Source organism: Rhineura floridana, chromosome 1 (genome assembly GCF_030035675.1).
Source record: "Rhineura floridana isolate rRhiFlo1 chromosome 1, rRhiFlo1.hap2, whole genome shotgun sequence".
NCBI lineage: Eukaryota > Metazoa > Chordata > Lepidosauria > Squamata > Rhineuridae > Rhineura > Rhineura floridana.
The window spans coordinates 10,608,323-10,680,411 of record NC_084480.1 but is presented as its reverse complement, the minus strand read 5'-3'; the positions used below and the strand labels follow the sequence as shown (position 1 = coordinate 10,680,411).

Sequence of the window (72,089 nt, the reverse complement as noted above, 5' to 3'; positions counted from 1 at the left end):
TGTCATAACCATAGTCCAAATAAACATTTCGATTAATCCATCTCATCAGAATCTGTTAGGTCCAATAATTTCAATAGCCATTATTCCATTATCCCTATTAGTTCCATCTTCCATCTTCAATAGTCCTGTTAAGTCCAGTAATTTCAGTGTCCAATCTTCCATTATCAGTATTCCATAATAATCTTGCTGTTGTAGCCATAGTCATATAATAAGAGTCTGATGGGAATTTCCTCTATCCCAAATATTTTCTTGCCATCCATTCTGAATAAGTTGCTGAAATACTGTTGTAAAGTCATATCTGTGTTCTTCTTTTTTACAAAATGCACTGGCTCATCTCTTAAGAGTTTTTCCATTGTCACATGGCTGCAGTTAATTCCATAGATTTTCTCTATATCAAGCTCCATCACATCATTCCAGTCCAGAAGATTATCCAAGCCATTGATAACTTTATCTCTAATATCTTCATTAATTTCTTCAGAGATAACGTTAAATTCCAAACAGTAGATTTTATTTCTAAAATCCATAAACTCCAGATCTTTTTCCAATTCCACATTTGTTCCAATCTCCAGGGCTTGTATCTTCCCTTTATTTTTTCTTTTCTCATCTCTGATCTCATTCTCCTCTCTCACAGGATCCCCTATTTCTTTAAACTCCTGCATCATTTTGCTCAGTTCAATTTTCAGCTCCTTACTACCCTGTCGCAGGGTTTGTTTCGTTATCTCAATCTCATCCATTATTTTCTGAAACATAGTTACTTCCAGATTCTCAGCCACTTTCTTGACTGCCATTTTTAAAACCACGAAAACAAAGCAAAACAAAAATAAAGAAAAACCACTTCTTATTTCAGCAACAATTGGATTAATATTCCAGGCTTGATGACATCACAGTATAAACAGAGCAACCTGCCTTATCTCTCTATGTTCAAGAATGCAAAACAAATTTAGTTCCCAGCATCAAAACAGTTAGTGGCGTCGTGAAGAAGCAGATTCGTCAAAATAAAATAGACCAAAAAGAGAATAGTCCCAGACAATATAATATTCCTTGGAATAGAAATCAGGAATAGAAATCCCTCTTCTGTGTATATCTTTAGAATGCACTTCCAGGACAGCTTTTTGCGACAGAAACAGAGATAAGCTGTTAATTTTGTGGATAACAGAGAAGAGTTATAGCTCACCCAGAAGCTGTCCAAAGCCGATCAATCTGACAAATCTCCTTTTGCTGCAACAATTTAAACCAAGTAAAAAAAATAATAGAAAGAAGGGTGCTTGCCTGTTAGTCCGTTCTCTCTTTAAAGAAAAGATAAACGTATCGCTTAAGCAGATAGAGCTTGTTCGAAAGTCCGTCCGGCATTGTTGGCTGGACCTTATCTCACAAATTAATGAAATCCAGTCCTCCCAACAAAAACAGGCTTTTGAGGTTGATCTCTACGTTTCTCCCTGCCCGGGAGAAATTTCATCAGTCAAAAAAAAAATGTTCTGACTGATTTATATCTGAATAAGCTTCTTTTGAGGCGGGAGCCCGTCCCAAAAGCAGGCACAAGCGAAGTCACCCTTCCCGGAAGTCTGGTCTTTGCTTTTTCCCAATATGCTAACATTAGTCCGCCTATCTTCCTAAGTAATTTGCAGAATTTTCCGGAGGCAGTGTTGGTGGAATCTTTCAAGAAGTTGGGAGTGGCGTTTATAGATTGTCCATGTTTCACAGGCGTACAGTAAGGTTGGTAGTACAATGGCTTTGTAAGTAAGCATTTTGGTCTCCCTGCGAATATCCTGATCCTCGAACACTCTATGCTTCATTCGGGAGAATGTGGCACTCGCAGAGCTCAGACAATGCTAAATTTCAGCATCGATGTCAGCTTTTACAGAGAGATGGCTGCCAAGATAAGAAAAGTGATCGACATTCTCCAGCGTCGCACCAATAAGCTGGATTGATAGTGCTACAGAGGGATTGGTTCGCACTTGCTGATGAAGCACTTTGGTTTTTTTGATGTTAAGCGAGAGGCCAAGCTTTTCATATGCTTCTGCAAAGACATTTAGGATAGTTTGAAGATCTTCCTCTGAATGTGTGGAGACTACATTATCATCGGCATATTGAAGTTCTGTCACAGAGGTTGTAATTACCTTACTTTTTGCTTTCAGCCTACTGAGATTAAAAAGCTTTCCATTTGTTCAATATGTGATTTCCACGCCAGTGGGAAGTTTCCCCTCAACAAGGTGTAGAATCATGGCAATGAAAATAGCAAATAAGGTCGGAGCAATGACACATCTCTGTTTGACGCCTGATCCCACTTTGAATGGATCACTTTGAGAGCCATTGTTATCCAAAATTGTTGCCGTCATGTTGTCATGGAGGAGTTACAAAATATTCACAAATTTATCAGGGCATCCAATTTTCAGAAGGATGGTCCAGAGAGCAGTTTGATTTACAGTATCAAACACCTTAGTCAGATCAATAAACACCAGGTTTTATTGCATTTTTCTTGAAGCTGTTGTGCAGTGAAGATCATGTCCACTGTCCCCCAGGAAGGGTGGAAACCATTTTGGGATTCAGGGAGGATGTCTTCTGAGATAGGTAGGAGGCGATTTGTGAGGATACTTGCAAGGATTTTACCTGCCGTAGCTAGAAGAGAGATGCCTCGGTAGTTCCCACAATCTGTGCTATCACCCTTCTTGAAAAGAGTGATAACTATGGCATTCCTAAAGTCTTCCAGGATCTCCTCCCTCATCCAGATTTTTTCAATGAGCTTATAAAGTTGTTGTGTAAGTTCAGGCCCACCTTCTTTAAAGACTTCAGCAGGAATCCCATCAGGTCCACTAGCTTTGTTATTCTTCATTTGATTAATGGTTTTACTGACTTCATCCAAATTAGGGGATACTGCAAGCTCATCTCTAATTTGTTGTTGTGGCATTTGCAAGAAGACTTCATCAGCCACAATAGAGTTATGATTAAGGAGGTCATGGTAATGTTTTTTCCAATGCAGTGCACTCACTGGGTGACCTTGGGCCAGTCACTGCCTCTCAGCCTCAGAAGAAGGCAATGGTAAACCACCTCTGAATACCGCTTACCATGAAAACCCTATTCATAGGGTCGCCATAAGTCAGTCCATCAAGTCCAGCCCCCTGCTCAATGTGGGAATCCAAATCAAAGCATTGCTGACAGATGGCCGTCCAGCTGCCTCTTGAATGCCTCCAGTGTTGGAGAGCCCACTACCTCTCTAGGTAATTGGTTCCATTGTCATATGGCTCTAAAAGTTAGGAAGTTTTTCCTGATGTCCAGTTGAAATCTGGCTTCCTGAAACTTGAGCCCATTATTCCGTATCCTGCACTCTGGGACAATTGGGAAGAGATCCCGGCCCTACTCTGTCTGACAGCCTTTCATGTACTTGAAGAGTGCTATCATATCTCTCCTCAGTCTCCTCTTCTCCAGGCTAAAAATGCCCAGTTCTTTCAGTCTCTCCTCATAGGGCTTTGTTTCCAGTTCCCTGATCATCCTTGTTGCCCTCCTCTGAACCTGTTCCAGTTTGTCTGCATCCTTCTTGAAATGTGGAGACCAGAACTGGACACAGTATTCAAGATGAGGCCTAATCAGTGCTGAATAGAGGGGAACTAATACTTCACACGATTTGGAAACTATACTTCTGTTAATGCAGCCTAATATTTTTGCAGCCACATCACACTGTTGGCTCATATTCAGCTTGTGATCAACGACAATTCCAAGATGCTTCTCACATGTCGTATGGCTGAGCCAAGTATTCCCCATCTTATAACTGTGCATTTGGTTTCTTTTTCCTAAGTGTAGAACTTTGCATTTATCTCTGTTAAATTTCATTCTGTTGTTTTCAGCCCAATGCTCCAGCCTATCAAGGTCCCTTTGAATTTTGTTTCTGTCTTCTACATTATTAGCTGTGCTCCAATTTTGTATCATCTGCAAATTTGATAAGCATGCTCTGTACCTCCTCATCCAAGTCGTTAATAAAAATGCTGAAGAGCACTGGGCCCAGGACTGAGCCCTGTGGTACCCCACTCATTACTTCTACCCTGTTTGGTTTGATAAGCACTCTTTGAGTACGATTCTGGAGCCAACTGTGGATCCACCTGATAGTTGTTCCATCCAGACCACATTTAGCTAGCTTGCTAATCAGCATGTCATGGGGCACTTTGTGAAAAGCTTTGCTGAAGTCGAGATATATTATGCCCCCAGCATTCCCACAGTGTACAAGGGAGGTTACCCGATCAAAAAATGAGAGAAGATTAGTTTGGCAGGATTTGTTCTTCATAAATCCATGTTGGCTCCTAGTAATCACTGCATTGTTTTCAAGGTGCTTATAGATTAGGGTTGCTAGGTTCATGGCCTGAGACTGATCCTGTATCTTTAAGAGAAGAGAAAGTCAGCCAAGTGCAGGTGTTCTTGCAACACTGTAATGGAAAAAACCACAAGGTGGAATTCTCCCTTCCCCCCGCACAACATTTAAAGATACAGAAGACCTCTTGGTTGCCAGGCCCAGCCTCCAATTTTCACTTGCCTGAACCCACAAGGGCCATTCAGAATATTAGGGTATCCCCCCACCACTTTTCTCTCTTTATTGCCTATCTGCTGTCCTTTAGGATTTTACTATGCATGTAATCAAACTTATTTTTTTAAAAAAAATAACAATTTAGACAGTCCTTGCCTAGCTCTAGCTTCTTTGGCAGAACTCTTGCTTTTTTTAGGCAATGCTAACTCCACTTACCTGTGAGTAAGCTCCATTGAACTCACTGAGACTTACTTCTGAGTAGACATCTTTAGAATTGCAATGCAAGCCCTCAGAAGTTCTCCCCCACTTTCTGGTAACTTACTGGTTACTGCCTCCTTCTACCTTCTCTCAAGATAGTAATGTTCACTTGTCTGAGCCCACAAGAGGCTTGAACCCCCAACTCAGTGGGATTTACTTCTTAGACATTTTTCCCTTCCTTCCCGCAAGCACATTGCCAGCACATAGAAGCTCTGCTCCACTTACCTGGGAGTAAGACCCGTTGAACTCAGTGGGATTTACTTTTGAGTAGACATTTTTAAAATGCAAGTGTGAATCCGCAAAAGCTGTCTCCTCTCCCCTGTTTTTCCTCCTTCTTTCCCTCATTGCCAGCACACAGAAGCTCTGCTTCAGGGCCTTACCTCCATTTTAGCTTACTCCTCTTTTTTCCTTTGTGGCTCCAGGACTTTTAGAATGCAGGAGGAGCAGGGAGAGAAGAAAACTCTTGTGTTTGCGGGGCGTTATAATTAAGTCTCATGTTATTTTTGATAAATTAATTAAAAGTCAACGATGCAGGGTTTTTCCCTTTAAAACTCCTGAAGATTAAGCTCTGAGCTTGAGGCCAGCTCAGAGATATGATTAGACATGTTCTACTATCATTTCTGATTTTTAATTAATTTCAACAGATTATAAGACCTTCTGCAAAGAAAAGTCCAAGAGGCTTCTTGAGGTTTTTCTCTCCCATTTTTTCCTTTAATGTGTGGGTTCTCTGTGGGAGGGGTAGGGGTTGTGTATCACCATGAAAATGTTCAGGGTTGCAGAGCAAGCTATTCTGAGTCCAACAGCATAAGGTTCATACATTTTTGTTTTGAATTGGGGCTGTACAAAGCACCAGAATGGTGGTGGTAGTGGGTATTTTCATTTAACATGAGAGAATGTGAAAAATCCATGCTAGCTATAGTATACAGCCACTCTTGTGGCTGTATAACAAAGGAGCTGGAGGACAACATGCCATGTCAATGATGTTAAGGGTTGGAGCCATGGCAGAAGCTGCAGCCAGTGGGGAAACTCTTTTCAGACCAGGGACCACGTGCCCTTCTTGGCAACTTCCCAAGGGTCGCACGACAGTGGTGGACAGGGCCAGAAGCAAATGTTTTACCTTTGTAGAATAGGCTAGTTTCTACATGCTCCTCTCTGTCCTCCATCCAGACGAGGAAGAGGCATGATCAGAGTACAAGGACACATTCCAGCCAGGCAACAAACATTCAGGGTGCAAACAAGGGGTGAAGAGTTCCAAGGGCCAGGAAGACAGGCTTGGAAGGCTACAGTCAACCCCCAGGGGCCTATAAGGCCACTGAAGCAGGGCCAATGAGGGCTGTGGCTTGTCGAGAGGGGTATGGCCTCGAGGGTTATGACGGCCAGAATTTGGATGGGAATTATAGTCCAACAACTCTTGGAGGGTTCCAGATTGAGGACAGCTGGTCCACTCTGAGGGCCAGCAGCTATCTCCTGTCTCAGGGAGGTCTTTCCTTTTTTCTGGTGTGCTGTCAATTTGAGATGCCAGAGTTTGCCCTGAGTTTCCGGACCCAAATATGTGCTGAACCACTAAGCTACAGCCCTTCTATGCTACGGTATACAAGGTATATCAACCAAAGTGAACAAGGGTCAAGCCCAGCCAGGACCCCAAATCATTCTGCAGACTCTTGTATACAGATACACACAATCTCATCAGGAGCAGTGGAGTGTTAAGTACAGCAAAACAAAGCTGTGTGTGAGAGAGAGAATGAGTTGCATTGTACAGAAAAAGCCAACCTTTACTGAGCAGAAACTATGGAAAGGAGGGAGAAAATCCACAGGAGTTCTTGGCAATAGCTTGCTTGTGAGCGCAATTCTCAGACATTGCATTATATAAATGTGTCTAAAGCACTAGAGGGCCAAGAATACATCATCTCTGCCAGCGCATACTGACGGCAGCCACTTCAGAATCCATTGTGGGAAATGCCTTACTCACTGCAGAGCTGATTTGTCTTTTCCTCCTTCCTGCCTCTCAGCCAAGATTTAAATAGATTAAAATTATTCCGAAAGGAGAAGCCAGAGGAGATCACACTTCAATGCAGGTCTAGTTCTGGCATCACTGGTGACCATTTTGCAGCAGGGGCTTCAGAGCAGGACTCTGGGGCAGAAGCAGCACAGGTGGGTTACCACATTTTGAAGGAAGCAAAGGAACCCATATTACTACCTGTCAGGGGAGGGGAGGGGGGCGAAATTCAGTTCAGGTCACATTTAAAGGCAGACCTACCTACTTTTCACTTTCTAAAACAACAGAAGGACCGAAACACAGCCAGCCTTCGAAAGGTACACTTCTCCAAATGTTACAATGCAGCTCTCCAGCCAAGTCATGTGTTCAATCATGCACACGTTAAAAATAAACACATTTTTGCAAGCAACTAACGTAATGCATTTTTGGATGTTATTTTCATGAATATATGCATTTATATGGATTTTTATCATTTTATGGAACACTCCCCCCTTATTACAGATTAGCCCATCCATATATTCATGAAAATAACATACAAAAATGCATTATATTAGGCAAAATTGCTTGCAAAAATTTGTATATTAGGCAAAATTGCATACAAAAATGTGTACATTAAAAGAAATTCACACTAAAATGCTGATGAATTTTCATGAGAACTTTTTTTTAATTGCAAACTGCTGTGAAAATGTGGAGAACTGAACTGTAATAAATGAGAAACAGAGAGAAACCAAAATGGACAGATTAGCCCATCCTTAATAAGGGAGTGTTCCATAAAATGATAAAATCCAGATTACATAATTTCACCACTGCCAATTCACACTCTGTTACTTCTTCTAGCATCTGTGACCCCTGAAACCATCCACAGACTCACTAAGGCTATCTTCTTGTGCAAACATGAAGAATTCAATCAGGTTTTGCAGGCCCTAGGATGACAACTGAGTTTAGAAAGCATATTTACCTCACGCTCGGCTCTTTTCTACTCGTTAGTTCACATTTCTTGATTACATGACTATCCTCTCCCCCTTTTTTTTAGCTGAAAAGCTAAAAAGCTATAAAGGGGAAGGGTTGTTGCTCAATGGTAGAGCATCTGTTTCGCATGCAGAAGGAGATGGTCCTAGGTCTAGTTTTTGGCATCTCCAAGTCGGGCTGGGAAAAAAGGCTCATCTGAAATATCTAACCTGGTGGAAGGCTGTGAAATGCCCCTGAGTTCTCAGATTACTCACATTTTATTGCTTGTCGACCAAACAGGCCTTACGTATACACAAACATAATAATATCAGCAACATAAAACAATATTAAAACATCAACATGAATACCCATGAAATGTATTACCATAATAAAAACTGATTACAAACATTCTTTCACAGTGTCTGGACGATGTATATTAGTATAAATAATCTTCAGAAACAATCAATGGCTTCCTTTTTCCCAGGGCCAGATTAACACATTTGGCAGTCCTGTGTGATGTATAGTGGTCTGTGCCAGCCAGTAAAAATATAGTTACATTTAAAGGGGAATTGTTGCTAATCTCGGCTAATAAGGGCTCAAGATACTGAGTCCTCAAATCAGAGTACATCATGTCCTCTTCGTTGAGGCAGCTAGCCGGACAATATCTACCCAGACTGTAGATCCCTTCACCTCCATTAACTGCAAGGTGTCCAATGTACATTTAGTTAAAAGCTGTCTCAGTTCATGTGAGCAGATAAGGGACATGCATGGGGGGGGGACACACACCTTTCCAGCAAGTTTAGCAAAACCTTTACGTAGCCCCTGAGTTCATATTTGATTAACATGTTAACTATTGTATTGCCATCCTTGTACGAACTGATCATGGCCAAGAGGCATTCTTAGTATTGGTGAAAAAAACACAAGGCCACTCATACAGAGTCAAGTCCCTGAAAAAAACATGTGAAGTGCACGCTACAGAGTGTGTTACACATGAACATTCTGGGGTGTCACTGCTGTGCAACAGCCATGTGAATGGCATGTGATATATGATTGCTCAGCTACCGAAGTTGGGGAAAGTTTGCTTGCAATTTGCTAGCCGTTTGGGGCGTGGCCTGCTTGAAACCAAGATTCCCATCTATCTCATTGAACTCCTGCTTAATGAGTGAGAGAGAGGCTAATGCAGATCTGATGAGGAATGCTGAGTCATATTGCAAATCATGTTCGATGACAGAACTAACACACACACACTCCTGCTGATGCACTCTGAGGTCTCCTGTTGCTCTTGGTGGTGGGGGGGAGGAAATTGGCAAGAAGATCTTGGTATAGGTCAGTAAACAGGCTGAAGCAATTGGCTTATTTTATTTCATCTATTTGTTAGATTTCTATCCCGCCCTTCCTCCCAGTAGAAGCTCAGGGGTTGTTACTCCTACTTCTGGTTGATCTAAATAACATCCTTGTCCTATATTCCATCCAGGGGCACATTGGAAGTGGTCTGATGCTGAAGTATGTCATCAGTCCATCTAGCTCAATATTACCTCCAGTGAGTGGCAGCAGCTGACCAGGGATCCAGACAAGGATCTCTTCCAGCCCTCCCTGGAGAAGCTGAGTGTCTGCCCTGGTACCTTCTGCATGCAAAGCTGCTGAGCTATGACCTTTCCCTCAATTTCTATATTTCATGAAGATTTACAAAGTAGATATAATATATATATATAATGCTATTTCTTAACATTGCAAGTAATATATATATATATATATATATATATATATATATATATATTCCCTATATATATATATATATATATTCCCTATATATATATATATATATATTACTATCTGTATATTATATTACACGTGGACATCACCTAATGGTCAATATAGCAATCAAATTGATTATATACTTGGTAGCAGAAGATGGAAAAGAGCTATACTTTCTGCAAAAACAAGACCAGGAGCAGACTGCAGTACAGATCATGAACTGGTCATATCGAAAATCAGAGTAAAGCTAAAGAAGAACAACAAAGCAATCATAATGCCAAAACACAATTTAAATAACATCCCAGAAGAATATAAAAATCAAATAAGGAACAGATTTGAGGCTTTAAACTTAGTTGACACAGAACCAGAAGAACTATGGAATGAAGTCAGAGACATTATCAGGGAAGCATGAAAAAAGACAATACCTCTAGTTAGAAAGAAAGACCTCAATGGATGACTGAAGAAACTCTTAAAATCAGGGCCAGCTCCAGACATGCTGGGGACCTTGGGCACAAGCCTGCCCCAGGCCCTGGTGCTCCCCTTCCATGATTCGTGGCAGGATTGCTCCTGCGGATCGCACGCCCCACCATTCCTTTGCTTAACCTACCTTTCTCAGCTGTCCTGCGATTGCATACACAGCGCTGCCCTTAACAAAGATGGCAGCTGAGGTTTCCCTAAGGAGCTGAAGCCTCTGCCGCCATCTTGGTTCATGGCAGGGATGCGTGTGCGCAGCACGCATGCATGCCATCAGCCATGGTCAGAACCCTAAATGCAACAATACAGTGACTAGTAATAATAATAATAGTAATAATAATAATAATAATAATAATAATAATAATAATAATAATAATAAACTTTATTTCTACCCCGCCCTTTTTCCAATAGGACTCAGAGCGACTTACAACTAAAAACAACACCATTAAAACATACAGAAATATACAATTAAAATAGAATTAAACTATGAGAAAAATTAAAAACCATAAAACATATGTTAAAAACAGCGGACAATTTAAAATAATAAAATCACATACTGTAGACACCAATCCTATGACATTTAATCTTGGTCGTTTTGTATCCCAAATGCCCATTGAAATAAAACAGTCTTTACTTGTCGCCGGAAAGACGGCAAGGAGGGAGCTAATCGCACCTCACTCGGAAGGGAATTCCATAGCCTAGGGGCAGCCACCAAAAAGGGCCTATCTCGTGTCCGTGTCATATGTACTTGCGAAGGTGTGGGGAGCACAAGAAGGGCCTCACCTGAAGATCTCAAATCCCGGACAGGTTCATGTAGGCAGATACGATCTGTCAAATAGCCTGGACCTGAGCCGTATAGGGCTTTGTAGGTCAAAACAAGCACTTTGAATTGTGACCGGAAACAAATTGGCAGCCAGTGGAGCTGTTGTAACAGGGGAGTTGTATGGTCCCTGTAACCAGCCCCGGTTAGCACTCTGGCTGCAGCTCTTCGTACCAATTTACGTTTCTGAACAGTCTTCAGAGGCAGCCGCACATAGAGCGTGTTACAGTAGTCTAAGTGGGATGTAACCAAGGCATGCATCACCCTAGTCAGATCAGGCAGCTCCAGGAACGGGCGCAGCTGGTGCACCAGTTTTGATTGGGCAAAGGCGCTCCTGGATACAGCAGTAATCTGGGCCTCCAAATTCAAAGCTCAGTCCAAGAGTACACCCAAACTGTGAACCTGAGACTTCAGGGGGAGTGCAACCCCATCCAGCACTGGTTGAATCCCTATTCCCTGATCTGCCCTCCAACTGACCAGCAGTACCTCTGTTTTATCAGGATTTAATCTCAACTTGTTTGCCCTCATCCAGTTCATCACTGATGCCAGACACTGATTTAGGACCTGTACGGCTTCCTTGGCTTCAGGTGGAAAAGAGAAATAGAGTTGAGTGTCATCAGCTTACTGATGGCACCGAACCCCAAAATCCTGGACAACCTCTCCCAGCAGTTTCATGTAGATGTTAAAAAACATGGGGGACAAAACTGAACCCTGAGGGACCCCATAGGTCAATGGCCAGGGGGTTGAGCAGGAGTCCCCCAGTACCACCTTCTGGGTTCGGTCCTCCAGAAAGGACTGGAGCCACTGTAACACAGTGCCCCCAAGTCCCATCTCAGCAAGGCGGCCTAGAATGATACCATGATCGATGGTATTGAAAGCCGCTGAGAGGTCCAGTAGAACCAACAGAGACACACTCCCCCTGTCCAGTTCTCTGCGTAGGTCATCCACCAAGGTGACCAAAGCCGTCTCTGTCCCATAGCCAGGCCTGAAACCAGATTGAAATGGATCCAGATAATCCGTATCATCCAGGAATCTCTGGAGTTGGGTAACCACCACACGCTCTATTATCTTGCTTAAAAATGGAATATTGGAGACTGGCCGGTAGTTGCCTAGTAAAGAGGGATCCAGGCAGGGCTTTTTCAGCAGTGGTCTTATAACTGCCTCCTTTAAGCATGATGGAATTCTGCCTTGTTGTAGAGAGGCATTAACTACTCCCCTGACCCAATCGACCAGTCCCCCTCTGGTACTTCTAATGAGCCAGGAAGGGCAAGGGTCCAGTACACAAATGGTGGCATGGGCCGCTCCAAGGATCTTGTCCACATCCTCGGGCAGGACAAGTTGTACAGCCTTTCCCAACCTTTGGGTCTCCGATGTTGTTGGACTACAACTCCCATCAGCCCCAGCCAGCATGGTCAGTGGTAACGAATGATGGGAACTGTAGTCCAGCAACATATGGGGACCCAAAGGTTGGGAAAGGCTGGACTAGTACATAGGGACAAACAGAACAATTACAATAGTTATTGTATAGATATAGAAGAGGACAACAAAAAGGGAAGAACAAGAGCGCTATTCCAAAAGATTAGAGAAATGAAAGGGAAATTTAAACCAAGACTAGGGATGTTGAATAATCAACAGGCGAACACACTGACTAACAAAGATAAAATAAAAGGAAGCAATACACTGAAGAACTCTATAAAAGAGATGCCAGGATGACAGATTCATTCATGGAGGAACCATATGATGAAGAACCAGAAATTTTAGAATGTGAGGTGAAAGCTGCTCTTAAAATACTTGGAAGAAACAAATCACCAGGAACAGATGGCATACCAACAGAGTTGCTACAAGCTACTGAGACTGAATCTGTCCAAATTTTGACAAAAAACTGTCAAGAAATATGGAAAACTAAACAATGGCCCACTGACTGGAAGCATTCAATATTCATCCCAATTCCAAAGAAAGGGGATCCCAGGGAATGCAGTAATTATCGAACTATTGCCTTAATATCCCATGCAACTAAAGTAAGGCTCAAGATTCTACAACAACGGTTTTTACCATATATGGAGCGAAAAATGCCAGATGTTCAAGCTGGATTCAGAAAAGGAAGAGACACCAGAGATCATGTCCCAACCATACGCTGGATAATGGAACAGACCAAGGAATTTCAGAAGAAAATCACCCTGTGCTTTACAGATTACGGTAAAGCCTTTGATTGTGTAGATCATGAAAAACTATGGAATCCTTTAAAAGAAATGGGGGTGCCACAGCATCTGATTGTTCTGATGCGCAACCTATACTCTGGACAAGAGGCTACTGTAAGGACAGAATATGGAGAAACCAACTGGTTCCCCATCGAGGGATGTATTTTATCACCCTATTTGTTTAATCTATACGTAGATCATATCATATGGAAAGCGGGATTGGACCAAGATGAAGGAGATTTGAAAACTGGAGGGAGAAATATCAATAATTTAAGATATGCAGATGATACCATACTACTAGCAGAAACCAGTAATGATTTTAAATGAATGCTGATGAAAGTCAAAGAGGAAAGCACAAAAGCAGGACTACAGCTGAACATCAAGAAGACTAGACAACAGAAGATTTATGTAACTTTAAAGTTGACAACAAGGACATTGAACTTGTCAAGGTTTATCAATACCTTGGCATGGTCATTAACCAAAATGGAGACCATAGTCAAGAAATCAGAAGAAGGCAGGACTGGGGAGGGCAGCTGTGAGAGAACTAGGAAAGGTCCTCAAATGCAGATATGTATCACTGAACACTAAAGTCAGGATCATTCAGACCATGGTATTCCCAATCTCAATGAATGGATGTGAAAGTTGGACAGTGAAAAAAGTGGATAAGAGAAAAATAAACTCATTTGAAATGTGGTGTTGGAGGAGAGCTTTCCGCATACCATGGACTGTGAAAAAGACAAATAATTGAGTGTTAGAACAAATTAAAGCAGAACTTTCACTAGAAGCTAAAATGATGAAACTGAGTTTATCATACTTTGGACACATCATGAGAAGACATGATTCACTAGAAAAGACAATAATGCTGGGAAAAACAGCAGGGAGTAGAAAAAGAGGAAGGCCAAACAAGAGATGGATCGCTTCCATCAAGGAAGCCACAGACCTGAGCTTACAAGATCTGATGGTTACAGGGTGGTTCACGACAGATGCTGTTGGAGATCGCTGATTCATAAATCGCCATAAGTTATGATCAACTTGAAGGCACATAACAACACACACCACCTTAGTATTACTTTAATGAGAGGCAGGATATAGGATGGCATTCAACTAACTCATCCTATCAGCTCAAGGATTAGCACTAGTGCAATGCGACTTTCCCCCTTCTCCTCTGGGCATGCACACCCTGTGCCCTCCCTAAATCTATTCTGGTGAGTTGGGGGAACCCTTAGATGAAATTAAGGGGGCATCTAGGGGGAAGAGAGGGAGAAGACTCATTGCTCTAGCGCTAACCCTTGTGCTGATGTGATGCTCACTTAACATTTTGTTGGATGTAACCCATTAATATGGGCTCCTGTTACGAACAATATGCCCCAGTCCCTTTTAGGGATCCTGGTAGCTTGGATCCGCTCCCAATACTCACCCAATAGAGCTCAAGAACGAACGAAACAAGATGGAGGATAGAGTATATTTATTTCTAACACGTGCACGTGGAGAAGGGCCAAGCCAGTTCTGACAAACTCTGCTGGGTTGGCCTTTTTATAAGCTTTATTTTACTAATTATGCATGCATCAATCTCATCATCTCTACATCATAACTACATCATTAATCCATGCCCATTTCCTCCTGGTAACCATATTAGGAGATTGTTTTTCACACTTGTTATGCTCACATTGACCTTGTATTTCTGCAACATAGTTTGCAACATAGTCTGGGCACAGGTGCATTTGCAACTAAAAGCCTGTGAGAACAACACAGTTATCTATTTTGCAGACACAGCTTTAAACAAACAATGATTCTTCAATTCAGCAAATTAGCATTTCTCCTTCCACACACACAAGTAAATTAACCATCAGCATTTTAGCACAAGCAAGGTGATTCCCAGTTCATTTCTACTATGAATTCAAAACAGGCCTAATATTTCTTTTTACTTTAACCATGCAAAGAAAGCTAATTAAACAAAATATGTTATTAATTCAGACAAGTACAATTCAGTGTCACAATTCCCCCCTTAGAAGCTTTTTGATATTTATATCATATAGCTTCTTCATTCTGAATCACTTGTTGATACATAATTCTACCATACATTTGCATGCTACTTTTAGTTACTGCATTATCTATTATGCTATGAATACCATTCATGATTACAGGCACTAGGCAAGGTAAAAGTATACATCCCATTAAAATCAGAAGAACCAATATAATCATTGTCTTCATTCCTCCAAACCAATTGAACCAACTTCCCCAAGCTCCAAGATTTATCCCTTTCCAAGTTTGCACTGGGACATAAGCAAGCTTTTTGATCTTATTAGCAATGTCTTTTACTACATTGCCGTTGTCATCAATTTTTACACAACATTCTGTTAAATTAAGGAGTCCACAGACACCTCCTTCTTTAGCTAACAAATAATCCAAGGCAAGTCGGTTTTGAAGTATCGCTTCTCTCATTTGAGTTGATTGATCAGCAAGCAAGGTTAAAGCTTCAGCTGTTTGATTGGTTATTATCTCTATTACCGCCTGAAGTCTAATAAGGCGATTCAAAATATATATTGGGCCACGGTATCCCGCTGAACCATCTTGTGCCCATGAAGCAGGATCATAATGTTCAATGATCCTTTCTGGAGGCCAAGTGTCCCTCCAACCATTATCTTGGCCTTTTGTCAGAGAAAGATCAAGTGCCCTTTTCTTTCTTTCAGACTGTTCTTCATCAAACACTGGGACTAAAGGATTTAAGTTTCCACCTTTTATGGTATACATTGGCTGTATGATTCCAACATAACAAATGCCAGTCCAATTTAAGGGGAGGATTGCATAAGCTTTCTGATCACAAATCCAATAGTGTCCTTTCAGTGCAGGCATAGTAGTATTGTGTAAAATTGGAGACTTTTTATTATAAGGAATGTAGTATGTATCCTTTGCACCGAGAGGGCCTGTGACAATGCGGTATCCTTGTCCCAAAACAAAATTACACTTCCATAATTGGGATTCATTTCTGTATGTACATCTAGTATCATTATTTGTTTGGTTCCATACTGTCCAATAATTCTGAAATCCCATAATAACAGTTCCATTAAGGTGTTTCCATAGCCAACCTTGATCTTTTAAGATGGTAGGAATCGTTAGATTCCTTTCTTGGCAGTCACTCAATTGAACATCTGTGTAAGGATCTGAACATTTAGACCTGCATGAACTCCGATTACGTGCACCAGGAATGCATGAGCACCATGTTCCATTTTTAAGTTGGATATGTGTATTATTCCATCGGGAAACAAATTTAGTACAGTTTGTAACTGGACAACCACTAATGGAACAATATTCATGCCATCCCAATGTCCAATTACATTTACTGGCTCCAACATATTTGCCTCTCGAAATATTCTGTTGGAGACAATATTTGCCCAAACTTGATTTGTACAACTCCCATTCATGTGGCTCTGTCCAGGTACTCAAATTAACATGTACTTCACTTTTATTACTTAAAAGCCAATAGGGTGCAAGGGGAAATCCTATCCATGGCCATTTTAAAAATCCTTTTGGACTTCCACAGATCCAACAATTTGTAAGGTTAAACCCTTTAGCTACTTCTTGAGCGAGTTCAACAAACACATTTTCCCTTTTTTCCTTCTGGAATGAGCTCCTTTGATCTCTACATATTCTCGCTTCGTGAGTGGAAAAAGGAGTTGGGAAGCAGATATATACCACAAATAAAGAAGTGAGACACAAAATAGTACCAAGGATAGGCTTAAAGCCCAGAGAATTAATATCTGCTGAGTTTCTTCCCATTTTAACATGAGATACAACTTAGGTCACAAATCTAGTACACAAATCTAATACCACTGTTTGGAATTCTGTGATTCAGCCAAGTCCGAACCACTGTATGCCACTGATATGGTCTATCAAGGCGTGAACCAATTAAAGGTGGTCGTTTTTGAATTACTACTACAGGAACTTGAAGATACCTTTGATAGTTTCTTTCATTTCTTGCAGCTATTATTGCAATTAATGGGGAAGGTGGAACACTTCCTCCCATTGGCTTAAGGGCCTTGATCAAGGACGTAACGACCTGCCCTTACACGCCACACTCGTCGTCTGTATGTGAGATTCGCATCTAAATCAGGATGATAATAATAATATCTAGGATCTTTTGGTATATTAGCAATCAATGGAACGTGGGGCAAAATAACTTTTACTTCAACACGTCCCCAAGTTTGCAAAGATCCAATTCTCCAATTTACAGTGTATGCTTCCGGTGGCAACGTTGGTGGAGACCCTCCCATTTACCACCTCAGACGTACAGTCCTTAGATCAATATCAGGTGGAAGGATAGAATTCAGAAAGGTTCGAGCAACAGTATGTAGATGTTGCTTTCTATTCTTAGTACACGTATCTACAATTTGGACTACTGTTATTGGAACCTTCCTCCTAGGATCTCCTGGTACTTGTATACTAGTAGGCTGGATGGGAAAAGGTTTCCGTGAACCTCCCATACAATCTCAGTCTTTCTGTTTCTTCAACTTAAGCTTCAGGTTGAAACCCGGTACGGTTTCCGATAACCACTTTTCTTCAGGCATCTGATCCTTCGCCTCTCCAGGTGGGGAGTCCTTGGCTACTCCCTTCTCTGGTTCCTCAGTAATGACAGGCTCTGCTTTCTTTATCCTACTGGCATGGACCCACCGCATATGACCTACAAGCTTTACGGCAGACTCAGTAATCAGAATGATCTGCTCCGGTGGTCCCCACGTAGGCTGCAAAGGCTCTTGCTTCCACTTCCGAACTCGTACCCAATCTCCGGGTTGGTATTGGTGAATGGCCACATCCAAGGGTAACCTCTGAAACTCACAGTTATACCTGTGAATAGAAGACAAGACACCCTGCAAGGCAGTAACATATTCTAATAATTGTCTGTTTCCCAATTCCCCATTAATTTCTGTCCGGGGCCCAGGCTCAATGGGAGGTCTGCCAAACAGTGACTCAAAGGGAGTCAGTTTTGTTTTTCCCCTGGGAGTATTTCTCATAATAGTTAAAGCCAATGGCAATGCTGTTATCCAATTCAATTTAGTCTCTTGACAAAGTTTCATCAACAAAGTCTTGACCTTCTGATTAGCACGTTCGACTTGACCGGATGATTGTGGTCTTCATGGGGTATGGAGGTTCCACTTGAATCCCAAGGCCACACTTACAGCACAAATTATTTTACTCACAAAATGTGGGCCTTGGTCTGACTCAAATGTCTCTGGCATAGAATATCTTGGAAAAATTTCCTTCAACAGTATCTTCGCTACTGTAATTGCTGTTGCTGCTCGCGTGGGAAATGCCTCTATCCATCCTGTCAATTGATCTATTATAACTAGCAGGTACTTATACCCTGCACATCTTGGTAATTCTGCAAAGTCTATTTGTAATCGCTGGAAAGGATAGTAGGGCCATGGTCTTCCTCCCATCGCTGGTGGTGGCTTTGGGGCAGGATTAGTTGCTGCGCAAATAGTACATCCATATACTGCTCGCTTTGTTTCTTCATACAATCCTGGTGCAACTATTTGTCTAATTAAAAGATCCCCTAAAGCGTTGCCTCCAAGATGAGTCTGTTTATGAGTCTCTAGTACAAGAGCTCAAAGCACTGCCTTTGGGACAAAAATTAATCCTGTAGGTAATTGCCACCAACCATTGGATAACTTCTGAGCCCCATACTTTATTGCAGCATCTTCTTCTTTCTTAGAATATTGAGGGATCAACTCTCTCCATGGGATCATGATGCTCATTAAATTCTTCTCCAACGGCTGTCCACTCAATGCTGCTTCCTTTGCTGCTTCATCCGCTTGGTGATTCCCCTTTCGCCTAGCTGAATCTGATTCTTTTCCATGGGCCTTCACATGAATAATAGCTATCTTGTTTGGCAATTGAACACATTCCAAAAATTCCTTTATCATCTGTTGATGCTCAATTCTGTGTCCATCACTTTTAATAAAACCTCTTTCCTTCCACAACATAGCAAAAGCATGTGCAGTTTGGAATACATACTTAGAATCAGTGTATATATTCCCTTCTTGTTTATCCAATTCTTTCAGGGCCTCTATGGCTGCGGCCAGTTCCGCCATCTGGGCTGAGTAGGTAGGCGGCAATTTAACACTCTTTATAGGCTTCAAGCCTTCACACACAGCGCAGCCTGCATACCGCTGTCCATCTATTACCTTCGAACTTCCATCCACATATAAATGTCATCCTGCTATTGGCTGGTCAGTCAAATCTATTCGAGGTTTCAATGAACATTCTAATGTCTGGATACAATCATGTATTAATTCTCCCGGTTGGGGCAGTAGTGTTGCCGGATTCAAGGTATTACAAGCTTTCAGATGTAAGCCTTGTCGTCCTAGCAGCTGCTGTTCATACTGGGTAAGCCTACTTGGGCTAAGAACCTTAGCTGCCTTCTCTCCCAGGATCCTTTTCAAATCATGAGGTCCTAGTACTTCTACTGGGGCTCCCATCATGATCTTTTCAGCTTTCTTTAAAAGAATTCCTGTAGCTGCCACAATTCGCAGACATGCTGGCCATCCTCTTGCTACAGGATCCAATTGAGACGAGTAGTAACCCACTGGTAGATGGTCAGGGCCCCACTGCTGTGTCAAAACTCCACTCGCAGTTCCCTTGTTTACTGAAACATAAAGTCTATATGGTTTGAGCCCATCTGGTAAGGCTAAAGCTGGTGCTTCTTGCAAAGCTTGTTTGATATTTTCAAAAGCTCGATGACATTCTTTAGTCCATTTCCAATCTGTTTCCTTCTTCAATAACTCATACAAAGGAGTGGCATAGCTACTGTAGTTTGGTATCCACTGTCGGCAAAAACCAGCCAAACCCAAGAACGATCGTAGCTCCCTAACATTTGTTGGTGGTGGTAAACCACAAATCGCTGTCCGCCTTTCAGTTGATAACATTCGTTCCTCCTGTGATAGTTGGTATCCTAGGTACGTTACTTGCTTCTGGTTCCATTGTACCTTATCCTTGGACACTCGATATCCACAGGCATACAGATGATTCAATAAACTCACAGCATCTTGTTCATTGCTCCTCTTATCTGGGCTACAGATCAAAAGATCATCCACATAGACTAGCAACGCTGACTTTGGTTGTCTTTGATACCATGGTCCTAAATCTTTTTTGTAAAGCCTTTGTAAATTCTGATGGGGATCTGATAAACCCTTGAGGCAACACAGACCAGGTTAGCTGACACTGTCGATGATCAACTGGATCTTCCCATTGGAATGCAAAAAGGTCTTGACTATCTTCATGAAGAGGTATTGAAAAGAATGCATCCTTTAAATCAATAACAGTAAACTGGGTAGTATCACCAGGTACATGAGCCAACAGAGTATGTGGGTTTGGCACTACTGGAACATCTTCTAAAACTTTTTCATTGATAGTTCGCAAGTCTTGCACCATCCTATACTGTCCTGGGCGGCCTTCCTTGGGAACTCCAAATATGGGGGTATTATGAGGACTAGTAATTTGATGTAACCATTGGTAATGGATAAAGTCCGTTACTAGTTCCTTCAAACTCAAGCGTACTTCTAGCTTCAAAGGAAATTGATGTACTGGAGTTGGGCCTACCCCAGGCTTCAACCTGACCTTTACTGGTTCAGCATTGACCGCACGAGCAGGATTATTCTTTCTGGCCCAAATATCAGGATGGATTTCCTCTAGAGGCTCCCACTGTTGCTTCTCTTTAACTTCTAGCTCCCCCCTTAAGGTCATTTGGAAAGCGCATTCTTGTTGCTTTGGTATCATTACTTCCAAGGTTTTTCCTTTAAATATGATTTGGGCTTGAAGTTTTGCTAGAAGATCTCTTCCAAATATTGCAATAGGGCAATCATCCGAAACCAAAAACTGATGTGTAAAATATTGTTGCTTATCTTCTCTTCCTGGAAGGTGTACCTGGATGGGTTGGGACAAAGGGACTCGACGACGGTGTCCTTCTATTCCCATTACATCTTTGGTTTCTTTAGTGAGGGTCAAGGGTAGACGGGACATTGCTCGTGGAATCATAGAGAAGGCCGCTCCTGTATCTACTAGTCCTTGGATCGCCGAATTATTCAGGGTAAGGGACACATATGGTTCTTCCCGCGAGCCGCCCTCATATCCCGTCCATCTTCATTCTGATTCCTCCTGTTCCCCTTTGGCAGCCATCATCCGCTCATAGGGTGGATTCGGGCCTTCCCGTCCATTTTGGCGAGGTATAGGTACCTCCTTATTTCTACAGTCTTTTGCCCAATGGCCTTTCTTCAAACACCTCGCACACTGGTCCTTCTCCAATCTCCACCGTGGCCCTCTTGGCTTATCCGTTTGGTTTACACTAACCACTGCCGCAATCAAGTCGCACTGCTTTTCAAGCATGCTACATTGCTTCTTCATCAACTTTTCTCCTTCCTTCTTAGTCAATTCATCCCTATTCACATAAACCTTAAACGCGATGTCCATTATTTGTCCCAGTCTCATACCCATCACCCCTTCCACCTTCTGCAACTTCTTCCGAATATCTGAAGAACTTTGGCCAATAAACAAGGAAATTAAAAGCCGTTGATTTTCATCCGCCTCTGGATTAAGAGTGGTAAACCTTCGCATAGCTGTGGTAAGACGATTAAGAAAAGAAGAGGGAGTTTCCTCTTTCTCCTGATGGATTTCATATATCTTTGCCACATTCATTGGCTTAGGAATGGCATGTTTAAGTCCATGTAAAATTAATCTTTTATATCTAGTAATCTCAGGGGCTCCTATTCCTGGGGTTTGAATCCATCTACGAGGTTCTTGTATCGGTAAAACATGTACTGGGGCTAAACCAGGTGCATTACCACCTTGTCTCTGCTCTTCCAATGCAAGAGCCGTGGCCTGAGAAAGTACTAGTGACTTTTCTTCTGAACTGAGAAGGGTATTCATCAATGTCTGAATATCAGCCCAAGTAGGGTGGTGGCTAGCAAAAATAGTCTCCCATAGTTGGCAATGTTTATCTTGGTCTTCTCTCAGGCCTGGCGTCTGATTTTTCCAATTATATAAACCAGAAGTGGTAAAGGGCACATGTACATAGGCAACTTGTCCCTGGCCATCCAACATCTCTCACATTGGTGCCATAAGGTGAGAGGCATCGGCCAAAATATCTTCTGGTGCAAGACTATTTCTGCCTTCATCTCTTCTTATGGGAGTGGAGCTATATGTACGCCCGCTCCGCAAGGTATGTCCATCCATTCCTTGGTTCTCCCTCCTAACTTCCTCAATCATCTGGAGATGTGGGTCAATCATTTGGGGCGAGGCTCCTAAATTCTGGCTTTGTCGCACAGAATAAGCATAACGATCCAAAATATCATATTCTTGTCGTATTCGCCTTAAGGATTGACTTAAATCCTGGAACGTCACTGCAGTTCCAGACGAAGATCCAGCAATAGGTGATTGACTTAAATCCTGTTCCATTGCTGTACTTCCAGAGGAAGGGGTTCCAAAACTGGCGGACTGGGTCTGCTGAACAATAGACTGTTGATACGTTGGGGGCTGTACTTGAACTGATGGCACAGCCTGAACTGACGATTCAGCCTGAGCCTGGGTAGGTGGCTCAATTTGGGCTGGTGGCAATTGGACCGCCTGTGGTGGCTGAATTCCCTATGGTGGCACTAGTAATACTGGTGGTGCTGGCAAAGGAATGGCCGGAGGTGGGGCCGTAGGCGAAACCAGCCATTCTTCTTCTTCTGCCTGAAGAACTGGGGGTTTTATTTCCAATTTCTTTCCCTTATTAATTTGGCATTGAGCCAAAGCCATTTCCAGCGCACACCCTGTAGGTGGGTCAAGGCAGATGATTCTCCACCCCCTAGCATACCACCACGATGTTAACTCGTCTGGCAGCATGTCAAAAAGGGTGGCTTCCAACTGCCGAGCCCTTGTAATGTTAAACGTTCCTCCCAGTGGCCAATCAATACCCAGCTCCACCCATGCTTCATTACAAAACATTGACAACTGCTCTTCATTCGGGACTGGCCCTCCAGAAGAGACAACACTTTTCTTAAACTCAGAGAAATTTTGCAAAATACATTCAAGGGGGGTCATTTTCCAATCACCCTTTTTCTTTTGACTCTTTCCAGACCCTTTCTTAACTTTCCTCTGTGCTGTCTTCTCTATCCTCTCCTGTTTTGACGCACCCTGCCCCATGTTCCCTGTCCAGTCCTATCTGCCCTTTGCAGATGACGTATGACTTTTGGGGGTAGCCTCTCTGTCTACCTGGGGGGGATGTCTGAGACAAAACAACAGACAGATAACGTTCCGATGCACCCTTCCCCTCCCGTGTCCAAATGACACCCGGGTAGCCTCTCTGTCTAGGTAGCCTCTCCGTCTACCCTGGGGAGATGCCTAACACGGAACAACGGACAAATGACATACAACACTCACTTCCCGGTTTTCGCGGCCCTTCTCCTCGCGGAGGTAGGGAAATGCGCTACTCACGGTCCTCACTCGTTTCAGGTTAAACTGCTGCAGATAAGCCCTGTCTCATGCACACACTTTCACACACCACTCTCTTCACACTTAAGCCCAATGAGCTCTCACCCCTTTCAAAGAGACATTGGAACGTTGAAACCCCCTGCTCTTCTCCAATCCTCTCCAACCTTGTTTCGATTTAAAAGGGAGTCATCATGGCAGTACCTCGTCGTCCCAATCCGCTCCCACAGGCTTGGGCAGGCTGAAAGTAGCCTGGAGCGCTCTTCCCAACCCCTGCAGGGACCACGTCCAAGGCAAAGAGGAATGCCAACAAAATGAGTCCCGGCGGAGTCACGCCAAATTATTACAAACAATACGCCCCAGTTCCTTTTAGGGATCCTGGTAGCTTGGATCCGCTCCCAATACTCACCCAATAGAGCTCAAGAACGAACGAAACAAGATGGAGAATGGAGAATATTTATTTCTAACACGTGCACGTGGAGAAGGGCCAAGCCAGTTCTGACAAAACACTGCTGGGTTGGCCTTTTTATAAGCTTTATTTTACTAATTATGCATGCATTAATCTCATCATCTCTACATCATAACTACATCATTAATCCATGCCCATTTCCTCCTGGTAACCATATTGGGAGATTGTTTTTCACACTTGTTATGTTCACATTGACCTTGTATCTCTGCAACATAGTTTGCAACATAGTCTGGGCACAGGTGCATTTGCAACTAAAAGCCTGTGAGAACAACACAGTTATCTATTTTGCAGACACAGCTTTAAACAAACAATGATTCTTCAATTCAGCAAATTAGCATTTCTCCTTCCACACACACAAGTAAATTAACCATCAGCATTTTAGCACAAGCAAGGTGATTCCCAGTTCATTTCTACTATGAATTCAAAACAGGCCTAATGTTTCTTTTTACTTTAACCATGCAAAGAAAGCTAATTAAACAAAATATGTTATTAATTCAGACAAGTAGAATTCAGTGTCACACTCCTGCTGCGAGGAAGGGCGGGATATAGATCAAATAATACATAAAATAAATAAATAAATATTTTTATATAAATAATAAATATTCATTGGTACTCCTCTCTTAATATGCTCAGCGCTATGCAAACCTCATATCATGTTTTGGACCTTTCCCCTCTCCCAGTGTATATGACACTGAGAGAGAACGATGTCTCTGATTCAGTGACCAAGCCTTCAAATGCATAGCCCCCCCTTCTTTTAAAGGTAATATCAAGACTGCTGGAGACGAGGAATGGCAATGGATTCAGTCAGCCCCCTCCAGGTCGCTCTTGAGCCTTCAGCCGTCAAAAACCTTATCAGCAGGATTTCAGTTTGGTTTTTATATAAAAAGAGAGAGATGTGTATTCATCCCTACTTCCTCTATGCATGCTCTGTGAGATCAGAGCCAGCATCTAAATATTCTTTCCAATGTATCACATTTGTTGTCTTCCTCTCCTCACCTTGTGTCTAATGTGCAGAGGTGACGAAAGCGTGGATTATCAGCAATCCCAGTATAGTGCCAAGATGGAGATCTTGACCTCCATACCTTACACTAGGGAAGGGGGAACCTTTGGCCTTCTAGATGTTGTTGGACTCCAAGTCCCATCAGCCCCAGTATGGCCAATGGTCAGAGATGATGGGAGGTGAAATCCAAGTACAGCTGGAAGGCCACAGCTTCCCCTTCCGTGATTTGTACCCTGCCTTCATGACAATTCGCTTTCAGAGGCCTACAAACTTGTTGACACATCTTGTTTCTCATCAGGCTGAATGCAGTCTGCCAATCATGTACTGTGACCTAAGATGTTTGACAATAGGGCTGTGCTCCATATTCAGCCGAGCCAAATCAGGCCTCTTTGGAGGCACTTAGGCCTCAGACAAGTTGATGATAGCTCCAAATTGCTACGTGTCAGGAACAGCAACCCCGAGTGACCTGGGGCTATCAGGGGGCAGCGTGTAGGGCAAGAAGAAAAGGCAAGTATGGGCAGGAAGGAGAAGGTTGGATGGGAAAGGCACCTCTTCATGGGAGAAGGTGAGTGCCTGACTTTTCTGTCCAATATCTTCTCTTTCCTGCCAGGCCTCCCCAAGCCCTGTGCACCAAATCCTCTTCATGAGCTTGCAAAAAAGCAGCACCCCACAGTGGGGAATCCTCTGACTTATCAGATGGTGTGGGAGGCTTCATCCTGCACAATACTGGTCACTGCTCGTTCGTGGGTGGCTTCCCTGCATGCACTGAATCTGCTCACGAAGCAGCAGTGACCAGCAAGGCTCAGGATGGAATGTCCTGCATACCAGGTGATAAGCAATATGATTCCATCCTGTGCTGGTTGTACCTGCCTGTTCTTAGTTGGGGCGGGGAGGGGAGATAGCATCTAATTCCTCCTCCAGACCATATTTTTAATTTGGAAAACCTTAGCCCCATCCCCCAAACAACTCTGGGGATGGATCTGTGGTAGGTGAGTGGTACCATCTTTAGGGCAAGGCAGATTGGCCCTCCTCAGGGCCCACAGATCCTGTTGGAGGTCACTGATTCATAGGGTCACCATAAGTTGTGATCAGCTTGAAGGCACATAACAATAATATTATATATATCCCTCCCTTGGTTGGCCTGGCACCAATTATTTACCTCTCTGCTTCAGTTTTTTTACTGTGAAATTTGAATATTCATGTATTTATTTGTTCATCCATTTTTGCATTTGAACAGGTCTCTGTACAACTCTACTAGTTTTTTTATTTTTGTGTTTTAAAATAGCCCTAACCCACAATTCCCAGAGTGGTTTAATTATAATTTCCCAGGGAACTCTGGGAATGGTAGCTCTGTGAGGGGGATAGGAATCTCTGAACTATTTTCAGCACCCTTAACAACCTATAGTTCCTGGGATTCTTTGAGGGAAGCCATGACTATTTAAAGTGGTATAACAGTGCTTTAAATGTATAGTACAGATGGAGCCTAGATCTGTCTTCAACCTTGTGATGAGACAGTGTCTTTCACCTTGCATGAGGCCAGCGTCAGTCTCTGCCAGCTGCACCGAGGTGATATATGGTGCTGTAGAACAAATAGTTGGCAGCTGACTATGCAGGGGCTTGGTTGTAAAGCAGATAAGCAAGGGAGAGTGTCAAGGGGTCTGAGTGCACATAGTAGGTCATCTTCCAAAAGGCAAAGCCAGTGAACAAAGCAAGGTCTGATATTCTAACAAGGGGATCCAGGTTTCAAGGCACAGCTGGTGAGGATCTGATGTTGGCATCTTGACGTTGCTTCTGGCAAAGGGCATGTCATTGTCTTTTAAGCTCCCCTCCCTGGTTCTGGTGCTAACAATCACTCCTCCGACTCAGGCATCCTCAATCTGCAGGGAGTGGAGGGGCCTCCTGTTCACTCCCTGAGTCTGACTGAGGGCCCCCAGCTGTATTCTGAACATCTTCCAGTGGTGGGGGTCTGGAGCTGCTTCTGGGGTGGGTCTGCTTGTTCTGTCTTCTGGGTCTGCTGTGCCAATCCCCTGCTCCTCACCCTCTTCTGAGGACTCATCTGATGGAGGCATGACAGGCAGCAAACTAGCTTAGGTGCCAGACACACCCCTGGGGTGAGGCAATTCCACAACTTAGGGGTTGCCCCACAGAGTATGCCTACTCTGAGGCAGCCACCCCCCCCAAACTTCTGAGGGCAGTGAAACCACCAAAATGACTCCCCATGCCAATCTTAATGGCCAAGAGGGTCTGTACAGAAGGAGGCAATCTTTCAGATATTTGGGGACTAAGTAGCTTAGTCTTTAAATGCATCTTGCTGATTCTCTCTAAACACATATCTCCAAGCATCTGCTGCCTAAGGTGGCCACCTCCCTCTGCTTAATGATAGGGCTGGCCCTGAAAGCAAAGCACCCTCCAATGGCTCACCTGGGAGCTCCTGCTCTTTGGTTCCCCCTCTCCTACAGCCATATCTACCAGCAGACATTCCCCCGGGGTCACATCCACACCATACATTTAAAGCACATCTAAAGCACATGGCTTCCCCAAAGAATCCTGGGAACTGTAGTTCGTTAAGGGTGCCAGGAACTGTAGAGCTGTGAATAGTAATCTTCAGATCCCATGATTCTTTGGGAGAAGCCATGTGCATTAAATGTATAGTGCAGATGTGACTCTACTCATTAGCTATTATGCAACAATGTGGTTGGTATCTTAATCTACTTCCTCCCCCTCACTCCACTGTCCTGACTTTCTTGTTTTTCTCTCTCTCTCTTACAAGCCATTTTTTAAACCTGTAACCAACACGGACTGCCTTGGCAGAAAGTATATAAAAATGCAGTAACCAAACATGCAAGTTGAACCTTTTGACCTCTTGAAATTTTGGCCAGCATGAAAAATGGAAGTTTCACAACCATAGCTAGGAGGGAAGGAGTGGGGGGATCATCCCTTTTATTGAAGGATTTTAAAGGTGACAAAGAAAGTCTGGATTGTTATTTACGAGTGGAAAGGACAACTGGGTTTAAGAAAGAAAAGTGTTTTCCAAGCCCAACGTCTCATCTGAGTCTTAGCTGCTTCAGGAAGCGTATGGACCATCTCCTAGCAACCACACTCCCTGCTTTCTTTCATCTGCAGGGAGGGGCTGAGCTCCAGCCTGGTGCCATGCTAATCTCCTTCGCAGACACCCAGGAGCATTTTGAGTGAAGTGGCCAGTTTGTGCAAATTCTAAATCAAAGTGCGGGATCAACCTTCTCCATTCACCACCATCCCACCTTGGATAAGCTATGGGAGGTACCCTGAGACCGCCCAGGCCCTCTAAACATGCCTTCTGCCTATAGAAAGAGACCACGGCTTGGATTATGTGATGATTCAGTTTGCTTGTTGGCTTGCTGGTTTGCTTTTTGGAAAAGTTGCTTTACTGCTCCAAGAAAGTGCCAAAGCCTTCAGTAAGTAGACAGGCAGGCAGTGATAAGCATCCCAGAGGTGAAAACACACACACATGGGGGGGCTGGGCTGGGCTGGGCTGGGCTGGCTGGCCAGAAGACTACCCCATTAAATGACTTGATCTTCTCCCTCTTAGGAAGACAGAGAGCTGCCTTATACTGAGCCAGACCACTGGGACATCTAGCTCAGAACTGTCGACACTGACTGGCAGTGACTGTCCAGGGTGTCAGGCAGGGTCTCTCCCAGCCCTAGCTGTACATGCTAAGGATTAAGAATGGAAAGAACTGTCAACTTTGGTTCTCAATGTTTCTCATTGTTCCAGTCTTAAATTCACTTCTCCACATTCCTGCAGCAATTTGTGATTTTTTTTAAAAAATCCTCATGAAAATTTTCCAGCATTTTAGTGCGAATTTCTCCTAATAAAGTTTTGACTCATGGGCACATTTATGTAAGCAAATTCTCATCCTGCAATGCATTTTGTATGTTATTTTCACTCATATATTCCTTTTTACGCACACTTTCCCCTAACATATGCATTTTTGTAAAAACTCTATGGTTGGTGAACTGCATTGCAAAATTCAAATAAGTGCGAATTTCAAAGGATGGCTGTGTTTTGGTCCTCATATTGTTTCGGAAAGTGCAAATTTGACAGATTTGGTATGAAATGCAAACTGAATTGAATTTCTCCCCACATCCCTACCAGGGATTGAACCTGGGACCTTCTGCATCCGAAATAGAAGCTCTGCCATTGAGTCATGGCCGTTCCTAAAGAGAAACACAGGATGCTACATTATACTGAGCCAGGCCATTTGTCCATCTAGCTCAGTGTTGTCTACACTGGCTGGCAGTGGCTGTCAAGGATTTCAGGCTGGAATTTAGCCCTACCTGCAGATTGGGACTGGTGGTGGTGGGGAGGAAGCAGGGAGCCCCACAATAGGTGGAGCCAGAAACAGTGACAGGCAGAACCAGAGAAAACTAATTCTAGTTTTGCACCCATCCTCTTCCTTGCTGAATGCTATGAGGACAACACTGAGTCTAAAGAGGAGGAAACTTTTAAGTTGAGACCTATCCCAGTCTGCGTCTGTGTTAGAATTGCTTGTTAATATGTTTTTAATAATATTTTTAACCCTTTTTAAAAAAAATGTTTTTAAAGGTTTTGTTTTAATGTATTTTAAGGTCTGTTTTTACGATGCTTTAAAGTGTTTTTAGTGCTTCCGTTTGCTGCCCTGGACTCCTGCTGGAAGGAAGGGTGGAATACAAATCAAATAATAAATAAATAAATAAGGAAACCAGCATCCAGTGTCACCCTCTGAACTGATTGTAAATAGGAAGGCCTAGTGATTAGAGTGTCAGGCTGGGACCTGGGAGACTAGGGCTTGAATCCCCACTTTTCCGTGAAGGTCACTGGCTGACCTTAGGCCAGTCCCTATCTCTCAATCTAACCTACCTTACAGGGTTGTTGTGGGGAGAAAATTGGGGCAACCATGTTTGTACGCCACCTTGAGCTCCTTGGAAGAAAGGTGTGCTATAAATATAGTAATAAAATAATAATAATAGGTGGGAGCTGGCTGAGGGCAAACTGAGAGTAGTGGGGCAGTGCCCCATTTGTCATAATGGACACCATTACGCCTCCACTGACACCAGAGATCAAACCTGGAACGTTCTGCATGCAAAGCAGATGTTCTGCCTCTGCACTATGGTCTTTCCTCTTCATTCTGACAATAAGCATAAACTCGATGGTGTCCAGTGCTCGTCCGACTGATGGAAGTGAATGGACTTGACTAAATTAGGTTCATTAATTTCAGTGGACCTGCTCTGAGTTGAATACAACCCTCTGTTTTTATGATACTGTCTTATTGTTTTCATGTTGTATTTTTTGTATACAACCCTAAGAAAATCATATATATGTATATATCTGTGAGCGTCACACTCACCACGAATGGCTGATGCAGCATTCACAGCAAGCGGAGCTGGCAGGTGGCTGAAGCGAGCAAATTGAACTGTGAACATTTCAGCTGCCCACCTTGGTGGCGGCAGCAGTGGCGGCGGCAGCAGTAGTAGGCAAAGGGGACTGGGAGGCGAGCTGCAGCTGGGCTCAAGGCCGGGCGCAGGGGAGAAGTTTGGAAGTAGCTCCTGTGGTAGCGGTGGCAACTGCAGCCTCAGCGGAAAACTGGTAAGTGGCCTAGGCAGAGAGTGGTGATGGTGGCAGCAGCCTGGGCAGGTGGGAGGCTAGGACGCTTTGTGAGTTTCCCTGGGGGAGGGGAGTAGTTTGTGAGTGCCTCTTTCCATCTGTGTGTGAGAGAGTCCCTGTGTGTGTGTGTTTTTGGAGGTAGGGGGTTGGCAAGCTAAGTGAGCAGGGGCGCTCTGCCCCCTAGTTAATGTATAAAATGGTAGCCATTGGGTGATAGCAATGACTAGGCTAAATAATATGTGGCTGTAGGGTTGCCAGGCTCAGGGCCTGCGACTAATCCTTGGAGGCCGGGCCTGGCAACCAAGAGGTCTTCTGTATCTTTAAAAGTTGTGCAGGGGGAAGGGAGAATTCCACCTTGTGGTTTTTCCCATTACAGAGTTGCAAGAACACCTGCACTTGGCTGACTTTCTCTTCTCCTAAAGATACAGGATCAGTCTCAGGCCCTGAACCTGGCAACCCTATCTGGCTGGCCTCATTAATGTTGAGAAACTTTTCAGCTAGTCATTCTGATCCAGAGCTATGTATGCCCTGCACTCCTGCGCCTTGTTTGTTCCAATCCCATTCAGATATCATGGAAATGGTATTGTCTAAAACCATTAGAACAACTCTGCTGGGTGAAATCAAAGGTCCATTTATCCCAGTATGTTGCATGGTGATCCAGATGCCTCTGGGAAGCCCATATGCAAGGCCTGATGGCTATAGCCCCAACTGCTGCTTCCCCCAGCAACTGGTACTTGGGGGTAGACTGCCCCAGACATTGAGGGCCATCAAGCTTAATGGCCATCCTAACCTCATATCTCCTGAGAGTCAGGTGTGGTAGCACTCTGTACATGCACCTGAGGCACTCTTTTCTCTAGTCAACACATACATTGCATGTGCAGATAACAAATACCTGTTGCATGATTTAAAAAGAATAAAGTTCATAGTCAGAAGCCAACAGGTTCTGAAAGAGGCTGTTGGTCCCAAGGCCAGTGGGCCATGGTTTGAAAAAAGCATAAAAAGTTATCTGTGATGGTGATCAGACTGCATAGGCAGAGATGGAGCATTTGTTATAATCCCCAAGTTGGGATAGAGGATAAATAAGTGTTGCATAGTGAGTAAGATAATAATGCAAGCTTTGAGAGTGGCAGTCAGATTTCATCACAGCCATGAACTCACCAGTTGGTTTCAAGCATGCCAGTCGTCTCTCAGCCATCTCATTTACAACATCTCGGGACCATAACGCTGGCCAGCCTTACAGGCATATTGTATGGGTAACTGAGATTATGTGTGCAAAGTGATACTGTATAAAGTAATACTGTATAAATACTAAGATCATTTCATATTCCTGTAAAGATCTTCCTGGAAGAAAGTGCTTTTGTCTGTTAGAATTGCAGAATTGGAAGGGACTGCTGAGGGAATCTAGTCCACCCCTTGCTTTAGCCAGGATGCAGGATATGAGTGCATTATCCCCAATAGGGGGACATTCAGCCTTCGCTTTGTTGTCTCTTTGCCATTTCCAGTTGCAGGAAACAAGAAAAAAAAGAGGTGAGAAAGAGAGTTAAACTAATGAATTAATGTTCCACTTCACATATTTTTCTGGCTAAGCTTTTAGCATTAAAAAATGCTTTTGGACTACATCTCACAAGCTCTGTTTTCTCTAATTAGGCCCCAGGCTTCATGCCTTCTACGTTCATGCATCTATATATCATTTGTTATTGAACCATTGGTGGATCTAATATGTACACTAGATGGAGCTTGCACAACATATCTGTCTAGGGCTTTTCACTGCATCAAGCGCCTGCTGCTACTTAATTGTACCGCCTGACAGACTTGCTTTAGCGTTAACAAGCAAGTTGGGTTCTAAATACATCATGGTATAGACTGGGCTTCTTATTAGAGCAAACATCTATTATCTATTTATACTAGAACTACCAGATTCACCAGTGTAATTGGTTGGATCGATTGATTAAACATCTTTTGATCCTTTAAAAAAAAGTTGTCTCAAATTAATTAGGCAGCAGATTTGGGTGGGTTTTTTTTGTTAAAAATGCCAACAATTGTTAATATTAATACTTAACAAATCTTGGAAGAGACATTCTAACTTGTATACATAGGAGGGAATGCCTTCTGGGGTTGTGCCTGTTGTGCCATCAGAGTGCATCTTCCAAAAACAACAGATTGAGAATGACTTTTCCCTTCAGAACTATTGTTCTACTCATATTCAACGGTATGCACATTTAGGCTACCTTCCTATATACGCTGACCTGGAAGTAAATCCCATTCAGCATATTGCGACTTCCTTCTGCGTAAATAAATGGAAGAGTGCACTGTTAACCAACTAATTCAGGTGTGGGGCACCTTTGGCTCTCCAGATGTTTCCTTCAGGAAAGCCCTTGCAAGCCAGAACCACACAGGATCTCTCCCTCCGCTCATCAGCTGTTGAGCAAAGGGAGCAATCCTGTAGGCTGCGGTTAATGCTCTGCATGGGGCTTCCCTGAAGGAACGCCGCTTGCAAAGCAGCATTGTGCAGGATTGCTGTCTCTGCTCATTGGCTGTTGACCAGAGGGACCTTCCAGGGTGAAGGTGCTCAAACCCAAGCAGATTTCTTGCAGGAAAGCCACTTGTAAACAACACTCTGCAGAACTGACCCGGCTCTCAGTCAGGAGGGGGGAGGAAGGAGACACACATTTTTACCCTAATTAAACATTCCACCCAAGGGGATGAAGACATTGTGCACAGCCCTCCCTATGTACCTCGTGGCCCTGATCTGTGGGCCCTGAGGAGGGCCAATCTGCCTTGCCCTAAAGATGGGACCACTCACCCTACCACAGATCCATCCCCAAAGTTGTTTGGGGGATGGGGCTAAGGTTTTCCAAATTAAAAATATGGTCTGGAGGAGGAAAGAATGAGATGCTATCTCTCCTCCCCTCCCTGCCCCAACTGAGAACAGGCAGGTACAACCAGCGCAGGATGGAATCATATTGCTTACCACCTGGTATGCAGGACATTCCATCCTGAGCCTTGCTGGTCACTGCTGCTTCGTGAGCAGATTCAGTGCATGCAGGGAAGCCACCCACGAACGAGCAGTGACCAGTATTGTGCAGGATGAAGCCTCCCACACCATCTGATAAGTCAGAGGATTCCCCACTGTGGGGTGCTGCTTTTTTGCAAGCTCATGAAGAGGATTTGGTGCACAGGGCTTGGGGAGGCCTGGCAGGAAAGAGAAGATATTGGACAGAAAAGTCAGGCACTCACCTTCTCCCATGAAGAGGTGTCTTTCCCATCCAACCTTCTCCTTCCTGCCCATACTTGCCTTTTCTTCTTGCCCTACACGCTGCCCCCTGATAGCCCCAGGTCACTCGGGGTTGCTGTTCCTGACACGTAGCAATTTGGAACTATCATCAACTTGTCTGAGGCCTAAGTGCCTCCAAAGAGGCCTGATTTGGCTCAGCCGAATATGAAGCACAGCCCTATTGTCAAACATCCGTTAGGTCACAGTACATGATTGGCAGACTGCATTCAGCCTGATGAGAAACAAGATGTGTCAACAAGTTTGTAGGCCTCTGAAAGCGAATTGTCATGAAGGCAGGGTACAAATCACGGAAGGGGAAGCTGTGGCCTTCCAGCTGTACTTGGATTTCACCTCCCATCATCTCTGACCATTGGCCATACTGGGGCTGATGGGACTTGGAGTCCAACAACATCTGGAAGGCCAAAGGTTCCCCCTTCCCTAGTGTAAGGTATGGAGGTCCAGACCTCCATCTTGGCACCAGAGCTTGGAAAAGTTACTTTTTTGAACTACAACTCCCATCAGCCCAGTCCAGTGGCCATGCTGGCAGGGGCTAATGGGAGTTGTAGTTCAAAAAAGTAACTTTTCCAAGCTCTGCTTGGCACTATACTGGGATTGCTGATAATCCACGGTTTCGTCACCTCTGCACATTAGACGCAAAGTGAGGACAGGAAGACAAGAAATGTGATACATTGGAAAGAATATGTAGATACTGGCTCTGATCTCACAGAGCATGCATAGAGGAAGTAGGGATGAATACACATCTCTCTCTTTTTATATAAAAACCAAACTGAAATCCTGCTGATAAGGTTTTTGACGGCTGAAGGCTCAAGAGCGACCTGGAGGGGGCTGACTGAATCCATTGCCATTCCTCGTCTCCAGCAGGTTTGATATTACCTTTAAAAAAGGGGGGGCTATGCATTTGAAGGCTTGGCCATTGAATCAGAGACATCGTTCTCTCTCAGTGTCATATACACTGGGAGGGGGGAAAGGTCCAAAATATGATATGAGGTTTGCATAGCACTGAGCGTATTAAGAGTGGAATACCAATGAATATTTATTATTTATTTTAAAAATATTTATTTATTTATTTAATGTATTATTTGATCTATATCCCGCCCTTCCTTGCAGCAGGAGCCCATATTATTTATTTATTTCGTTTCATTTCTAGACCGCCCATAGCTAGTAGCTCTCTGGGCGGTGTACAAAACTGGATTAAAATACAATAATATAATAAAATTAATAACACATAGCAGCAAGTTAACTAACAAAATTAAATGTAAAAACATTAAAATGCCTGGGAGTATAGCCAGGTCTTAACCTGGCGCCTAAAAGAAAGTACCGTAGGCGCCAGGCGTATCTCCTCAGGTAAGCTGTTCCAGAGTTCGGGGGCCACCACAGAAAAGGCCCTGGATCTAATAACAATCCTCCGGGCTTCCTGATGAGTTGGTACCCGGAGGAGGGCCTTAGATACTGAACGAAGTGAACGGGTAGGTTCATAGCGGGAGAGGCGTTCCACAAGGTATTGCGGTCCCACACCGTATAAGGCTTTATAGGTCAAAACCAGCACCTTGAATCTAGCTCGGAAACAGATGGGTAGCCAGTGCAAGCGGGCCAGGACAGGTGTTATATGCGCAGACCGATAGGTCCTCGTCAACAACCTGGCTGCCGCATTTTGCACTAGCTGGAGTTTCCGAACAGTCTTCAAGGGCAGCCCTACGTAGAGCGCATTACAGTAGTCCAATCTAGAAGTTACCAGAGCGTGAACAACTGAGGCGAGAACGTCACTGTCCAGATAGGGGCATATTAATGGGTTGCATCCAACAAAATGTTAAGTGAGCATCACATCAGCACAAGGGTTATCGCTAGAGCAATGGGTCTCCTCCCTCTCTTCCCCCTAGATAGCCCCTTAATTTCATCTAAGGGTTCCCCCAACTCACCAGAATAGATTTAGGGAGGATGCAGGGTGTGCACGCCCAGAGGAGAGGGGGGAAAGTCCCATTGCACTAGTGCTAATCCTTGAGCTGATAGGATGAGTTAGTTGAATGCCATCCTATATCCTGCCTCTCATTAAAGTAATACTAAGGTGGTGTTTGTTGTTATGTGCCTTCAAGTTGATCATAACTTATGGCGACCCTATGAATCAGTGACCTCCAACAGCATCTATCATGAACCACCCTGTAACCATCAGATCTTGTAAGTTCAGGTCTGTGGCTTCCTTGATGTAATCGATCCATCGCTTGTTTGGCCTTCCTCTTTTTCTACTCCCTTCTGTTTTTCCCAGCATTATTGTCTTTGTTAGCGAATCATGTCTTCTCATGATGTGTCCAAAGTAGGATAACCTCAGTTTCATCATTTTAGCTTCTAGTGACAGTTCTGCTTTAATTTGTTCTAACAACCAATTATTTGTCTTTTTCGGAGTCCATGGTATGCAGAAAGCTCTTCTCCAACACCACATTTCAAATGAGTTGATTTTTCTCTTATCCGCTTTTTTTACTGTCCAACTTTCACATCCATTCATCGAGATTGGGAATACCATGGTCTGAATGTTCCTGACTTTAGTGTTCAGTGATACATCTTTTCATTTGAGGACCTTTTCTAGTTCTCTCATAGCTGCCCTCCCCAGTCCTAGCCTTCTTCTGATTTCTTGACTATTGTCTCCATTTTGGTTAATGACTATGTCAAGGTATTGATAATCTAAGTGCACACAACAAATTCAGTATCTAATGGGTGAAATACAACCAAGACGTATTCAGAGTAGATCTGTTGAAATCAATGAATGTAAGTAACTTAGGTCCTTTGATATTAGTGGGTCTCTTCTGCGTGTGATTAACATTGGCTATCACCTAAGAAAAACAATATATCACAATTACAGCATTCAGGATTTAGAGACATATATATAGAGTCAGACCTTAAAACGAGTCAGACATTGGTCCATCTAGCTCATGACTGTCTGCACTGACTGGCAGTAGCGCTCCAGTGTTTCAAGATGGGGAATTCTCAGCCCTACCTGGAGATGCTGGGCATTTTACTTGGGACCTTCTGCATGCAAAGCAGATGTTCTGCCACGGAGTGACCACCCTCCCCTGGTATCAGAGGCCAGGGAAAGCTTGAGTAAATAGATCAGTTTTTAACAGCTGGTAGTTCACCACAGTAGGTGTCTACAGTATCTTGGTGAGGAGATCACTCTAGAGGCTGGGGCCCAAATGTTGTAATATGGTGATACTGCATAGAGAAAGTAAATAAAAAGAATGTATTATTTCTTGAAACAAGCATACAGCTTTGGGACCTCCAACAAATGACAGGATCAAGATGAGCAAAAGGAGGCCAACTTGTAATGTACAGTCAGTTAATAGATGATAAGTCCTTTTTATTTTTATTTTTTTTAATGAAGAGATAACTGTATGGCTATAGGCTTATCAATAGTTGTGAACTATGATACCAGTTAGGAATAGAACTTCCATGTTTAGAAGCAGAATATCTTTCAGTGCTAGATGCTGGGTATAAAGTAGGCTTTGTGGTTTTCCTGAGTATATCTGGCAAGGCCCCTGCTGGAGACAAGACAAAGTTGTCTAAGTAGGCGTTTGCTCTGATCCAAAATTCACACCCTCCACAGTTTCAGAAGGCAACATTGCCCTCACAATTTAATGGATCCATCCTGATTCTCATTCAAGTGGCACCCAATAGCTGTAACATCAAGGTGTTTTTGCAAGCTGCGCAATAGCCTGTTTTGCCTTAAGGTCCCCAAAATTGTCTCCCCTCTTTTCCAAGAAACCCAAAGAGAAGAACACCATTGGCAGCCACTAACTGACAGCTCCCTCCTGCTCTAACAGGCACCAGCAGGACAGATACGGTCCCTAATCTCTTCCACTGCAAACTGCAAACACATTGGTGGGTCACAGAGAGCATCTATATTATTCCTCTCACTGTATGCCTATAACATAAAGCTGATGTTCTTTAGATGGGCAGATCAATAAGGCTCAATGCAATAGCAGAACATATTACATATTGATGTGTCGGTTTTGTTGTGTTAACATTTGGCTACACTTGTAGCCAAATAATCATTTACTTTCCTGCTTTTGTTTAACCTGGCCTTTTTTGTTGTTTTGCTTTGTTTCTTAACTATCATGGGTAGCTAACTGTGTCTTGTTTGGCTAGGAGCCCGACACAAAATGAAATTATGTCCCACGACTCACCAGTATGACTTTCAGATGTCAGTAAGGGAGGGTGGACCAGACAGATGGAATGAGGGGGGGAAATTGCATTAGCAAAACAACACAGAGAGGGAGGCAGAGGAAATAAAGTGGGATCCACCCAGATAATGCATTTGTTGTTCATTTCCACGCACCTCACACAGAAGAAGAGAGTATCTGAGGTCATCTCCTTTCACATTGGTGGGCACTTTAAACACAGCTTATATGCAGGGGTGTCACAACCTGGGTGCGGAGGGTGCGGACCGCACCCGGGTGACACCCTGAGGGGGGTGACACCCAGAGCCACCCCGCCCCGCGCCGTTGCCCGGCAAGGCTGCACCAACTCCTCCTCGGAGGCGGGCAGGCAAGACCGGGAGCAGCGTCAGCGGGGTGAGGGAGGCGCGCCGGCGTTCCCAGGCCTTCTCCGGCTGGGTGCCCCTCTGGCGTGTGCCCTCCCAGGGGCATGGATGTGGGTGGCTGGCCTCGAGTGCATGCGCGCATGCAAACCCAGCCACCTTGTCCATGCCCCTAGAAGGGTGCGCGCTGAAGGTCCGCACCCCCCCCACACTCCTGCTAGTGACACCGCTGCTTATATGGGCCAATCTATTGAGGAAAGCCTATTCTGTGGATGGCTCTCCATAGAGGTTGAAGTTCAATCAAGGCTGAGATGAAACCGCTCTGTCAGTTTGGGCATGCATGTCATTTTGGCTTAGGTTAAACACACACACACATACACACAACTCAGGCTTTGTTTTTTGCCTACCTCAATATGGTACCCTCCAGATGTTTTGGATTACAACAGCCACAGCCAGATGGCCAATGGTAAGGGATGATGGGAACTACAGTCCACAACGTCTGAACAGCCCCTGGTCTAGATATTGAACCACATGACTAGATTTTTCCTCAGTGTTTGTCAAACTGGCTCTAGTCAGATTTGAGGCAGGGCAAGACAATACAAAAAGTGTGTGTGTGTGTGTGTGTGTGTGTGTGTGTGTGTGTGTGTGTGTGTGTATGTGTGTGTGTGTGTGTGTGAGAGAGAGAGAGAGAGAGAGACTATTAAGGCAGCAGAACATCTGTAGCTACTGGCTAGTACTAGGAGCAGAGTCCCCAAGTTATTCATAGAAGTGAGCAATTGTGAACATTAACACAGCTTTTATCAATCACTTGGCGCACTCTAGCCTGTATCTATGAAGAAGCTTCCTTCCTGGCCCAGCTGATCAACCTGCAGTTCTTTACTTCCTCCCAAATGATCTCCACCATGCCCCTTCTATAATGAGCTTCCGCTGGGCCTTGAAGACCTGGCTCTTCAGGCAGGCTTTTGGGGTGGGCTAGATTTTATTATCATTGATTTCAGATTTTTAATGTCTAATGTATTTGTATGTCTATTTTGTACGTCGCCCAGAGTGGCTGGATAACTAGCCAGATGGGCGACTAATAAATTCAATAAATAAATAAATAAAATATTTACCTTGGCTTGAGCCAGGTGGACATGCAGCTGCTCATCCCATGCCTTGGGAGAGACCAAATACAAGTGGCAGAGAGCATGCTTTGTGCATAGCAGGTTGCAGGTCCACTCCTTGGCATCTCTAGTTTAAAAGGACCTTTGGCAGCAGGTGACATGAAAGTCCTCTGTCTGACTGAGACCTTGGAGAGCTGCTGCCAGTCAGGGTGGTCAATGCAGGACTTGATGGGCAAACAGTCTGGTCTGGTTTAAGATCAATGTCCCCCATCCCTGCCTAGGTCCACAGTCAGAGCTCAGCATTTGAAGTCCTCTTGGGCCATAAAGTCCCCCAAACAAACTCTGGAGGGATGAACTTGAGAAAGTTGCCTTTGCCTTCTTACTCCACAAAGGCTCTGTTCCCTGTTGAATAGCTACGTTTTAATGCAAAATCTGAAACACTCAATCTTAGCTTTTACTAATGCCACACTCTGCATCTCCCTCTTTCCCTATTACCCCCCCAAAATTGGCATTGTTTATCTTATTTATATGATCATAAAATATCCAAGCAGTGAACAAAAGGATACAGATATACATAACAATCATATTAAAAACTATCATAAACTCAGTTGTTAGGATAACAATGTGAAAGATTTTTCATTCTATAATAGTGTCAGCTGCAGACAAAACTAATAGCCATTTGGTTAGCAAAAGCCAGAGTAAAAAAGAAAGGCCTTCAATAAATATCTAAAAGTTAAAATAGAAGGCACATTGTATATGGATATTGTTCCTGTATTTTGCTTTGTAAATTAATTGTTATTCTATTGTAAACCGCTTTGAGATCTTTCAGATAAAGGTAAAGGTGTCCCCGCACTTACAGTGCGAGTCGTTTTCGACTCTTAGGGTGACGTCTTGCGACGTTTACTAGGCAGACCGTATATATGGGGTGGGATTGCCTGTTCCTTCCCCGGCCTTTCTTTACCCCCCAGCATATGCCGGGTACTCATTTTACCGACCACGGATGGATGGAAGGCTGAGTGGACCTCGACCCCTTTTACCGGAGATTCGACTTCCTCCTTCCGTTGGAATCAAACTCCGGCCATGAGCAGAGCTTCGGCTGCGTTACCACCGCTTACCACTCTGCGCCACGGAGGATCTTTCAGATATTTATTTATTTATTTATTTATATATATATATATATACCGCCCCATAGCCGAAGCTCTCTGGGCAGTTTACAATAACTAGCAACATTAAAAACAAATATACAAATTTAAAAACACTTCTTTAAAAAACAAATTAAAACACAATTTAAAGCAATTTAAAACACATGCTAAAATGCCTGGGAGAAGAGGAAAGATTTGACCTGGCGCTGAAAAGATAACAGTATTGGCACCAGGTGCACCTTGTCAGGAAGCTCATTCCATAATTTGGGGGACACCACTGAGAAGGCCCTCTCCCTTGTTGCCAGACTCATAGATTCCTGCCGAGTAGGCACCCAGATGAGGGCCTTGGATGTTGAGCGTAGCGTACGGGTGGGTTCATGTCAGGAGAGGCGTTCTATCAGGTATTGTGGTCCCAAGCCGTGGAAGGCTTTATAGGTTAAAACCAGCACCTTGTACTGAGCTCGGAAACATACAGGCAGCCAATGCAAGCGGGCCAGAATCGGATTTATATGTTCGGACCGTCCCTGTCCCTGGTAGCCACATGTGCATCTGATGAATGTAGGGGTGAAAAACGATATGAATTCGAGGCAGTTTAGGAGATAACCAGGTATGGAGTTGTTCAAAACTTAAACATGGCCTGATAGCATATAGTCAGCCAGTGCAATTCCTTCAGCACTGGAAACAGATGCTGACAATAAGTCACTTCTTTTACCCTAACTTGATCACTGAGAACATCTGCAGAAGCATCTTTAGTTGACCTCCAAGCTGGCGAGGCCTACTATAACTGATGTCAACACGAACCTGAGCCTTTCGGTGTCATTGGCCCAGTGCTTTGGAATGCTCTTCCAACAGAGATTCAGCAGGCACCCTCAGTGTTAACTTTTAGATGTCTTCTAAACAATTTTCTATGCCAACAGGCTTGTAAAGACAGTTAAAGAGGACCCCCCCCTTTTTAACAATTAACCAGTGATTTGAGATTCTGGTCAATATTATGCCATTTTTATTGTATGTACATTTGTTGTTGTACCCCACTTTTTATTTTTAAATGAAATTGCATTATATATAAGTATTTTTATAAATAAATAAGCAATCTAGTTGCTGCATTTTGCACCAGCTGCAGCTTCCAGACCAGGCATAAGGATAACCCAATATTATCCAAATCTGCCAAATCACATGCGGAGGTACTCACCCAAAACATTTGCCATATGGGGCACCCTACAGATGATGGCTCATGAATGTCTCTGGCCTCGGTCTCCCCACTCCAAAATTCTGCAAGATATTCTGTTCCCACCAAATGCACAAATAGGGTTTTCCCCATCACGACACAATCCAAAGTGTGCCCAGAGCTTCCTTTGCACTGAAATGGACGGGGAAAGTCACTGTTCACATGAATCCCTCTGTGCGCACATTGGATCCCCTGAGCTGGGTCTGGTGTTTCTAGAAGGGATGCGCCAAGATAATCGGTAGGGAAGAGCAAGGGGACAACAGATAGCTGAAATTTGTTGTCTTCCCTTGATAATGCTACTGTTGAGAAAGAAGAATTGTTTGAATTTATGTGCGGCTATCCTAGCTGGGCAGTCATAAATATGGAGGAAGAGAAAAAGAATCATCAGTTTGAGCACTAAAGTTTGTGCACTGATACACATAAGGGACCTATAAAGCCTTACACGGCCTGGGACCGCAATATCTGTTGGAACGCATCTCCCGATACGAACCTACCCGTACACTGCGATCAACATCTAAGACCCTCCTCCGGGTGCCGACTCAGAGAGAAGCCCGGAAGGTAACAATGAGAAAAAGGGCCTTCTCAGTGGTGGCCCCCGAACTATGGAATTCGCTCCCTGAAGAGGTACGCCTGGTGCCAATGTTACTGTCCTTTCGGCGTCAGGTAAAAACCTTCCTCTTCTCCCAGGCATTTTAACATTTTAATTTTAATTTTATAATTTTAACATCTTAACATTTTAACAGTTTAATATTTTAATATTTAATATACAACATTTTAACATCTTAATATATTAACCAGTTTAATACTTTTTTAACAGTTTATATTTTAGTACGAAGTTTTGTATTTGTTGATGTGTTTAATTATGTTTTGGTTTTTTGGTATTTCATTTCATTTTTAGTTGTTTAATAATGTTTTAATTGTATTGGATGTTTATATGTTGTGAACCGCCCAGAGAGCTTCGGCTATGGGGCGGTATAAAAATCTAATTAATAAAATAAATAAATAAATAATAAATAAGGTATTTGGAAGGGAGGCTAATTCAGTTTTTAAGTTGATAGTGGTCAAGGCTTAATTGGCACCATAACTCAGCACATTGATACAAAGTGATTTTGAGCATGTGCAGAGTGTCATTCCCTTATAACACAGCCAGGCCCAAGCCATACGGGGTAACTTTCAGACAGGGTTGAATGGGGGGGGGAGGCTTTAGCTCCGTGGCTGCTTTGCATGCAGATGGTCCCATGTTCAATCTCTGGCATCTTCAAGGTACAGATGGAAAACCCCTGTCTGAAAATCTGAAGAGCCTCTGGAACTCATTGTAGATACCATTCAGCTAGATACACCAATAGTCTGATTCAGTATACGGTCTATGTTCCTGTAGAATGTAGAACACTGTCCATGATCGTCATACATGGGTACATTCAACATTCATGCAGTTGTACACCCAGCCTGTACTCCACATTTTTGAGTTCAATCCACTTGTTTACTTTTAAATTCATCACATGCAGAGCCAACCACACACACATCTGTATTTGTGTACAGACGCCTTGTACAGTTGCACAGCATAATGTGTGAACAGCCCTTATGATGGCACCTTCTTGAGCCCAGTCTAATGAATGTCTCTTGAAAGTAAATCCCACAAAAGTCAGTGGGATTTGCCTTGTATTAGAAATAATTCAATGAGCTAGGTTCATTCCAAAATTGAATATGTAAGGGAGACTACTTGCCAGCAAAACCTTACATGGAACCAACATGAAACAAGTTTCTGATGTCCTCCCAAATGGGTTGGCCATGCCCATTGAGGAGAAATACCATTTGGTAACTCTGGGTAATTCAGAGTTTCACAGTTTTGTGTGTGTCTTTGAAGTAGAACATTTGGTAGTAACTTTAACGTGAATCAAATATATGGTTTTTAAAAATTAAATAAAATATGTTAGAAAAAAGTTGTGGGGGGGGGGAAGAGAGTGACTGGCTAGATCCAACAGAATCAAGATATAGTCTGTCAGAAGGCAAAAATACAGATTGTCAGGCCCAGGATGTGACTCAGGAACCAGACCAACGGCTGTAGTTAATTCGTGTTTTATTAGGGTAATGTCCAAACAAAGACTGCGTTTTCTCATGAAGCAATACAGGGATACAGGTCCTGTGGCATTGGGAGAAAGTTGACAGAGCAAGGGACTTCTTCCCGCCTGTTCTTTAAGAAGGGGCCAAACGGGCGCGCAATCTTTCGCTCCTCCTTAACTGCCCCTCAGGTACTGCCCGCCTTCCCCCCCTTCTCTCCTGTCTTTTCAGCTGTCTGCGTGTGCGCGGTGAGGGGGGAAGCATCACCCCCTCCTCTTCTGAAGTTTCCGATTCCAGGATGGGGGATAGGGGAGGGGCTGATGGTAAACTGCCCCTCCCCGCTTTTCGGCTGTGAGCAGCCCTCCCTCTTCCCCCTCTTGCTCTGAGCCTGAAAGAGGGGGAGGCGTGAGAATGTCCAGGGAGGGCTCAGGCTCCCCGTTGCTAAGCGACCTTATCACTGGCAGTTCCTCTGTTTCGTCTTCGCTCCAAAGGGGGGAAGTTCCTCGCCCTTCCCTCTGCCATCCATCCGAATACTCTTCTCCCAACTCTCCGGGATCCAGCTCCCCGGGATTGGGACCCCAGCTCTGCCTTCCGACACAGATATTCCAGTTAACTCCCAGTAACACAGACCTTCCACTTCTTGCAATCCCCAATGGGGACACAAACTATTTGGTAATTCAGTCAAAACAAGCGTTTCATCTCAGAGGGGAAATAAAAAGGAAAAGAAAAGAAGAAAGAGAGAGGTATGTATCTGGGTCATTCGCCTCTAGGACTTTCACCCTCTCCGCTTAGTGCATCGTCACAGCAAACATGGATACAACACTCATAATTTTTTTTTTTTTTAAAAGAAACAACAAACCCAGCCAGGCTGTGTCTTTTAAAACGCTGGAAGATTTGGCCCTAGAAATTAGCATTGCTATCGGTGGTCCGACTGAGAACGTGAGCTAATCTCCTGCAGCACAGCCGTTAAAATAATTGATGGATGTGTGCTGGATTCCCAAGAGTGTGGGGAAAGCGGCGGGGGGGGGGAGGAGGGACTGATTTCAGTCCTGTAGCGTCAGGATTGCGTCAATTTGGGTTTCAACCACGTCTTCAGTCTCAGAGCTCAGTTAGTCAGAAGATCCGAACCACAGGACAAGGGCTCACGAATCACTGTGCAGGAGGGGAGGACTGAACTAGACCCTCCCTCCCCTTACCCCCACCCATTCCTCTCTCTACCTCCTCCTCTTTCTAAAACCTTCCCGATCTTTCAGGCTTCTGTTTTTATCACGTTGGAAAACAAGACTCCCTCGGTTGTGTGTGTGTGTGTGTTTTGTCTCTCTCTCTCTCCGCCTCTGTGAGAAGCTTGGGGGGGGGGGAAGGAAGCGCATTTTCAGCACCTTGGACAGAGCGCGCAGCAAACAACATGGCTCCGATTACAGCCAGCCGAGAAGAATTTGGTAAGCATCTTCTTAAAACCCAGTCTCCAAGGCTTGGTTAATTTGATTTCACTCAGGTGCTTTGGAAAGGCAATTATGTGGCTGTGCCATTTCGTACTCCTGGGGGAAGGCTGGCACTGGGAGCTGAGGCTGTGCATATGAGCAGCCTCAGTCCCCTCTCCTTAAAAGCATCCTTTATATGATGCAGAGATTTTACAGAAGTTTCCCCCACTCTTTTTCTTAGTTTTACAGTCACCTTGCTCCTTCTATATCTCCCAGGTTGTGGAGTGGGGTTTTTTTTGGGGGGGGGCGTCTGGAGTGAAAAAGATATTATTTGCTGTTATTTCTCTTTAATGAAGAATGAGTCATGTGTTTCATTCCAAATTCGTATTCCAAATATCCTCAGAATGATTGTCATTGCTGCTTCCTTCAGAAGAGGAACTGATAGATATTTACTCAAATAGATTAGTCATCCACTCACCCACTCATCTATCCACAGGCGCTCTCTCTAGCTCTGTATCTGTCTGTTTGTCTTCTGTCATCAGTGATGCTGCTAGGAGAGTGTATGCTAAGTATTCCCCAATGCTTTTAACTATCATATTATTTGCAGAAACATAAGGAAACCCTGGCTGTCTTCTAATATTCAAGGCAAGCAATTAAAAAAAAACTTTTCTACATCACTAGTTCTTTTAAACTTCAGCTCATTATCTTTTAGACCTGGAGATAAATTTATACATTCATGCATGTAAACTTGTTCTTTTTCAGTTACTTAGAGGGTGTGTCAGCTAGTGACCACTTTTATTAATGTTGTCCCAATAACTATCATTGCCATGTGGCAGGGTAGCAGCACAGCTTATTTACAGACAAAGTACTTCCAAGACATTGAGAGTAAACTGTAAGACATATATATCAGTTCTGCTGGCCTCTGAATGAAGGTGATAAGAGTTTTAAATAATGCTGGCATAGTAGAATTCTTTGGGTCCTAATTGAAACTGAATTGGTTCAAATTTGTGCAACAAATCTAGGCTGCGCCCCCTTCCAGTTGACACTCTTCTTGTAATATATCCTACTTGTTTTCAGAAATAACACATTCTCAAACCAGTCTGCCATTTCTATATAGCTGCTATAATACCTAAGCAATCACTTTGCCGTGTGAAAACAGCAAGGAAGACAGATTGTAAGCCCGCCAGCAGCTTTTGTTCAGCACATTTAGTTATGATTTTTTTTGTGTCATCCCTCTTGGGTGTTTCTAATTTCATTTGTGATAGCTTGCTCACCTGATAGCTGACTTTATGAGGATAATTAGTGTAAAACTGCAGCATTTTTCCTACCACAGGCTGGGACTGTAATTTGCCCCGTCATTCCTGATGTTGGAAACAATCCTTCTGTATGTGAGCTTCAAAAGAGTATTTGCAAATGTGTCAATTGGCCATTAAAATCTGTTCAGCTGAGTTAATGATCCAACCTGGCCTCTTTCCCAAAGCATCTTATGCAACTGCCATTACCTCACTACTGATGGGTTGTGTCTAGTCTAACAGCCATATGTTTTGCATGAACAAAAAGAGAGAAGGAAAGAAAGAAAGAAAAAGAAAAAGTGACCCGGACCACAGAAACATAAGGGATGGAACTGACCCAGTAACCAGAATCCTAGCCCAAAATGAGATTTTCTGTGCACTAACACACTTCTGTACCCTGCATATAGTAACTTCCTTACAAATCTACTCTAATCAAAAGCAGACAGAGTGAAAAAAGATGCTGCGGTCTTATAAAAGTGACTGTGTAGCTAGTGAGAGCTGATGCCAGACTTAACCCTTCAGCTGCTTACTTTTGTGTGGGACTCTTCATTTGCCACACAATGAATTAAAGTCTTAATGTTAAAGGATAGGATGCATGTGCAACTCACGTGAATGTGTTTCTTCTCTGTCATTTAAATTGCAGATAAGGTTCAAGAGTATCATTCTGCATCTTTGACAGAGATCCACTTATCCTTTCAAGGGAGCTGTTCTCTCTCTCTCTCTCTCTCTCTCTCTCTCTCTCTCTCTCTCTCTCTCTCTCTCTCTCTCTCAAACAGAAAGAGAGTGATATTTTTTAGAATACCAGCACTCTTGTATAAAATACACAATTACTTTTATGTATAAGCAATGCCATCACCTTAATATTTCATGAGCCCCCCATTTTGCTTGGAGAATGTGAACATAGTCTTGATTGATGCTACCAGCCTGTGGTGCTTAGACTCACTTAGAAATGTTACTTATGGACAGAATTGGATTTCCAATTAGTGATGTTAATTTGGCCCTGCACTGCTTACTCATGAAATGCTAATGCCCCTCTTTTATCCATGTGCCAGATGTCATTGCAGCTTTCATGCTGTTTTCCCTGTTTCCATTTGGAATGTAGGCTGATTCAAATGAGTGATGGAAAGAAGTTCTCAGGGAATTGATTTACTTGTTGTGGTCGGAAAATGTGCGTCAGTGAAATGTTGTGTTTTAGATACCTTCATCTCTTGATACTTTGAACATCGTCTTGTATTCCTTGCAACTAGATAGAATCATTACTTAAGGACTGTCAGGTGCACAATGGATTTAAATATGTTCAAGTATGGTAGGAAAAAATGGTTGCATATGTCCAGTGTTGCATGGAAACTAACACCAGTTTGGTAGCAAGATTTATCCTAAGACACTAAGTTTGCATTTTCATGCCATACACTACTCCTTTCTACATGAGCCATAAAATATGTAGCTTATTGAACATAAAGAGAAATCCGAAAGGCTAATAAAAAAGTAGATGTGACACATGTGACTAACACATATTTCAAGTACTCCTTTGTCTACTGAATGAAAAGACTAATGTGAAGGATACAACAGGGAGCTACAGATACGTCAACTAAATTCATAAATTTTATCTAGGGCAGCAGCAAAATTGATCAGAAGCATGTCAATTATTATAATTATAACTACCGCACTATGATTGTCTCAGGCATGAAAGCAATGGCAAACATCCCCAGTCAGGTACATGTCCATACCTGTAGGGGGCACAAAATGTATATGCTTTATTGTTGCATAGCGTATCTACCAGTTCATTCTCTCTGCCTCACCACTCAGCCAGCTCTCGAACACTTAGCTTAACTATCGCTTTTGATGTCTGAAGTCTACCGTTCATGTATTTCTTGCCATGTGCTTTGACTTGCAGATGAAATTCCAACAGTAGTTGGGATCTTCAGTGCCTTTGGGTTGGTCTTCACTGTCTCCCTCTTTGCTTGGATCTGCTGCCAACGCAAATCTTCCAAATCAAATAAGACCCCTCCTTACAAATTTGTCCATGTGCTGAAAGGTGTTGATATTTATCCTGAGAACCTCAACAGCAAGAAGAAGTTTGGTGCAGAGGACAAGGAGGAAGCCAAGAGCAAGCCAGTGGTACCAAAAACCTCTCTCCACCTTGACCTAGAGAAGCGAGATCTGAATGGCAATTTCCCCAAAACAATCCCTAAAATACCAAGTTCCTCAGATCTTGAGAACTTTACTCCAAAGCTCTTTCCTGAGAGAGAGAAAGATTCAATATCTCCTGATAGCTTGAAGTCCACTACTTTAATTTCTTCTGAAGAGAAGCAAGATAAATTAGGGACTCTCTTCTTCTCCATTGAGTATAACTTTGAGAAAAAGGCTTTCATGGTGAACATCAAGGAAGCACGTGGCTTGCCAGCCATGGATGAGCAGTCAATGACTTCTGATCCGTACATCAAAATGACAATATTGCCTGAGAAGAAGCACAAGGTGAAAACTCGAGTACTGAGAAAAACATTAGACCCAGCTTTTGATGAAACCTTCACCTTCTATGGGATCCCATATACTCAAGTTCAAGATCTGAGCCTTCACTTTATGATCCTGAGTTTTGACCGATTTTCCCGAGATGACATCATTGGAGAAGTCCTCTTTCCTCTGTCAGGAATCGAGTTGACTGAGGGAAGGATGCTGATGAACAAGGAAATCATCAAAAAGAATGTTAGGGTAATTGATCTTGAATGATATTTTGTGTTATTAATTTCTTTCACCTGTTCTGTGTCAGCACATAAAAGCTCCTCTTTTGTTAAGCCAAAATGTAAAAATACATTTCTGACAACAAAATAAATTCTGACAACAGAATTTATATATCTTGAATATATAAATAAACTAGAGAATCTCAGCAAGATTAAAGGATGCCTACCAATATCCCCTTTCCATTTATACCAGCTCAGGTTCTTAAAATATTAACAGTGTATTGTAAAGGAAATAGCTCCAGTTGTATCAGTAAAGTTCTATGTACCTGGCAATAACTACTACTACTTCTACTTCTTCAACTACTACTGCTGCTGCAAAGGAGAATAGGCTTTGGCAACTTTGCTATCATAGCAGAGCAGTCTAAAAACACAGACACAAGACAGCAGTAGACATGACTGTGGTCAATAGGACTGCTGTAGATCTGACCCAAATGTTAGGACAGGAGTCCATTCGGACTGTGGCTACTAAACAGCAAATATTTTAAGCAATGCAGCTCCAGCCCCCTCTCCCCCAGTTCTAGAACAGTATCACCAATATCTTGTGCAAACCATGGGAAAAAAAGTTGGAATAAGATTTACCAACTGTACCGAAGTAGGTTCACACTGCAATTGCAGGAGTGGCAAATATACAAGAGTGAAAATTACATGTTCACAAACCAAGGTGTTACACCAGGGACGGGGAACTTGTGCCCTCACACACATATTGTTGGGCTCAAACTCGCATCAGCCCCTAAAGCCAGCATGGCCAGTAATCAGGGATTATGGGAGTTGTAGTCCAGCAGCCTCTGGAGGGACACAGCCCCTCCCCCCATATATCTCTGATCCGCCACTGCATTGCAGGAATAATCTGTGGGGTAAATTGTGCACCCGACATTTAAAATTAAAATAAACCAAAAGCAGCTTTAGGAGAGGCTGATTGGGAATGGAAAGATAGCAGGTGGGAGGGGAGTTTCATCCATTGTTCTGTTTGTTTTTGTTTTTTACTCAGAATTATCCCTCCTGCCTTTACTTCTCTCTCCTTAAAGTTCTCAACAGATGTAAGTTCAGCTCTTAAACTAGCTATTTCCGCTCCATCTCAGGTCTATATTTCATGATTTACATTTGTAAATCCTCAAGGTGAAAAAACTGTTAAAGTGCTCCTCCGGATTCCATGAAGTGACAGGTTTCAGGGGTACAGCCAGAGCTTGGAAAAGTTACTTTTTAAAATGACAACTCCCATCAGCCCCAGCCAGCATGGCGACTGGAGTGGGCTGATGGGAGTTGTAGTTCAAAACAGTAGCTTTTCCAAGCTCTGGGTACAGCCAATAGTATAGCAATACTATAGAGACCATTCAGCTTTCCAGGGAACAGTACCTGTGATGCGGTGAACTCTCTGACACTGGAGGCATTCAAGAGGCAGCTGGACAGCCATCTGTTGGGAATGCTTTGATTTGGATTCCTGCATTGAGCAGGGGGTTGGACTCGATGGCCTTGTAGGCCCCTTCCAACCCTACTATCCTATGATTTTATGAAGACTCCCACTCTTTTCAGTGGGTCTTATGCAGCTACTTGGTGTGGGATCCTCAACTCAACTTCATTGATATCAGTGGGATTTCCACAACCCATATACCAACAGGGCACTGAATTCTCTGAGTTCAGATCCTTATGAAGTCGAAGTAGCACAGCTTTGTGTTGCAGGTCCCACTTGTGCATAAATGAAAGCAGAACTAGAATGTTAAAACTGATACAACAGTCACAAGCAGCTATGTTGAAGTTTTTGGATAAGGTGGGAATGAAGCGCTCTAGAGCAGTGGTTCCCAAACATTTTCCCACAAGGACTACTTGAAGATTCCTGAGGGTCTTGGCGGACCACTTAATGATTTTTCTGCCTGTAATGTGAGGTGCTAGAGGCTGTGTGATTTTTAATTGTAAATTGATTTTTACATTTACTCTTATATTTAATAATAATAATAATCTTTATTGTTATGGTCAATGACCAGCATGGCTCTAATCTTATATTTCGTATTTTATTGTATAATTATTTGAATTCAGTATGAATTGTATGACAATTTGTATTCCATAGAATTCAAATTTCAGTACAGTAAAATACAAAATAAATAAAAGAAGCAATACAAATACAATTAAAATTCAATATATTTAATGTGATTGGTGTGTCACCTCCCATCCTTAACCACAAACCCGCAGACATGCCACAGCCCACCTGAATGAAGCTTGTGGACTACTGATGGTCCATGGTCCATATTTTGGGAAGCCCTGCTCTAGAGTCTCAAGAAGCCATAGCTAACCCATTTATTTATTCACTCATTTATTATCATTTATTTATTATTTGATTTATATCCTGCCCTCCCAACAGGAGCCCAGGGTGGCAAACAAAAGCACTAAAAACACTTTAAAACATTGTAAAAACAGACTTTAAAATACATCAAAACAAAACATCTTTGAAAACATTTTTAAAACCTTCCAAGACATCTTTTTTTTAAAAAAGCTTAAAAACATTTTTTTTAAAAAAAACCCTTTTTGAAAACATATTAAAAAGCAATTCCAACACAGAAGCAGACTGGGATAGGTCTCAACTTAAAAGGCTTGTTGAAAGAGGAAGGTCTTCAGTAGGCGCCAAAAAGATAACAGAGATGGCGCCTGCCTAATATTTAAGGGGAGGGAATTCCACAGGGTAGGTGCCGCCACACTAAAGGTCCATTTCCTATGTTGTGCAGAACAGACCTGCTGATGAGATGGTATCTGCAGGAGGCCTTTACCTGCAGAGCGCAGTGATTGACTGGGTATATCAAGGGTAAGACGGTCTTTCAGGTATCCTGGTCCCAAGCTGTATAGGGCTTTGTACACCAAAACTAGAACCTTGAACTTGGCCCGGTAGCAAAAGGGCAGCCCTGTAGCCCCCCAGATATCATTAGACTCTAGCTTCCACCATCCCTGACTACTGGCCCTGCCCTGATGGGAGCTGGGAGTCCAACCACATCAAGAGGGCACCAAATTAGCCACTCCTATTCTAGAAGTTGTGGACTGGACTGGACCACTTCCACCTTCAGGTTTAGAATCTATTGTAATTCTCTCTCTCCCTTCCTCCCTGCATTTTTTTTTAAATAGGGCAGTTGAAAATGGCACACACACACCATCTGCAGCTTGGTATGGTACTCAAGATCCTTCCTTTTTCTAACAGTGTAGACTTGGTTTGTAACTGAAGCCAGTACACAATACAACTCATAGCACTATGTCATACCTTAAATGGTTCACAACAAAACTAGAACCCAGGTCTGGTTAACACAATGTTGCTTTTAATCTTCCCCATCATTTGATTACTTGCCTCTCAGGCAAATAAGAAAATCCCCTCAATGGCAAAGCAGTGTGATTGATCTTGGGTGAAATAAAAATGCTAGTGATGCTGGCTATAACTTGCTACTACAATGACAACATAGAGATGTGAATCAATCCTAAACCTGTAATCTAAGATGTGTTGGATCAAATGATTCATGGATTCAGCAACTCCAGCTATTAATACCACCCAGAGCTGGGTGATTTAAATATTACAATCCAGCAGTTCAAGCAAACTAAACTAATCTGAAGTACTTGGACAAAGGTCAGTATGGTTGCATTGCCTTCATAGCTGTAGAAAAAGTGGCTTAAATCCAAATACTTAACCAAGTGGTGGGCTGTAAAGGTTTAAGCTACAGCTCAATGGACTCAGTGGCAAAACGCCATTGATTTTTGTGGCTATGAGTATTGCAGGTATTACAGTGGCTATGCTCCACAAGCAACGAACTCTGTTCTCCCTGTTTCTGCCACTCCCTAATCTCTCTCTCTCTCTCTCTCTCTCCTACACCTCTCCTTCCTCCCTCTTCCTTCCCACCCAGTAGGCTTCTGAAGGAGGGACAGAGAACTCTTCTCAGGGGTCTAAACTGATAGTTTGTAAAACACATAAGCAGATGAAATTTGCAGGCATAGTAGCCTCTCCGGAGTGAATAAATCCTGCCAAATTATGGGCAGGCATGTTTAGAGTGTTTTTTTCCCCTGCTGGGAAACTTTAAAGTATTATTTTGAGGATTTTTTTTAATGGTATAATTCTTTAATTTTGGCAGAATTGATGAAATTTGCAGGCATGTTTGCTCCTTCTGAGGTGATAAATCTTGCCAAATTCCGGAAGTATATCTACAGAGATTTCCCCAGCAGCATTTACAGTTTTGGGGTGGGTAAAAAAAGGAATCACTGTATCTCCCATAGTGTTTCATGGGCAATTGGTCTGAAAATAGCAGATGTGAGATGTGTCCCTGGTAAGAAACCTGCCAAATTTTGGACAAATAGATCCAAAGGATTTTGTGCTAGGCATCTTTGCAGTTAGTGGTGAAGATTAATTCACTTTTTAGATAAAATCCTTCCCCTTGATTATCTCTCTTCACATTGGTCTTTGCTATTCCTCACCCCCACCCTGGCATTTTCCTTACATGGTAAACTTTGGGAGCAATCCTAACTACAGGAAGCCAGCATAATTCACACTGGCTTCAGTTAAGCAGGCATGAACAGAGCTTGGAAAAGTTACTTTTTTGAACTACAACTCCCATCAGCCCAATCCAGTGGCCATGCTGGCTGGGGCTGATGGGAGTTGTAGTTCAAAAAAGTAACTTTTCCAAGCTCTGGGCATGAAGTATGCTAGAGCTGGGCAAGCCGGTCCCAACCCAGAAGAGGTAAAACAAGCCTTGAAAATAGGGTTTGCCTTACATTACCATTTTTCCGGTGTCATTTCTGCCATGTTGCCAGGTCACCTGTCTGAGCTGAATGGATTTAGGATCCAGTGTAAGTACTTCCCTGACCCTGTCCTCCTCATGCCCACAAAATGGAAATGGATTGCCTTCAAGTCGATTCCGACTTATGGTGACCCTACGAATCGGGTTTTCCTGGTAAGCGGTATTCAGAGGGGGTTTACCATTGCCTTCCTCTGAGGCTGACTGGCCCATGAGCTTCATGGCTGTGTGGGGATTTGAACCCTGGTCTCCCAGGTTGTAGTCCAACACTCTAACCACTATGCCACACTGGCTCTCACAGAACACTCCTTTTGGGGGACGTAGCTAGCCTCGGCTGAGCTTGTTGTGGCTGATCCAGCTGAGTCCAATCTAAGCTGGAATGATGAACTTACATCAACATATCTCCAGCTGAGCCAAGGTTGGGGTTTCAGCCAACTAAGCTAGAGATCCACCAGATCCTAATTCACTCATCCCAGTGGCTCTTGGGTTTGGATTGCTCCCTTAGAGACATCAGTTTTTCTTTTAGCAGGCAATGTTGTCAGCAGCATTTTGTGTGTGTTTGTGTGTGTGTGTGTATCTGAATCATAGAGGCACCACAAAACACTTCAGATTGTCTCCTCTTTGATTCAGGGTACTTCATATACATCTCAGTTTGCTTCAGAGAAGCCCAGAATCCAGTGGAGACTGGTGGCTCCATGTTAGTGGAGAAGTGGAATCTGCTCCAGGTTTTAACCTGAACTTTCCAGGAGTTTGGACTAGAACCCAGAGTGGATTCCACTGCCCCACTGACATGGAGCTACCAGCCACCATTGCCAGAATCTCTTCAAAGCACCCAACTTTGGCTCAGGATTTGTCCAAATCTCCTGCACACCCCAATTTGACTCTTCTCTTTCCAATGCTCCATTCATTTTGGCTTCCCTCCCCTACACACCTTCCTTTTCTCCCTCTGGACTGACCTGCCCCAAATGAAATTAGTCCAAGGGCCACCTCCAGCTCTTGGGCCACAGGTTGCCAACTCATAATGCTTGTACAGCTAATATCATCATCCTCAATGGATTTAGTTGAAGCTACCACTAGTCAATTACATCTCAGTGTGGTTATCAGGGAAAACATATTTTGGGATTCAGACACTGGTGCTTTTGAACATCAGCGGTTCTGGCACCAATCCTGAACATTTTACTTGGATGTTAAGTCACACCAAAATCAATGGGGCTTACTTCCAAGTCAGTGTATTTACTATATGGCTGCAAATTGGCTTCAAAGTAACTTCAGCTTAAGTGGAAGAACATTTTTTTAAAAAATCTCAAACCTAATAGATGTGTCAAAGCCTGGGCAACCAATAGCCCTTTCTGAGGACCTGCCTGTGTATTGACTTTTTGGTAATTGCTTTCAAAAGATCAAGCATCAAATCAAATTGCTTCAGTGTGTACCAAGCAATATTTCCATCTGAAATGTTTTATGGTTTTTAATGCAGCAAGCCCCCATTTGTGACCTGGAGTGTTGAAGCTTGTTTGGTTTCTATTTTCTTGCTTATATATTCTGCTCTAGCAAGATGACTATATCGTTTTTGGGGGATCTGATTTGTACCTAATATTTTCATCAGTCCATTGAAATGCTAAATTGTCAGATATTATTTGTGAAAACAATTTGATGGACTGCCTGGCCAAAAGCTTCATTCCATATATTTTAAACTCACAAATATATACCAGTCACAGTCTTGAGTTGCCTATTGAGTAGCAGATCTGCATACACATCAATTTTGTGGTGGGGGAGGCAGGGACGGGGAATTACAGAGAGCACTTCCCACTCCACTCCTGCTTGGGACAGTTTGAAAATTATCTTCCTTTAGGGTAGCAGGTGGAGGTGATGCTGTTCAAAATGTAAAAAAAGAAAGGAATGAAGTCCTCCTCCTCCGACATATGAACATTCCTTTCTGTACCCATCATCCAGTGTCAAGGGGGGAAAATCATACTAATCGTTTTTGGGGGTGTATTTTCTACCTAATGTGATTTCCAATGTATGGTGGGCTAGAGATGATGTAAAATATCTGGAAGGCATTCAGTGTTGAACTTGATGGGGAGAAATGAATAATTAGTGTCAACCTGTTGAAAATTGCTCAGCTCTGCTTTAAATAATATTTTTTTTTTCAAAATCTCCTGGTGTTTCCATGGTGCTGTGACACTGGTTTCTTATGTGCTTGACCTAGTAACCTAGATAAAGTGTGCCATGCCTAAAACCCATTGAAATAAATGGGACAGGTGAGTATGACTAAGTGAAGTCCTACTGGTTTCAATAACACTTACATGCAACTTTCTCAAGATCAGGAAGCCCTTTTGTGTTGATTGTGCAGGAATATCCAAAATACCTTACATATTCTGACCCTGTTTGCAATGGTGCTACATTTTTAAAGTGATAATACAATGCATTTTGCAAACTGGGATACCGGAATCTGGATATGCCACTGAAGCAAATTTAATGGAAAGGGGATTGAAATAATTTATGATCCAAAATGTTGCATGAAGAATTATCTTTCTAATTTTCCAGAAGTCCTCTGGGCGTGGAGAGCTGCTGATTTCTCTATGTTACCAGTCCACAACAAATACTCTCACTGTGGTTGTTTTAAAGGCCAGACACCTATCCAAAACTGATGTTTCAGGATTATCAGGTAATTTCAAAATGTCACATTATTACAGTCATATACCAGGATTTATAATTAACACTGTCAGAGATTTAAGAGCCTGAACCAAGAAGTGTGTAGAGTGATGCTGGAATTTAGCAAGCAGACCAGGGTTGGGAAACCTGAGGCTTGAGGGAGGTGTCAAATGTAGCCCTACAACCCTCTGTCTTGGGACTCTGGCACCAATCCAGAAAGTGGATGGGGAGAAGTTCATCTCCCTCTCTCATAGTGCAAGAACTCTGGGCCAGCCAATGAAGCTGAATGTTGGGAAACTCAGGACAGACAAAAAAAAGTACTTCTTCACACAGTACATAGCTAAAGTATGGGATTCACTCCAACAAGATGTGTAGTGTTGGCCACCAATTTGGATGGATTTAAAAGCGGATTGGCCACATTCATGGAGGATAGGATGGCTATATTCTACCTCCACTTTTGGAGGCAGTATCTGTCTGAATACCAGTTGCAGGGAATTGAAAATGGGGAGAGTGCTGTTGTGCTAGGTCCTGCTTGTGGGTTCTCCATAGGCTTCTGGTTGGCCACTGTGAGAACAGGATGCTGGACTAGATGGGCATTTGGCTGCATCCAGAGCTTGGGAAAGTTACTTTTTTGAACTACAGCTCCCATCAGCCCAATCCAGTGGCCATGCTGGCTGGGGCTGATGGGAGTTGTAGTTCAAAAAACTAACGTTTCCAAGCTCTGCATCCAACAGGCTGTTCTTATGTTCTTGTGCCACCATTGTACCAGGCCATATTAGCAATGAAAGTGCCATATCACTGACTCATAAGCTATTTTTCCTATCCTAATGTCCTAACATTATAAAGGTGACACTGAAGAGAGCAGGGATAGACAACATGGTGCCCTTCAGATGCTGATGGACAATGATCAGGCACCATGGGAGTTGTAGTCCAACAATATCTGGAGAGTACGCCTTCGGCTACCTCTGGGACAGAGCCATAGGGAAGCAGCCATTAGTAGCTTGAGTGTACATAAAGTTTCTGTTTTAGTTCATTTTTCATTGGTTTTGGCCATAGGCCATCACAACACAGAGTCACAATAAATGATATTAAAAAAGAGATGAGACCATGTTGTAAGATTAAATCAACCTAAGATAACTAGAAGTGAATTTATCAACTCTGATACATGGTCACTAGAAAAACACAAACTTTATTTCATAGCTGCCCTGGTAAAATTAAATAGGAAAATACAAACATAAGAGCCTGCTGGGTAAGTCCAGCATCCTGTTCTCACAGCGGCCAACCAGATGCCCATGGGAAGCCCGCAAGCAGGACCTCATCACAACAGCATCCTACCTATTCACGATTCCTAGGAACTGATATTCTGGGACATACTGCCTCTGACAATGGAGGGAGAACATAGCCATTGTGGCTAGTAACCATTGATTGCCTTATCCTCCATGGATTTGTCTAATACCTCTTTTAAAGCCATCAAAGTTGGTGGCCAACACTACTTCTTGTGGGAGTGAATTCCACATTTATGTGCTATGTGAAGAAGTCCTTTATTTGTCCTGAATCTTCCAACATTCAGCTTCATTGGATGCCCATGAGTTCTAGTGTTATGAGGGAGCAGTCGTGTAACGGCAAATTCAGAACTGCAGGGTCCCATGATAGTCACAGCCATGCCTCCTCTCTCTTTTTTTGCTGCTGGGTTGCGAATGAGATTCTTCTTACTGTGTTCTCCCACAACAACAGACATCCCTAGGAGCCAATAAGCATGAAAGGGTAGAGTGTTGGCTACTGAGAAGAGTCTTCTCAGTGTTTGACTCACTTCCATTCACTCTGATTGGCTCCAATCAGCAGGAAAGGTCGAGGAAGCATGTTAGAAGGCTCTTCTCAGTGTCTAACACACTCCTCTTTCATGCTGACTGGCTCATAGGATGCTGGCGAGATAGGGACCCTGCTGGAGTCTAAGACCCCCCAAAGCACCAGACAACTACACCCTTGCGAGACAGTGGGAAAATATTTTCTGGATCCACCATGCATAATTTTATATCCCTCTCTAAACATAAAAGGCCCAGATGCTGCAACCTTTCCTCCTGATCTTTCAACATGACTCCCTTGTCATGGTTAGTCAGGAGATCATCTAATTTTAGTCGCCTCAGCCAGGGTTCTTTATGACCAGGGATGGAAGAAAATTCTACTCCCATTAAAATCTAGGCTGAAACCACAGCTTTTGACTGAGGCAGAAACATTTGTGGAACAGAGTCAGTGGCCACTGCTTTTTAGCAGGTTCTGGGCTAAACTGGAACTACAAGGAGGGGGCATATTTGTTTACCCCTCCTTACCTTGGAAGCCTTGGAAGATGTGCTGAGATTCATTCAACCATTCCTTCATATGGTTGCTTCTCTACAAAATCAGAGACTGACATATGCAGAGTTGGGGAAGGATTTGAATTCAGTATTTTCCAGTCACCAACAGTCCCAGAGAGAGGCAAGGGGGTGACTATGGAGTCACTTATGAGACCCATTCTGGGTTGTGTGATCCATTCTGGAGGTGGTTTTCCCCCCCATCTCTATATTGTTGAATGAATGCATTCTACTCGTGGAGTGGAACTGGGTGCTAATGCCCACCCCTAGTTTCAACTCTCAAATCACTGAAAGTGAAGTTTCATAAAGAGACTGTGATGTGCACAGAGATCATGCCAGCTAGGGACCACCTGGCCTCCTGCCAGTGGCATTGCTGTGTTTATTGGGGAGAGAGGGAAAAGGGCCAGGGGCCTGGAAGGTCAGTAGAGTGGGAGCACAGTGGTAGCAGCACCCGATTGGCTCTGCCTCTGAACTGCACCAACCTCCGTGCCACCTTACTCCTTCCCCTCTCCCTTGTGGTAAATGCAGTAACAGGGGGTCAGGTGGCATGCAAGTACCCAACCCACTATTTTTGATGTCATGGAGCGTATTCCCTGTGGACAAGACTTTCTCTTATCAATCAGTGCTAGCTTGATTCATATTTTTCTCCTGCTCAGGAATAACTTTTAGAGAAGCAAATCTGGTGAAAATCTGAGTGCAGAGGATGGCAAGAAAATCCAGGCATTTGGATTTAATTCTTAAATGATATAACATTGGTTGGATTTTGGTTGTCTTTTCAGACCCCTATGTCAAAGTGAACCTCTATCATGCCAAGAAAAGGATCTCCAAAAAGAAAACCCATGTCAAGAAGTGCACCCCCAATGCAGTGTTCAATGAACTCTTTGTCTTCGACATTCCTTGTGAGGGTCTCGAAGAGATCAGCATTGAATTCTTGGTTTTGGATTCAGATAGGGGATCCCGGAATGAAATCATTGGCCGGTTAACCTTGGGGGCTTCTGCAGAAGGAACGGCCGGAGAACACTGGAAAGAAATCTGTGAATACCCTAGGAGACAAATTGCCAAATGGCACATGTTGTGTGATGGCTAACAGTGTTAACAAGAGGTTGGAACTTTTAAACAAAAATTCCATAGGCAAGGATCAGTTTTCTTTCTTTGCAATGTATAATCACAGGTTTGTGACATTTTAAAAAAAATACATCTTTTTGTTGTTAGGACTGAACTGAATGAACAGAAGGTAACTAAATTTTCTCATTCAACTGAGGCCCTTTTCTGTTTATTTTTTTGCAAGCTCTAAAGAACTTGACATAATATCATCAGAGGTTCATATTCTACTGGAGTTTACACAGCTATAGAGACACAAAATGCTGTAAACACAATAAGTCTGTTTTTTTAAAAATTATTATTAATAAAGTACTGGGAATCCTAGATTATGGCTGTCACACAGATGATGAAAACCTCATTAATATATGTTGTTAGGCCTAGGAAAAAACATTGTTTTGTAAAGTCTAAAAAAAAAGCTGAACAAATCCCTTCAGCATCATAATATATTGCAAACATTCTTTTTTGCAAATTCAACCATTTTCCATAAGATTGCATGTTTATACTTTGAGCAATCCAAAGACTCAATGGATTTTTAATTGTTACACTGCATATCCATGGTCCACTTTGTTAATTAACCCATGAGACATGGTTTAGATTTTAAAAAGAGATTGGTTCCATCAGCTGACATTCAAAAACTCTGTAAGTAACCCCCAAAACAATTCATTTTGTTTAATAAAGGGCTTAGATGTTGATATAGGAGAGTGTAAATTTTACAGTATGGTTAGGATTTGTGCTTCACGTATAGCCTATGCTGTTTTTTCAAAAAAATGTTTTTGGCAAAAAAGTTATACTTCAACAATTTATATCTAAAGGGAAACCAAATATACCTTTAACCCAGTGTATTTTAGACTAGCTCTTGACTGAGCTGAGCAGAAACTTGTTTCTTATGTGTTTCTGTTTGTTTGATTATGCTGAAAACAAAATTCAAACTCCTATAAAAATGTTTTTTTTAAAAGGTTTGGATATACATACAAATTTTTGATCCTGCAAAAAACAAAATTGCCATTCTAAGTAGGTAAAAATATAAGGATGGGTTTTGGCAGAATTGGACTTGAGCAAGCTTTATACCTCATGCTAATTTATGTATATGAGCTGTCTTACCATACAATTCACTTACCTCCCTATCATCTGTGCCATTGGGCAATTGAATGGGAAAAATGTAGGCATGATGAGTGGATATTGTTGGGAGCGTAACATTATGGTGTTAAACATGCATGTATCATAGGGTCAGGGGTTTTGCCAGATTAGGCCAACAAAGTGTAACTTCAGGCCAGGCTTTCACAACTTGTGACCTGCCCTGCCAAACCCAGGTATGTATAGTGTACTGTTACCTACCTGCCTGAGGACCCCCCCTCCTATTTTGCATGCTCAGGCAGAAAGTAAAAACAGAAGGTTTACTGAGCTCTCAGTGGGCTGGTTTATGTGGCTGATGGGTTACACTCTGCTTGGTGGGTTCCAAATTGTGCTGGCCCTACACAAAGCGAATAAATGCACAAAAAAATATTCCCATTGAAGTCCTGTGAAACCTATTCATGTATTTACACTAGAAATCATTTTTAAGCTGTCAAATTAGCACAATTGCAATTGAAGTGTTTCCTATCCTGTCCTTTTTGGGTTGGTACTTGAGATAATGGAATATCATGTCTGTAGATATTGGGGTACTGAGATATGGGTGCATGGGGTGCAACCTAGGAGATCCTCTAGAATTACATATGCCTCTGTGTGAGTTCTTTTAGAAGGGCCCATGGAGAAAAAGTATGTAAAAACTCAGTCACATATAGATAGTCATCCCTTTGGATATTCCTAGGTTTTTACTACAAGGAGGAGCCATCGGTGATCCAATATCCCAATTATGGGATCTGTCCTGCAAGCATCCTGTGGATAACCCAATCTGATATAGCATTTCTCAGTCATGCATCTCTATGGAAATTATGGTCAATGGACTCCAGCGGAGGCAAAGATTGTATGGCAAGTTTAGAATGAGTTTCATTTTGTAAAAAGGTCACAGGTTTATCTTTTTGCTGTGAATATGTCCCAGTGCTTTGTTTGGAGAACAGAATTGTGAAGACTGTTAGAGAGTTAAAAAGAAGATATTGCAGGATTTTCTCATATCTCTGTAGTGTGCTGAAGCACCATATTTCTGGAGTAGTCCTAGTGATCTGTTTGAGATGTGAGTCTTTTGATCCATGAAGCATTTGGAGTTTCAAGCCAATCCAAGTCCCCAGCCCTAAATCTTGCTCGCCCAACACCTACATTAAGATGCACTGATGTCAGTGGTTGCTTGCCATCACAACCTATTATGTGATATCTCTGTGATCTCTAATATCTATGTTATTTCCAAGCAGATAAGATAGAAATTAAAAAATAGACAGAAAACATGGTTTGTTTATTTATGTATGTATTTAAAAGCATTTCCAAACTGCTTAATATGTTTAAGCAGTATGCAAAACAATATGAAAACAATAAAAAGTATTTACAAAAACAGAGATACAACATAAAAACCAGTAAAACGGTATTATAAAAACAGACATTTTGGGTTGTATCCAACTACGTTATACTCAGGAGTAGACCCATTGGAATTAATGGAACAAAGTTAAGCATGCCCATTAACTTCATTGGGGAGCACTGACAATGGGTTCATCCTCTAGACAGGACTAACATTGGATACAGCCTCCACTAATAAAAGGGTCCAGTCTTAGGGGTCAGGAAAAGCCTGAACAAAATGTTATTTTTTTGCAAGACATCTGAAAGAAATAATGGATGATGCTTCACATATGGCAAAGGGAAAGACATTCCTGAGTGCAAGTGATGGCAGAAAATGCCTGTGTTGGGGTCACCATCCTGTGATAACTTTGGGGTACCGATGATTTAAGTGATCTTACAGGTGTATATAAGGGCAGGCAATCATTCACATAATAAATATTTAGGATAAAGGTTGTGCTCCCATTGACCTCAATGGGACTCAACTGGCTGAAATCCAAGTGCTTTTGACATAATTGAAGTGTGGGTCAGAACCAATATTCTCCAAAGCATAGGAAAGAGGAGAAAGATTAGACTCATGAAGGATTAACGGTGAAAATGGCTAATGCTGCTGGAGGTTTGTGTAGGATTTTTATTCCTTACCAGAGCCATAATTTGGCCAGAACAGGATATGCAACAAATATTATTGAAAGAATTCCATTAGGAGACTTTCAGGTTTTTGCGTTGGTAATTTATCCAGGTTTTTGAATGATGTGTTTGATATAATGGTGTTCATATGAGCTCTAAGGCATTTTCATGACATGCTTTTTATGAAAATGCTCTATGTACAAAGACTAATGGTAATGCAACTTGTGTGTATAAAGGATTCGGATCTATTTTGTTCTGTCTAGGCAATTAGTAGGCCAACAGCTGTCCAGGCTTGAATCCTCAGAATGCTTACTCCAAGGTAGTCCCAGTGAAACTATGAATCAGTTCTAAAGCTCTATGAAGTCAACAGAGACACCCCAGTAGGCCTTGATACACTTTAGAGGAAAGATGTCTGTTAATACATGAGCAGTCCACTGAGCTGACTAGTCAAAATAACCAAGTAATGCTCACATGGATGGTAGACATACTAAGAATTCAAGAGGGAAACAGCATCTGATCAAACCTTAATCAAAAGATGAAAACAAAAGCCAAGTACTCTATATTCACGTTGGACGGTATGTTGCCATAAAGATCCCATGCTGAAAGATCTATGAGCTTGGTTTTTCATTGGGACTGATTTAAGATGATATTGGAATTAGGGGAATAATACCTGGCTAGCTTTGTGGTTTTCAAACTGCATTCTGGGTTACTTGTACGTTTTTTTAGAGATCTCCAGTGATAAGTGGAGAAACTTTCTTGAAAGTTGTCTGCCATCAACAGTCTTCTCTTGCAAAGGATTGTCTCCAACATTAGTCATACTCAGAGTAGATCCATTGAAATGAGTGGGCATTACTAACTTAGGTCCATTAATTTGAATGGGTCTCTTCCAGCCTTTCCCAACTAGTGGGCCACCAAATGTTGTTGGACCACAACTCCCATCAGCCTCAGCCAGCATTGCCAATGGTCAGGAAAGATGGGACTTGTGGTCCAACAACATCTGGTGGCCCACTAGTTGGGAAAGGCTGGTCTATTCTGAGTATGAGTCACATCGGGTAGAACCCAATGTGCTGTGGAACTTTCAAAGTTCTTGTGTCATGATGGTCAGGTACCCAAGATAGGCAGCAACCCATGTAAATTGAGTATGAGAAGGTTTTCCAGGAATCATTGCAACATGCAAGAAGTCATGCAGAAAGGCTCCCTGGAGCAAGAAGTTTTGAAAATATGTGGTCCAACCGCTAGCTAACATAAAATTCCTAGTTGTATTGTTTGATTATAGGCGTCAGGCATCAGTCCCTAGTGGGCACATAACTCAACTTCAAAAATATGCCTTTTTTGTTTTTTTAACGAAACCTAGGGTTGTGACAATCTGTCATCTTGCCACCCAGTGGTTAATTTCTGCTTTAAGCGGCCAGAGGGATAGATTTCCTACTGGTGGGATGACAGCTATCACATAGGGGAGATCAGTTCTTTTTACAGTGGGCAAATTGTAAATAGAGTCCCTTTTTTAGATCTTAAGAAATGTTTGTCTTGCAAAGTCCAGTTGTTAACCCAGATGGGACTGAAATACATGTGATCATGCCTTTATGAAACGAAAATAATAATAATGCTGTTTTATAAAGTATTCGGTTCTTAATGTGAATATCTTGAAATCTGTTAAGGGTAATGTCCTGTATTAAACATGTAAAATAATGTTTGTCTAAGTAGCTAACAACAACTACTACTACAAAGAAAAAAAAATTGCCCTGAATGGGAGGTTATTCATGTTTGGAGATCTGTTGTAACTCAATAACCAACTTGTTAATGATGTTGTACATTCAATAGAAGTTTTTTGGGAGGAAGCATGGATTATGGAGGATTTGTATGTCTTTTTTGTGCCAGCTCTGTATGTTGTGCCATGTATGTAAGACAAGAATAAACTGCTACTTTCATTCATCCCATCCCCGCACAATTATTTTTACAGATGCATGCCAATTTGCTTTTAATTTTATTTTAAAGAGTGAAATTCAATTTCCTATAGCTTTTTAAGAGCCCCTTCCATGCATTACTATAATACCCATGATTTATATAGTGCTTTTCTAGTGTTTGAAGCACTATGCATGCATGATCAACTTGCAGTCATTGTGACAACTTTGTAACGTATTATTTTGTCTCAAAGTGACTTACATTTTTTTAAAAAGCATCCAATGCTAAAATGCAAAATACATCAAAAGATAAAAGAACATTATTAATTAAAAGTGCTCATCCTGCAAAAACAGAAAGATACCTCCTACCCCACCCAACTAAAAGATGAACACCAATTAAGAACAAAATGCCTGGGTGGATAAAAACGGCTTCACCTGGTGCATAAATATTGATAGTGATGGTGCTAGGTCATGGTTCTGGGAAGAGCATTCCACAATTGGGAAGCCGCCACTGAAAAGGTCCAGTCTTGGATTACCACCCTCTGTATCTCCCTCAGAGGGGGACATGTAGAAGAGCCTCAACTGATGAATGCAGGGTCTGGGTAGGTTCATGCAGGGAGAAGCAGTCCCTAAGGTACTGGGTTCCTATGAGGAGATGGCAGAGGTGAAATTCAAACTAGGAACTTTTTGATCCATATATCAGTCTCTTAGCCATCATGCTACATACAGCTTTCTGTATGACAGAGGCATAGGTAATATCTTACTTACTGCAAGACATCATCAAGGAATAGCTGAACAGAGGCAAGAGCTTAAGACAGTCAGCCCTAGAAAGGACTGGTTGAGAGCCAGAAAGGTAATGTTGACATTAGTTGCCCTCACATCCAGATGGGACCCTCAGAGTACACAGTTTGAAGAGCCAAAAGCTATTTTGTAAGATCAGCTGGAAAACAAGAGACATGAGTAGAATTCTTGTTAACATTTGCCTAGAGCAAACCTTAAATGAGATGTGATGTTTCTCCTCAAGTGAAACCATCTGGGGAATTTTGAAAGAAGCCCAAAGAGTTCTACCAAGAGGGGTAGAATTTCTGAGGGACATTCTACACACCCCTAGGTTGCCACTGGGTTTTGGCGACAGCAAAAATAGAAGCAGGTCTGGAGGCATCTTTTCAAGAGGAACATCTGAAGGATTTCAAGGGAGGTCAAAAGAGTTCTAGTGGGATAAGCAGAACGTCTAGCTAGTATGGTGGATCTGTCATCTCCCTAATCAGCCATCAGGACATATTAGCTGGTTGGTTCACAAGCCAAATATCTTATCTGCACAAGAGACCTTTTTTTGTAACCATGCATCATTGCATGGTCACATGGCCACTATAGAAAGCCCTAAAGGGCTGGAATCTTTTCAGTAAAGAGCCCTGTATGACTTCAAATGAGAGTGTTTTTTCTTCTTCTTTACAATGTTTGAACAAAATGAAAAGAGCCCTTGACAACCTTATAGGCAACAACAGCCCAGCCTCATTCCTTAAAATTAATTTATTCCTAAGAGAAGTTCTACCAACTTTTCCTTTTTCACTTCCCATTGCTTCCCACCACCTTCAAATGGTACACTGCCATACAATTCTAAATAGTATGTGGGGTATAAAACAGTGGTATAACACAATGTTTTAAATAAAAACAAATATACATTATGGTTTTAGTTTTTACTGTAAACTGCTCAGATAATTTTTTTCCTATTAGGCAGCACAGAAATATTGTAAATAAATAGGAATCTGGATCAATATGGTCATGCGAATGTGGATATACATAATTTCATTTGGCATAACTCAATTGGAAAGTACTCTAGCATTGTTCAAAACATGTTTTGCTTGTCCACATATTCAGAAAATTCATGAGGGAAGAACAGGAACATCCACTGAGTGGCCTCACGTAGAAGATTGGTCCAAACGTTCTTTATGCATATAGAGATAGGGATGGAGGGGGGGGATAGGTTCAGTTTGCCTTTAAAGGCAATCCAACCTCATTCACACTTTTCAAAAGAATACACAAACTAAAATATAGCCATCCTTTGAAATTTGCACTTCTCTGAGGTTTGCAGTGCAGTTCTCCATCAAATGAATGTCTACAAATATGCATATCCTACAGTAAAGAGTGCATTAAAATGCATCTAATGAAAATGACATGCAAAAGTGCATTACATTAGGGGAAACTGCTTTGCGAAAATGTGTACGTTAGGAGAAATTTGCTGATGAATTTTCATGAGAACTCAAAAAAAATATTCAAACTGATTTGGATATATGGAGAACTGAACTTAAGACGGGAAAAATGAGAAACTGAGAGAAATGGAAGTTGGCATATTTGCCTAGCCCTGTGTATAAACAAAGAGCCCTTTCCGACTAATGGTCTCCATGTGGCTGCCCAAGGGATGCGGCTGGTAAGTGGGGCTATGAGGGTCATTCCCCTTTATCCCATGTATTCTCTGAACATATGTGAGGACTTCTTGTAAACAACCCCATCTCAGACAAATCACTGAAATGGCTCGTAGACTCGTGGAGCTGAAAGGGATTTAAAAGCTCATCTAGTCCAAGCCCCCATCGAAGCAGGAAATCTGCTGCTATAGCAGGTGAGGTGGCCAAACTGCTAATAAATGAGATTCTACAGCTGTCTGAGGGAGTCTTTGCCACTATTGAACAGAACACTTTCTGGAGGTTCTTCCTAATGTTCAGTCAACTTCCCCTTTCTTGTAATTTAAACCTGTTCAGGTCCTATCCTTTGGAGCAAAAGAAAACAAATTAGGCCCATCATCTGTATATGACTCAAATGGATAGTACTGCATTTGAGTCGATGTTGGAGTCAATATGTATGTTCTGCCTGGATCAGTTACACATGCAAGCCAGCACTTGAGGCTGCACTCCTCAAGTAATAAACGGGCATGTCTTCCCAGAGATGGAAAGATACCACTACCATCACTCTAGACAAATGGTTAAAAAGTGTTGTGTATAGCTTTATTAGAGAAGTTAACCCATCATTTAAAGGTTTTATGTGTAGATGCAAATCCAGAAGAATTCTCTGGTGGACTTTTATACTCACATGGACAGGAAACCTGTGCCATCCAGGTTCAAATCAGTGATCAGCCATGAAGCTCACTAAATAACGTTAGGCCAGTCATAATTGGTCAGTCAAATTGACCAACAGGGCTGTTGTGTGGATAAAATGAGGGATAGGAAGAAGAACCGTGTACACCACTGTGACTTCCTTGGAGGAAAGTTGACATTTAAATAAATTGATGATGATTTATTAGTTGCTTGTTACCATTTATTAGTTGCTTGAGAGCGCATTGATGGCTGTGCTGTGCCACCCTAGTCAGAGGCAGCATGCTTCTGAAAACCAGTTGCCGGAAGCCTCAGGAGGGGAGAGTGCTCTTGCACTCGGGTCCTGCTTGCGGGCTTCCCCAAGGCACCTGGCTGGCCACTGTGAAAACAGGATGCTGGACTAGATGGGCCACTGGCCTGATCCAGCAGGCTCTTCTTATGTTCTTATGTTCTTATGTAGTGGTTAAGGTGTTGGACTGCGACCTGTGAGAGCAGGGTTCGAATCCCCACGTAGCCATGAAGCTCACTGGGTGACCTTGGGCTAGTCACTGCCTCTCAGCATCATGAAAACCCTATTCATAGGGTCACCATAAGTTGGAATCGCCTTGAAGGCAGTACATTTACATTTTTGTTACCAAGGCCTCCAAGCAACTTTCCTTTAAAAACATATGCATAAATACTTTATACAATTAAAATTCATATAAACCATTAATATGCTAATACAAACACCAACAATTGATACACACACACACACACACACACACACACACACATGCAGAAACAATCCTATCCCCCTAACAGCCACATGAAGCTTTGGCAGCACACTAACAGCAATACAAGATCAGTGCAGTCCATCAAAAGCCTGGGGGGAAAATTACTCTTTATCTGGCACTGCAAAGATATCAGTGAAGGCACCAGGCGGAACTCACCAGGGAGAGCATTCCACATATGGGAAACCACAACTGAAAAGGTCCATTTATCAATATCTAATATAACCTGAACAAAGATGATAGCAGTAATGATGAGGAGTCATTTCTAAAAAGCACTGTGGAAGGACTTATGCGTTCCTCTCTCAGTCACTCCTCTACTTTGGCCTAGCATGTTATTTGCAGAGAACATATGACACTGTCATCTACTGAATTGGAGAAATGGGTCCTCTGCATTCTCTAATCTGACTCACAATAGATTCCAAGCTTTTCTTCAGTTTAGCCATCTGATATTCTTCCACCTGGGGAATATTCTGCATGCAAAGCACCACCACTGATCTATGGCCCACACAATCATGTCATGGTTATAGGAAGAAGACTGGGATTTTCATAGAGTGTGTGCCAGATTCCCCAACACACTATAAATTAGGCTGTGTGCTTCACCAGATTACTATTTGACTTGCATTACAATGATTTAAGCTGTTCTGTAGGTCTGAGCTGTGTAGTTTAGGCGTGTAGGTAGCTGACTTGAACCAAGAAGTGCTTGGAAAGTTCATTTAAAAAAAACAACAGCTAGTTCTAGTTCATGTTCGGCCTTGTACTTAATGAACTAATTCAGTTCCGGTTTACCTAAATGAGCTTTCTAGTTCATAAAATGTTCATGCTCAGCCATTTTTTCACCATTCAGAATATTACAAACTGCTCTGCTGAAGTATTGAGTCAAATAATAACATGTTTGACAGATAAACTGTCAACAGGTGAAGACTTCCCATAACTGTGTTTCCATACTAGAAAATGCTTACCCTGTGTAATCTGTGCCATCACACAGCTATTAAAGGCACAAGGCATCATTTGCTTTGTTACTGTACTCCTTGCTGCAAGCTGCTCCTGTTGGAAGAGAATGAATATCTTCAGCAGTGAAGATACACAAAATGTCACACATTCCTTCCATCTGATTGCTTAACAACAGTGATTAAGCGAGTAAGTGTTCTTACCAACAGCAGTGCCTCCATATCTGCCTAATAAGCCTTAGAACATTACCTCCATGCTTTGCTTGATAACATGCATCATGGATGGGTTACTCATTGCTCATCTGCTGTGGCGCCAATCCTTCCCTGCATGGGTGGTGGACAGATTAAGATGGTCCACACCCAGAGACTAATGGATTCCACTGGATTCCTGAATGCCCTGGGGGAGTTCCCAGTAGATAGAGCAGGTGACCCTGTAGAAACCCTTGTTACGCTGTGGAACAGTGAGGCGTGTCGGGCTCTTGACATGGTTGCCCCCACGTGCCCTCTCTGGCATTGTGGAGCCCAGCTTGCACCTTGGTACACCAGTGAGCTAAGGGCAATTAAACAGGCTGGATGATGGCTAGAGCGCAAGTGGTGAAAGATGTGCTGTGAAGCTGATCAGGAACGAGTAAAACATCATAAAAATGCCTACTGTGTGGTGGTGAGGGTGGCGAAGAAGGCCCACTGGTCTGCCTCCATCACATCCTCAAGTAGCCATCCAGTGGAGCTTTTCCATATTGTCAGGGGTCTGCTGATATTAACTCCAGGAAACTGAGTTTTAGACCCTTTGGAGGTTCACTGTGAATTGTTTGCAAGGCACTTTGAGGGTGAAGTTGCTTGCCTCCATAGCAATCTTGATGCCCCATCCACATCTACTTTAGTCCCTAATGAATGAATGAATGAATGAATGAAACTTTATTTTTACCCTGCCCTTTTTCCAAGCTGGAACTCAGGGCGGCTTACAAATAAAACTACATGTAGTTAAAAACATACAATTAAAATACAATTAAACAATGCACAACCTTAAAACCTTAAAAGGCACTTAAAAATCTAAAAACAATTTAAAATAATACAAATAATAATAAAACAATAAAACAAGCCTTGTAAAGCCCAATCCTAAACACCTTCTATCCCAAAAGCCTGTTGGAATAAAAAAGTCTTTACTTGCCGACGGAAGGATGGCAAGGAGGGGGCAATTCGTGCCTCCCTATGAAGGGAGTTCCAGAACCTAGGAGCAGCCACTGAGAAGGCCCTATCTCGCGTCCCCACCAATCGCACTTGCGAGGGTGTTGGGACTGAGAGAAGGGCCTCTCCTGAAGATCTCAGGGCCCGGGCAGGCTTATACAGATAGATACGGTCTGACAAATAGCCTGGACCTGGGCCGTATATGGCTTTAAAGGTCAAAACCAGCACTCTGAATTGTGACCGGAAACAAACTGGCAGCTAGTGGAGCTGTTGTAACAAGGGAGTTGTATGGTCCCTGTAACCAGCCCGTGTTAACACTCTGGCTGCAGCTCTTTGTACCAGTTTAAGTTACCGAACAGTTTTCAAAGCCAGCCCCACGTAGAGCACGTTACAGTAGTCTAAACAGGATGTAACTAAGGCATGCATCACCATAGTCAAATCAGGCATTTCCAGGAACGGGCGCAGCTGGCGCACCAGTCTTAAATAGGCAAAGGCACTCTTGGCCACGGCCTAGACCTGGAGCACACCCAAACTGCGAACCTGTGTCTTCAGGGGGAGTGTAACTCCATCCAGCACCGGTTGAATCCCTATTCCCTGATCTGCCCTTTGACTGACCAGGAGTACCTCTGTCTTGTCTGGATTTAGTTTCAATTTGTTCGCCCTCATCCAGTCCGTCACTGATGCCAGGCACTGGTTCAGGACCAGGACAGCTTCCTTGGCTTTAGGTGGAAAGGAGAAATAGAGTTGGGTGTCATCCGCATACTGATGGCACCGAACCCCAAACCCCCGGACAACCTCTCCCAGCGGTTTCATATAGATGTTGAATAACATGGGGGACAAAACTGAACCCTGAAGGACCCCATAGGTCAACGGCCAAGGAGTCAAACAGGAGTCCCCCAGCACCACCTTCTGAGTTTGTCCCTCCA

The 72,089-nt window shown here is 42.8% G+C and overlaps 1 protein-coding gene across 1 annotated transcript; it reads left to right on the top strand.

Annotated features, from left to right (window-relative positions):
• The first annotated feature begins 45,265 nt into the window (after positions 1–45,265).
• On the top strand, positions 45,266–60,152 carry SYT4 (synaptotagmin 4). Its single transcript, XM_061607403.1, has 4 exons — positions 45,266–45,297; positions 48,520–49,282; positions 56,610–56,730; positions 59,845–60,152. The coding sequence occupies exons 1-4, from the start codon at positions 45,266–45,268 to the stop codon at positions 60,150–60,152; spliced, it is 1,224 nt and encodes a 407-aa protein (XP_061463387.1).
• The last annotated feature ends 11,937 nt before the right edge of the window (positions 60,153–72,089 follow it).

Excerpts from the sequence above, each read along its gene's own strand:
- SYT4 (XM_061607403.1), top strand. The coding sequence starts at position 45,266 with ATGGCTCCGATTACAGCCAGCCGAGAAGAATT. Across the intron at positions 45,298-48,519 it reads ACAGCCAGCCGAGAAGAATT|TGTCTCCCTCTTTGCTTGGA; the intron begins TGGTAAGCATCT and ends GTTGGTCTTCAC. Across the intron at positions 56,731-59,844 it reads TGATGTTTCAGGATTATCAG|ACCCCTATGTCAAAGTGAAC; the intron begins GTAATTTCAAAA and ends TTGTCTTTTCAG.